The sequence below is a fragment of the Aethalodelphis obliquidens genome, unplaced genomic scaffold, assembly GCF_003676395.1.
Source record: "Aethalodelphis obliquidens isolate GAN/ISIS:26980383/991018 unplaced genomic scaffold, ASM367639v1 scaffold4, whole genome shotgun sequence".
Classification (NCBI taxonomy): domain Eukaryota; kingdom Metazoa; phylum Chordata; class Mammalia; order Artiodactyla; family Delphinidae; genus Aethalodelphis; species Aethalodelphis obliquidens.
This window is the reverse complement of record NW_020837948.1, coordinates 52,231,616-52,303,704: the sequence shown is the minus strand read 5'-3', so window position 1 is coordinate 52,303,704 and position 72,089 is coordinate 52,231,616. Positions and strand designations below refer to the sequence as shown.

The 72,089-nt window shown below is 38.2% G+C and overlaps 2 protein-coding genes across 2 annotated transcripts; one reads left to right on the top strand and one right to left on the bottom strand.

Moving 5' to 3' along the window:
• Positions 1–3,545: 3,545 nt before the first annotated feature.
• On the bottom strand, positions 3,546–5,399 carry RPS23 (ribosomal protein S23). The gene is made up of 4 exons (XM_027100697.1): positions 5,285–5,399; positions 4,663–4,822; positions 3,866–3,986; positions 3,546–3,741 (listed from the first exon to the last, which is right to left on the bottom strand). The coding sequence occupies exons 1-4, from the start codon at positions 5,286–5,288 to the stop codon at positions 3,595–3,597; spliced, it is 432 nt and encodes a 143-aa protein (XP_026956498.1). The 5' UTR covers positions 5,289–5,399; the 3' UTR covers positions 3,546–3,594.
• A 15,301-nt stretch (positions 5,400–20,700) lies between these two features.
• LOC113617366 (V-type proton ATPase subunit S1-like protein) lies at positions 20,701–45,734 on the top strand. Its single transcript, XM_027100696.1, is given in 12 exon segments — positions 20,701–20,730; positions 20,732–20,793; positions 27,537–27,583; positions 27,825–27,886; positions 29,393–29,422; positions 29,424–29,523; positions 29,526–29,625; positions 34,838–34,888; positions 40,636–40,876; positions 45,294–45,305; positions 45,307–45,394; positions 45,397–45,734. Coding segments are annotated over 12 exon segments (1,005 nt in total). The 3' UTR covers positions 45,579–45,734.
• The last annotated feature ends 26,355 nt before the right edge of the window (positions 45,735–72,089 follow it).

Below are 72,089 nucleotides of genomic sequence, written 5' to 3'. Positions count from 1 at the left end.
AGAAGAAAAAGAAATGAATCCAAATTGGAAAAGAAGTACAGATGACATGATACTATACATAGAGATGACATGATACTATACATAGAGAATCCTAAAGATGCTAACAGAAAACTACTAGAGCTAATCAATGAATCTGGTAAAGTAGCAGGATGCAAAATTAATGCACAGAAATCTCTTGCATTTCTATACACTAATGATGAAAAATCTGAAAGAGAAATTAAGGGAACACTCCCATTTACCACTGCAACAAAAAGAATAAAATACCCAGGAATAAATCTACCTAAGGAGACAAAAGACCTGTATACAGAAAACTATAAGACACTGATGAAAGAAATTAAAGGTGATACAAACAGATGGAGAGATATACCATGTTCTTGGATTGGAAGAATCAACACTGTGAAAATAACTATACTACCCAAAGCAATCTACAGATTCAGTGCAATCCCTATCAAACTACCAATGGCATTTTTCACAGAACTAGAACAAAAAGTTTCACAATTTGTATGGAAACACAAAAGACCCCGAAGAGCCAAAGAAACCTTGAGAAAGAAAAACTGAGCTGGAGGAATCAGGCTCCCTGACTTCAGACTATATTACAAAGCTACAGTAATCCAAGACAGTATGGTACTGGCACAGAAACAGAAATATAGATCAATGGAACAGGATAGAAAGCCCAGATATAAACCCATGCACATATGGTCACCTTATTTTTGATAAAGGAGGCAACAATACACAATGGAGAAAAGACAGCCTCTTCCATAAGTGGTGCTGGGAAAAATGGACAGCTGCATGTAAAAGAATGAAATTAGAACACTCCCTAACACCATACACAAAAATAAACTCAAAATGGATTAAAGACCTAAATGTAAGGCCAGACACTATAAAACTCTTAGAGGAAAACATAGGCAGAACACTCTATGACATAAATCACAGCAAGATCCTTTTTAACCCACCTCCTAGAGAAAAAGAAATAAAAACAAACAAATGGAACCTAATGAAACTTAAAAGCTTTTGCACATCAAAGGAAAACAGAAACAAGACGAAAAGACAACCCTTAGAGTGGGAGAAAATACAAATGAAGCAACTGACAAAGGATTAATCTCACAAATTTACAAGCAGCTCATGCTGCTCAATATCAAAAAGACACACAACCCAATCTAAAAATGGGCAGAAGACCTAAACAGACATTTCTCCAAAGAAGATATACAGATCGCCAACAAACACGTGAAAGGATGCTTAACACCACTAATGATTAGAGAAATGCAAATCAAAACTACAGTGAAGTATCACCTCACACCAGTCCGAATGGCCATCATCAAAAAATCTACAAACAATAAATGCTGGAGAGGGTGTGGAGAAAAGGGAACCCTCTTGCACTGTTGGTGGGAATGTAAGTTGAGACAGCCTCTATGGAGAACAGTATGGAGGTTCCTTAAAAAACTAAAAATAGAACTACCATACAACCCAGCAATCCCACTACTGGGCATATACCATGAGAAAACCATAATTCAGAGTCATGTACCACAATGTTCATTACAGCTATATTTACAATAGCCAGGACATGGAAGCAAACTAATTGTCCATCAACAGATGAATGGATAAAGAAGATGTGGCACATATATACAATGGAATATTACTCAGCCATAAAAAGAAACAAAACTTAGTTATTTGTAGTGAGGTGGATGGACCTAGAGTGTCATAGAGTGAAGTCAAGTCAGAAAGAGAAAAACAAATACCGTATGCTAACACATATATATGGAATCTAAAAATAAAAAAAATTGGTTATGAAGAACCTAGGGGGAGGACAGGAATAACATGCAGACGTAGAGAATGGACTTGAGGACACGAAGAAGGGGAAGGGTAAGCTGGGACAAAGTGAAAGTGGCATGGACATATATACACTACTAAATGTAAAACAACTAGTGGGAAGCAGCTGTGTAGCACAGGGAGATGAGCTCAGTGTTTTGTGACCACCTAGAAGGGTGGGATAGGGAGGATGGGAGGGAGACGCAAGAGGGAGGGGATATGGGGATATATGTATATGTATAGCTGATTCACTTTGTTATAAAGCAGAAACTAACACACCATTGTAAAGCAATTATGCTCCAATAATGTTTAAAAAGAAAAGCATATGCAAACTGACAATGTATTTAGCTCCTGCTCTAATGAAAGAGATATTTCTCATCTCTCCAAATCCTGTGGAATTGATTAGAGAATGGTACTATGTGTGTACGTCTATATTTGATATCTTTGGTTGAAATTTTCAGTGGAGATAGCCTGTTAAAGATAGAACATGTCTACGAAAACCAACTTGCTTACTGGTAATTTGGTACACCCCCCTGATATTATTCAAGTTGTGTGTGTGAATAAAAGCTTTCCCCCTATTAAACAACAGAAAAAAGTACCAAATTAACATGTACGTCTTAGTAATGTCAAATATATTTCAATCAAAAAACAGCCTGTCTCCACCCTCGTGGAAAGACCATCACACAATTGCGACAAGTATAAGCACAGAGAGTACAAGTATAAGCACAAGTATGAAGTGTGAATTTGGGATCAGAGAAGTCTGAGGTGGGAGGAGCAGCAGGTGACCTGCCAGGCACTAGCTGAAGCTGGCTGGGGAATGCAGGTTTGAGCAAGTTGAGAGGTCGTGCTGCTGAGCAGGCAGAGAAAAGACAACACACAGGGTCTCAGATGCCAGGTATGGATACTGGTCTTGATCTTAATGGGAGATAGTAAGCCAAAAATTTCCATTTTCCAAAGATCTTAAACATAACTCAGAGAACAAATTAACTCATACCTACTAATGCTGCCAAAAGCAGTTCTTCAGATCACAGATTTCATAAGGCTAATAAACTTTTTAAGATAATTTTACCGTTTTTTCCCATCAAAATCTTCAAGCAATTTGTGGACAGAGGACCCCTATGTACCCAACCAACACCCACTTCAATTATCAAAAGACAACCGACCCATCTGGACCATTTCTACCTAGTCACTTCCACTACTTTGTGTGCCTCGAAATAAATCTCAAGGTCAAAATCTTTATTACTGACAAGCTCAAGACAAGAGTACTTAGATCAATCTTTCCATAACTGGTCTTCCTTACGCCTTAATTTGCCTGGGATACACTTCCATTAACTCCTGTCTACTAAACTGTGTAGTGCCTAAGTTTTGCTATCATAAACACAAAATTACCAGATGGATCCTGGTGACCTTTAGATAAATGAAAATCACCAGAGCAGGGAGTAACCTGACCATAGTATCTATCATATTGGGTCCCTAAGGAGATGGATCCAGGAATGTACATTTCTCAGGGATCCCAAGATGATTCCCACTAGAAGCTCAAAGAGTTTTTTAGGCCCTTACACAGGAACACTGTATATTTATTTCAGATTTAAGCAATATTGTTTATTCCACGGAGAAGGGGAAAATATCTGTTATCAATTCTATTTACTCTAGAAAATCCTGAATTAACTGTTTTCTCAATCTCCTAAAATTGGTAAAGCATACAATGCATCTCTGTGGTGAGAAAAGACACAAAACATATTTTTGGCATATGGAAATTTATTACTATCCTGCTTTCATCATCAAAACTTATGATCTTGGTCTTTCCTTCTTGCCTTTATATAAGGCCAAAAGAGAGACATTGGCTACTTTGACAACCTTAAAGCGGACTCCAGGAATGTCACCAACAGCATGACCTTTGCGACCAAATCCAGCAACCAGAACTTCATCATTTTCCTGGAATAAAATCAACAGTTTACTTCTGGTGTAAGTGGCAATCACCAAAAATACCCATTTATCCTATAAACAACTAAGGGAAACAGCTGCTACCCCAAAAACAGAAACAGACTAAAACACTTACCTCAATAAAATTCAAACAACCATCATTGGGTACAAAGGCGGTGATTTTTTTGCCATTCTTGATTAGTTGAACCCTGACACACTTCCTGATGGCAGAATTCGGTTGTTTGGCTTCAACCCCTCTGAAACATAAACAGCATGTAACACAGTAAGTTGGCTTTCTGAAAAGGGACACATTTTAGTTCATTAAGCGTAAAACTTATTAGAAATTGTAGTATTCCTACCTTTTCAACATAATCCTAAATTGCTAAACTTAAACGAAGTTTTTCTTTAGTCTTAGTTTCATTAGACCAATAGGGGAAACTTCTGGCCTCTTTATAGTTGTAAAACACGAACCAAGAAATAGAGCTAGAAATCCTGGATTCAGATCAGTACCACTAAATTTGATGGGATCATTTCGTAAAGTCAAAAAACAGTTGAGTGCTTGCAAATTCATGTGGCTCAATCTTAGCTGTAGAACATCAGGCAAGAAACTTCTCCATATTAGTTTTCTCACCGGGAAAGATGTAATTGTAAAGATGAAATAGTTGATGGGTGCGAATTACTTAGAATAGTTTCCACACATATTAAGCTCTCATAATGTCCCTTGTTTCATTATCGCTACTTTCTCCCCTCCGATGCCACCCCAATTCCTTCCAAACTAATGTTGAAAGTTTAAAAACCTCTGGAAATTATTTAACTTCCCAAAAGACACAGACACATAAAGACCTAGAATTTACATCAAGCCTTCTTTAAGCACATCTATCCCGAGTTACCATACTAAAACCATGAAGTAAACAGCGATGGACTTTCACTTACACTTTTTCAAGCACAATTCCCTTGGCATGCGAAGCACCTCCAAAAGGGTTGGCCTTCAGGGCTGTGCCCAAATGGGCTTTCTTGTACTGCTTATCATGCCACTTCTGGTCTCGTCGGTGGCTACGGAGCTTCCTGGCAGTACGAAGACCGCGACACTTGCCTAAAATTGAAAATCACCTTAGATGCCCAGTAAAAACACCCAAATCTTATTTTACATTATCTCAGGTACTAGCCTCTTCTAGACTACAGGCCGGTAGGCTCTGACATCACACCCTGGCCCTAATACGAACCGCAAAGTTTCCCTTGAACCATCTAAGACGTGGACACAAGCGCTCCAACAGGTGTGCTCTCCCCAACGAATGAAGCCCCGCGCCAAAGCTCGGGGGGAAGCGGCGCCCTCCCCAACGCCCCCGCGTCCCTCTCGAACTCCGGCTCCGCGGCCTCCGAGCAGCCCTGGCCCTTTCCCGCCCGGCCATGTGCCTGCGGCAGCGGCGCTCCCCCGGCGCTCCCCATCTGCACCCCACCGTGGCTCTCCCTCACCGTTCTGTTTCTATCTGCCCGCCCGTCCCCGAAACCCCAGTTTGCTCGCGCAGCCCCCTCACCCCGGCCCGGGACACCTCACCCATGCTGCCGGCGCCAGGGACCTGAGCGAAAGAGAGAAGCAGCGCAGGAAGGAACCACAAACCATCGCGAGCAAGCCCCGCCCAGATGAGGACCCTTGCGGCTGTCTGCGTAGCGCCTGGTCCGGCTGGCGCCTCGCGGTAGAAAACGAGAAGTCTGCACCACTTTCCAGAATCTGCGTCGTGTTTAATTTGTGCGCAATTCAGAGATATCTAATTTGCACTGGGGTTTATTTCTTTTTATGTGAATGCCTTAGACAGAAGGAACAGGTACTACCAATCCCAGAAGCCTTTGCACGAGCCCCGCTCATGACGCAGGCGCCCTGGGCAAACCCACAGGGCGGGCTTTGTGGCGCTGGGTCGGAGGATGGAGAGGTCAGGCGCGTGGGTCTACGTGCTGTCGAGTGGAGGCCTTTTGCTTACAGTTTGGAAAATTAGACCTCGGAGCCTTAACTCCTACTCACAAGAAGCACAGTAAATTGAAAAACGTTTAGTGAAGCAAGGTGACGTAGTATTTAAAAACCCATGCTTTAGTGAGAGACCCGGCCTTAAACCTCAAAGCTGCCGTCTTGGTTGTGGAATCTTGGGTGATTCATTTAATTGTCTTTAAACTTCAGTTTCTCTTGGAGAATGAAATAGATATGAAAATTTTCTGGGATATTGGTTCATTCCACAACTAGTTTTTAAAATGTATTCTCTGTTCCCGGCACTGTTCTAGGCAATTGAGGATACAACAGTTAACAAGAGAGTGAAGGTTTCTGCTCTTATAAAGTCTATATTCTAGGTACAAGAAGACAAAATATAAGTGTATTTAAAATAAAAAGATAGTTTTATATATGGATAAGGTGCTATAGAGAAAATGCAGTTGGTTAGGTGATAGTGACTTGGGGATGTAGGTGGCTACCTTGGGTAGGGTGGTGTTAGAAGGTATCTCTGTGGCGATTACATTTGAGCTGAGATCCTAAAGAGAGGGAGCCATTCAGACAAGTGTATGGGTAAAACCTTCCAAGAAGAGGGATTCTCCATAAGTAGAATGGGCTGGTGCTTCTCAAGAACTGAGGGATCAGGGAGGGGGGAGCTGAGTGCTTGAAGAGTAGTGTGGTAATAGGTGAGGTTTGAGAGGTGCACAGGGTCATATGGAGCCTGTAGACCATGGTCAAGACTTTGTTTACTCTTCCTGTGATTGAATGCCTTTGGAAAGTTTTCAGCAGGGGAGTAACAAGATAGGGTTTATATTTTTTATAGTTTCACTCTGACTATTGTGAGGAGAAAAAAACTGTAAGATGAATCTGTGAAGCCAGTTGGGAGGGTGTTAACGCTACTTCAGTTGGGAGATGATACCCTTCTCAGTCCAAGGTGGTAAAAGTGGTTGGATTAGATTTACAGTTTGATGGTAGAGCCAACAGGATTTGCTCAGGACTGTAGGATGTGAGAGGGAAGTTAATTATGATTTGCGACCTGAGCAACTGAATGACTTGTGTTATTTACAGAGTGGAAAATACTGGGAGAGGAGCAGATTTAGAAAGAGATATTAAGGGTGCTGTAAAGGATGCGTTAATTTTGAGAAGCTTGTTAGACTTCCAGGTAGGGATGTGAGGTGGGCAGTTGGATATACGGGTATGGTGTTCAGGAGAGTCATCAGTGAATAGATTGCATTGAAAGCCATGGCTCTGAGTGAGATCGTTTAGGGGATGACTGTAGGTGGAACAGAGAGAGGTTGGAGGCCTGAGCCTTAGGCACATGGAAACTTAGTGGTATGAAGAGAAGCAGATGAAGCGAAATAGACTGAGAAGGAGTGGCCAATGCCGTACTCTAATCAAAGCCAAGTGAAGAAGGTGGAAGTGAGCAAGTGTGAAGGAAGGGTAAGATGAGGACTGAGAATTGTATTTTGGATTTGGCAATGTGGAGGTTGTTGGTGCCTTTGTCAAGAGGGGATCCCGTGGAGTGGTGAAGATGTAAGCTTGATTGGGTTGGAGTCAGAATATGGGAGAGAAGGAACTATAGACAGCAATTATGGACAGTTTTTGCAAGGAGTTTTTCTATAATGTGCAGAGAAAGGGGGCCATATCTGGAGAGGATTGTGGAGCCAGGATGGATTTAAGAGGGCACATTTTATGACATTTTTGTATACTGATGGGATTATTCCAGTAGAGAAGTAAAAAATAGATAATTCATAGAGAAAAGGGATGACTGCATGAGCAAGTCCTTGAGTAGACGAGAGGGGTGCCTAAGTGGAGGAATTTTTTTGTTTTGGCTGCGCATGCGGCCTGTGTGATCTTAGTTACAGTCCAGGGATCGAACCTGCACCCCATGCAGTGGAAGCGCAGAGTCTTAACCACTGGACCACCAGGGAAGTCCCTAAGTGGAGGAGTTGACCTGAGGAATAATAACAATTTATCTACAGTAATAGAGAAGGCAGAGTATAGGGGTACAACTGCAAGTAAATTGGAAGATCTTTTGATAAGAAGACGTGGAACTTCTCTTTTGACTACTCTTATCTCAATGAAATTAGCAGGGTCATCAGTGAAGAGAAGGAGTAGGGAAAAGAGGTTTGAGTAAAGGGGGTAAGATGTGAAATCACGTAGGATAACAATGCTAGCATTAAATAGTATTTACTGTGTGCCACATATTTTATGTGCCTTACATATATTAACTCATTTAATTCTCATAATTCTGAAAGGTAAATACTTTTATTACCTCTTTTACTGAGGGATAGTGTCTTAATCCAGTCACACTACTGTAACAGAATACCATAGACTGGATGGCTTATAAACAGCAGAAATTTATTTCTCACAGCTCTGGAGACTGGAAAGTCCAAGACAAAGGTGCTGGAAGATTTGGTGTATGGTGGGAGCCCGCTTCGCGGTTCATAGACTCTTTTGCAATAACCTCAAGTGGCAGAAGGTCCAAGGCAGCTCTGGGGTCGCTTTTATTTATATTCTGTTTTTTTGTTGTTGTGTGTTTTTTTCCAGTTTTATTGAGATATATTTGACATTTTGGACCCTCCTTATAGGAGTACTAATCCCATTCATGAGGGCTCCACCCTCATAACCTAATTTACTCCCAAAGGCCCCCCACCTACTAATGCTATCACATTGGGGATTAGGTCTCAACATGAATTTTGCCTTCTAATTTAGAAGTGTGGGAGGATAGATTGACAAGAGAATGTAGGATTGTTGAACAATTTTGAGGACCCATTTGAAACCGTAGTTACAAAGTTACATCAGTTAGCATGGTTTTGTGTATTGTTCAGATTCATTCAGTGTAGTGACTGAGTAGGTAGAGAGTTAGCTTTTAACACGCCTGGGAGTGGGATCTAGTTAGGTGAATGTGATGGAGGAAGGGCAAGGGAGTTGAGAGTATAAGGAATCTCTCTTTCCATGAGATTGAAGCTGGAGGAGTAAAGAGCCAGAGATAGGCAAAACAGTTCTGAAGGCCTGGCCCTACCAGATATGAGAAATTTCTATGAGGCTAAGTAAGATAGTGCAGCATTAGTACAGAAGTAGATAAATTGACTAATGAATAGAATAGAGAGCTCAGCAAAAGACTCCTATAGAATTAGTATAGAATATTATTAAATGACAGAATTAGATGTCAGATCAATGTGTAAAGGAAGGATTGTCAAACAGATGGAACTACACAAAAAGTGGTTACCCAAAGTAAATTGAATCACCATCTCAGGCTAAAAACAAAAACCAACTCCAGGCAGACTTGAGGGCCTGTATGTCAGCAATACAATTTTAAAATTCTTCATAGAAAACAAAGGTGAATATCTCCATGAACTTAGGAAAGGAAAATATTTCTAAAGAAGAAGAAAAGAATGATACATTTGACCATATTAAGAACCTTTGTTCAACAAAAACACCTGAAAGAAATCAAAAAAACAAGTTACAAACTGAGTTGATATTCACAGGAAGTGTTCATATAAAGTTGGGATGGTTTGTTGCTTGAAAGTTTAGTAAAACATCCTGTAAAATCATCTGGGCTGGGTGTTTTCTGTGTGGGAAGGTAATAAACCTCAGCTTAAATATCTTTAATTAAATCTCTCATTTAAACTAAATCTCTTAATTTACAGAACTATTCGAGAACTGTGATTTCTTCTCGAGTCAGACCTGGTAAGTCATTTTTTTAAGTTTGTCTATTTCATCTAAGTTTTCAAAATTGTTTCATAAAGCTGTTATGACATTCTCTTATGCATGAATATATGTATTTTTGTATATATATACATATGTATTTTATATATATTTGTTTTTGGAAGGTTTTTAACAGTGAATATATAGTACTATATATAGTATATAGTACTATACAGGTTATCTCTTTCATTTTGAGTGAACTTTGGTAATGTGTGCCTTTCAAGGAATTTGTCCATTTCATCTAAGTTGTCAAATTTATGGACATAAAGTTGTTTGTACTATTCCTTTATAATCTTTTAAATATCTGTAGATTTATAGTGATGTCTTATCTTCCATTCCTGATATTGGTAAGTTGTATCTTCTTCCTCTTTTTTTCTTGGTCAGTTAGAAGTTTTGTAATCTTATTGATGTACTCCAAGAACCAACTTTTGCTTTCACTGATTTTCTCTATTGTTTTTCTGCTTTCATTTTTATTGATTTCTGGTCTTTTTTATTATTTACTTTCTTCTGCTTGTTTTAGACTTAAATGGAAGCTTATGTCATTGATTTGAGGTCTTTGTTCTTTTTTAGTATATGTAGTATGGCTATCCTAAGTACTGCTTGAGCTGCATGCTGTGAGTTTTGATATGTTATATTTTAATTTTAATTCATTTCAAAACATCTGCTAATTTCTCTTTTGATTTCCTTTTTGACCTATGGATTATTTAGAATTGTGTTATTTAATTTCCAAATATTTGGAGATTTTCTAAATATCTGTGTTACTTATTTCTAATTTAATTCCATTATGGTCTAAGAACATCCTTTTTTGATTGCAGTATTTTTAAAATGTGTTGAGGTTTGCTTTATGGGCCAGAATATAGTCACTCTTGGTGCATTCTGTATGTACACTTGAAAAGAAAGTATATTTTGCTGAGGAAGAATGTCCTATAAATGTTAATTAGCCCAAGGTGGTTGATAGTGCTGTTCAGGTCTTCTGTATCCTGTATTCGAGATGATAGTGACATTATGTGGAGAGAGTGGGGATCAGAGTTGGATGTTGGGTTATGTTTACTTTAGGTAGTGGGTTTAATTATTATATTATTATATAAACCAACAAGTAAATAAAGCATGAACCAATGGTCAGAATGCGTTATGAACCAAGGATTTTGATTACTATGAAAATTTTTTAAAAAAGATTTAATTTTTGTTTTTGGAGCTTTGAATTTTTTACTTCGTGATAAAGAACTTATTATGTAATTTGGAGCCTGAAAGGAGACAGAATTTCCTTTGACCTTGGACCCTGAATTTTCTAAAACAGTACCCAAACAAGAATCAGCTTGAGGAGTTAGAGGAAAAGAAAGCTGCCATGGCTAAAGTGTAGTGAGCCAGCTGGAAAACAGAGGAAGGTGAAGTCCAAGAGGTGGGCAGGATCAGCTCATGTCCAACCTGTAGGCCAGGATAAGGAGTTTGGGTTTTATTCTGAGTGTGATGAGAAGCCACTGGAGGCTTCAGGTGAAAGAATGACAAGATCTGATCTGCATCTTAAAAATATCACTGTGTCTGCCATGGTAGGCCACCACAGAGGGACAAGAGAGGACTCGGGCTATCCAAGGAGGGGACTGTTGCAATAGAATAGGTGAGAGATCATAGATAAGTAGCATTGGAGGTGGAGAGATGTCATAAGGGTCAGGATATAATTTGGAGTTAGATCATGTTGGAAAGAGCAAAATCATTGACATCATCATCATCACTATCACCACCACCACCATCATGAACATCTAACAGATATTGAGTACTGTTTAGTGTCAGGCTTAGGATTTCACATGCATAATTTCTTTTATCTTCAAAACAACTCCTATGTGGTAGGTGCTGTTATTAGACCCATTTTACCATTTAAGTTGAGACTTAAAGAAGTTAACTTTCTTAACCAGAACACATTTGTTGGTTTCCAGATTAGTTATAAGACACAATTTTGATTTTTAAAGAGTTTAGAAAAATTTTTGATGAATGTAAAGTAAATGTAAAGTGCAAAATTGATGGGAAATAATTTTCTAGCCAGTAAAACACCAGGAAATCTAAGGGGTATAGTTGTTAAGATTAAAGTATTCTTAATATAAATTGCAACCCCATATCCATGGGTTACTAGAGATATGTGAAAACCGACAGACACTTTGTCACAGAAGATCCTGTTTGGTAGTTCATAAAATGTTGGGGGGAACAGGGGCAGGAAGGAGAACAAGTTTTTCCTAGTATTTCCTCCAAGTAGAAGGTGTTAAATTAGTTTAACTCCTTATTTCTCTGCCAATCTACTCATTCCATGCCAGGTGAGATGAGGTGACATCTCTCTTCATGTGGTAAATTTAGAAAAAATAGTTTAGGCATGTTCAGTTCTTCCTTTTTTCCTTTTTGGGACCCAGCCTGCCATGGAGCACACATTTCCTCCTGTTTCTTCTGGGGCAGGCCTCTCTTCCCTATTGAGAGCCTAGTGCAGCTGTGATAGGCTGCCATGTCTGTCTTCTGCGGGGAGGGGTTCAGTTACAATCCATTTTGCTCCTGCACTAAGCTTTGTCCTCCAACCTGGCCTTTCTAATAAAGATGGTATTTGGGCCTCTGCTTGTCTTACTCCTTGTTTTATATCTCAGTTTAGCACTCAGGTGGGGCAGAAGAGTATTATTATTTGACTTCTCTCAGAGCCCGCCAACTAAGAAGAAAGATTGATCTTCATAAATTAGATCAGTTGATGAGGAGACTTAGGTCAAGGGTGATGCTGTTTCTTTGTTCTGTATGGGCAAGAAGTTAGCTTTGGGGAAGAATGGCTAAGAGTTTTAACAATGTTGACAATTGATTCTGGAGCATTTGGAATGGTTAGAAGTTACTCCTAGTGTTTTAGCTATAAAAATGGAGGCATTAGTTGCTGTGGAAGTGTGACAAGATAAAATAACAGCTTTATGGGGCTTCCCTGGTGGCACAGTGGTTGAGAGTCCGCCTGCCGATGCAGGGGACACGGGATCGTGCCCAAGCGGCGGAGCCGCTAGGCCCGTGAGCCATGGCCGCTGAGCCTGCGCGTCCGGAGCCTGTGCTCTGCAACGGGAGAGGCCACAACAGTGAGAGGCCCGCGTACTGTAAAAAAATAAAAATAAAAAAAATAACAGCTTTAAGTGGGGAAGAATAAGCAGTAAAAGTAAGACCAGTGAGTATACGCTCTGTATAACTACTATTAATAAGTGTTGAGTGCTTCATTTTACCTGATTAAATTATTAAACACAACTTTTCCTGTATCCAAAATTAATGAGATTTCTTATCCTCTCATTCTAGCTACTTTTTGATGTAGTTGTTTCTTCTCATATACCTATTCTGTGGAACTAAAGAAATATGTGTATTGCCATATAATCTTACTAACATTCAAGCCTGATCTTTAAAATCTTGTTATTTAATTAAACCTCTGTGTAGGATCTAAGGGGAATTGACAGTGCTGTTCTTTGATGCCCTTTGTGAAGTTCCTGGAAGAGAGTTATCATTTTAATATGCATGTTAGAAGTTATTCTCCAGGTGTTCTCAACTTGGCTGAAAACCAAACAAAAGAAAATAGGCCTATATTTCATCAGGGACCTTTGAATTATAAGAAATGAAAGATAATTTTTCTCACTAGGAAAAGAAAATAACTTTCTTCACTCAATGGAACATTAAGTTTTAGAATCTTATTCCCTGGAGAGGTTTAAGAACCTGTAGATGGGCCAAATCTTTGCTGTCTGAGTTCAGTGGGGACCAGTTGATGTTTGTGATGGAGAATGGCTGGTGTCACTCTTTCTGCCTTTTCATTCCATAGTAAAATGAAGTTTCACCAGGACTATTTGTAGATTATTTAAATGTAATAATATTATAATATATAAATATAAAACTTTTATGAAAGTAAATGTGTAAAATTTTGAGCATTTTCTGTTACTAAGATTTTTATTGTTTAAAGGACTTTAAATAAGGTTAAACAAGATTTTTTTCCATAAATTGAAAAAAAAAGAAAAAGAAGGAATGAGGAAGTGGAGGAAGAGAGGAAGAAAAGAAGTGAGGGGTTCTGGGTTTTTATAGCTACACAAAGGACAGAGGTAATTTTTCCACTGCTCTAAAACATTACTTTTTGATCTTGTTGGTTCTAGCAGTCATTACTGATTATGAAGATAACCCAAATGAATGAATCTATAACCAGTTCATATATAAGATCATTTTTTGTACTATGTGCCAATGAATTTTGAAATTTACTTATATAGGTTTTCAGTTAAAATTTCCAGGCTTATGTTAATTATGCAGCAGACAACATCTTGGATTTTACCGAGTAGTTGTACATAATGCTCTGAAGTATTAATTTTTGTCCAAAGAATCCGTTTTGCTCTTTCTATAAACGGCAGCTTAAAGTATAGGGCAACATCAAAAAGCACATATTCTCAATGTGAGTTTTATTTTATGAATTAAAACTCTGATTCCTGTCTGTTGAGGTGAGGACTGTGCAGGTGCCTGTGAGAGCATTTTTGAGAGTAGTAGAGGCATTTTCTTCCCTAGGAAAGCTGCTTCAACTCTTCAAAGGAGATAATTATGACTCATCTCTTATCTCTTTATCTATTATATACCTGCCTCTCTCCCCCTCATCTAATCAGCCGTTGCTTGGAGTGGAGGTGGGACTTCAGAGAAGTTTGCTAGGTGAAACGTCCCCAAGGTGTTTACCCCAGCAATTATGTGTTCACATCTCTGCATATCACTCGTTTGAGATCTTTTTTGGGGTGAAGACTAGGTCCTTTTTACCTTGTATACCTGGCATCTAGCATATGACAATCAATGTTTGCATAATGGACAGATTTATGAAACATCAGACCTCCTGGTTCAGTTTAGCTTGAGAAACGAGAATGTAAAAGTGTGCCACTAATTTGGCACATTATCCACATTCCATGAAGTCAAAGGGGGATCTCAAGTAAGAAACATTAACATTTAAATCAAAAGCACTTGTGTTTCATTTGCTAACCTGATTCTAATCAACTCAAGTTGATTTGATGAAAATTGGTAGAAATCATGGCAGCAGTTAGGCTCTGAACTGGATAAAGAGTCCGTATTAGTCTGGATTCTCCAGAGAAAACCAATAGGAGATATATACATATATATGCACACATATGAATATGAATATATGATTTAATATAGGAGTTGGCTTTTGCAGTTATAGAGGCTAAGAAGACCCAACATCTATAGTCAGCAAGCTAGAGACCCAGGAGAGCCAATGTTGTATAGTTCCATTTGTAGTCTGAGTCAGACAGGAAAAGACTGATGTCCTTGCTACAAGACAGGTAGAGAAAGTGAAGTCTCCCTTACTCTACCTTTTTGTTCTGTTTGGACCTTCAGTGGGTTGGATGAGGACCACTCACCTTGGAAAGGGCAATCTGTTTTGCTCAATCTACTGATTCAAAATGTTCATCTCATTCAGAAACACCCTGAGAGACACAACCAAGTATCTGGGTACTTAACAGCCCAGTTAAGTTGACACACATTAACCGTCACAGAGTCATACCCCTGACAAGGAGCAAGAAGTACATACATAATATGGTATTTTGCTAATAAACTAATGTAATGTGGGTTTTGTCCATTTGCATTTTCAAGCTACTGAATTTGATGGAATACTTGAATTAGTTGATTTTCCAGCTACAATTGCCTAAATATTCGGGCGCTAGGAGTCACAGCCATGTGGCATGAAGTGGGAATTAATTATGTAACATTTTTGATAGGTTTATTCATTATTCTGTACACTTTATTTAGCACCAACTTGGACCAGCAGCGTCTTGGTGTACATCAGTTAATTAGACATGTTCCCTGCCCTCACGGAGCAGGCCTTCTTATGAGGAAACGCAATGCAAATAAGTAACAAGAAAATAAATGTCTTGGTACCAATTGTGATATATGTTATGATGAGAGTGAACAGAAGGCAGGGAGAGCTAGAGGGGTGTGAGGTGATCCCTACAGAAAGAACAATATGTGCAGAGTCATTGAGGTGCAAAAAAGCTTGGCATATGGAGGGTGTTGAGAAGCTGAGTGCAAGCCAGTGTGCTGGAGCATGGTGGAAGAAGGGTGGCCATAAATGAGGCGAGAGAGACCAGCAAGGGCCAGGCCATGCAGACTTTGTAGGAGGTATGTGGATTTGGATTTTGAATCAGCGTGCAAAGACCATTGTAATTGATTTGAACATTTGACTAATGCGATTTTCAGTCTGAGAGCATTTGGATGAATAGAGACTGTGGTCTGACAAACGCTAGATGCTCCTTGAAGTAAATATTAGAATTAAGATAGATCCATTTTGTTCCCATGAGAACTCAATTCTGTATACTTATATATGATTATGGAAGATAGATTTTTGATATTCATATTTTCAGGTAACATTTTGTTTAATAATATATAGTAAATCAGAAGATGAAGCAAATCCAAGTATTTTCAGTTGAAAAAAAGGCAGCATGGATGTACAACTTCCTGTTCTCTCATGGAAAATGTTGAGGGAATATTTTCCATGCACCTCTGTATTTTCTGTTTATCTTGTAAGTCACTAATTGCTCTTCGTTTTGGAATATCTTTAGGATGTTTGTATAGCGAACAGCCTTGAAAGGTAGAAATAATGTCTTTCTCTCTAGCAGAGGGGCAGGTTTGTTTATAGCCTTGGAAACTCAGGGTTTTTCTCCTGAAATGAAACCCACCGTGTGTACAAGCATCCATCTGGGCCCGCCTATATTGCTTTATGGGCAAAGGGAACTAACACAAATAGACTGATGCTCATACTGCTTGTTCTGTGGTGAGTAGTAAATAAAGTCCTTTGTCTCTGACCCATGAGTCTTATCTTCTGCTAGTATGCATGAAGCCATAACAGGCTAACCTGTTAGCTCCCAAGTTGGGAAAAACCTCAGACCTTCAAAGTTTTGGACAGAGACCCCTTAGCTGTCTGAGCAGGCAGGTACAATGCCACACAGGTGATACCCTGTGCTTTGCAGTCTGCAAGCTATCATATTAGCATTTTTTTTGTCACTGATTTTCTCCTCCAGAGTCACAAGATGAGCTATTCTCAGCCAATCACATCTTAAGTGTGACTTCTATTCTAAAATACATGTGTGAAACCTACTAACTACTAATTATTCTGCCTTAAATATTCTTAACCAAGTGGGAAAAAATTTCGACACCAGCAAGAATGCTATATTAAAATTTTAGAATCATCCAGTCATAAAATACATTAAAATGATACTTGATTTAAATAAAAAATGTTGTATATGTGTATGTGCCTGAAAATATAAAGGAAGCGTATTTTCAAGAAAGTTTGTTACATGATAAGCACTAAGGGACTAACACTGTGGTTTCTGAGTGTTCACAGAACCATTATTATCACAGTACAGGATCACCATGGGCTTGGGCTCTCACCTCCTCCTGACCAGGCGTTTGAGGAGCAATGTGATCAGCTACTCCTTCTACTACTGTGGGAGACTATGAGGTATTGCTCGGGCAGCTGGAGATGTTCTGTGTTTGCACTGTCCAGTACAGCAGCCACTAGCCACATGTGGTTATTGAGCACTTGAAGTTTGGTTAGTCTGAATTGAGATGTGTATAAGTGTAGATTAAATCAATATACCAGATTTCAGACTTAAGGCAGAAAAGGAAGGTAAAATATCTCATTAATAATTTAAAAAATTACTTATGTTTGGAATAATATTTTAGATGTATCAGGTTAAATAAAATATATTATTAAAACTAATTTCACCTGCTTATTTTTAATTCTTTCAATGTGGCTACTAGAAAACTTTAAATTACATATGTACAATAGCTCTTATTTTATTTCTACTGAGCAATGTTTTAGATCTTTGCTACTCACAGAGCAGTCCTCAGGCAAGCAGCATCAGCATCATCCGGAAACTTGTTAGAAACAAAGAAGCCCATGTCCCACCCCAAACCTACTGAATCAGGATTTGCATTTTTAGAAAATCTCATGTGATTTGTATGCATGTTAAAATTTGAGTAGCAGAGAGTCCTTAAGACTAGGATTGCCAGATTTAGCAAATAAAAGTATAAGATATCCAGTGGAATTTAGTTTTCAGATAAACAACAAATAATTTCTTAGTATAGTATGTCCCAAGTATTACATGGGGCATACTTAGTAATAAAATTATTTGTTTTTTTATCTGAAGTTCACATTTAACCAAGTGTCCCGAATTCTATTTGGCAACACTGCCTATGACAAAACTCCTCCTGCCCAGACCTGTCTTGCTCCTTGAAATTCCATGGAATCAGGAAGAGGACAGAAAGGTAAAAGAAAAGGCTAAGGGTGGAAGTTGGGTGCAGTGAAAGAACAGAGAAGAAAGGAAATACATGCTGAGAAGTAGGAATAAGATGGGGCATGGACAGACCTTTTGTATTTTATAATTTTTATTAGCAATTTTCTTCCTTACTTCTGTTTTCTCCCACTTCTCCCAGTCATTGTGATTTAATCTCCTCATTTTCTATAGGGCTCCCTAGAGCCATGTTAGAAGATGGTATTTGTGCAAAGTGGACAGTGAGGAAGGTAGTATCTCATCAGGGTCAAGTCCCAAGTCTTCCTATAATGCATCCTCTCTGAAATGCCACTTACAAATAGCCCCTTTCAGCTACCAGTAGTTTGCCATTAAAAAGATCAAGGTTCTTAAGTGTCAAAAATGCTGACACTTGGGCTTCCCTGGTGGCGCAGTGGTTGAGAATCTGCCTGCTAATGCAGGGGACATGGGTTCGAGCCCTGGTCTGGGAAGATCCCACGTGCCGCGGAGCAACTAGGCCCATGAGCCACAACTACTGAGTCTGTGTGTCTGGAGCCTGTGCTCCACAACGAGAGGCCACGACAGTGAGAGGTCCGCGCACCGCGATGAAGAGTGGCCCCACTTGCCACAACTAGAGAAAGCCCTTGCACAGAAATGAAGACCCAACACAGCCAAAAATAAAAATAAGTAAATTAAAAGAAGGCTCAACATTAAAAAAAAAAAATGCTGACACTTTCATTTTGGAGGATTTTCTTTATTGTGACTTTTTAATTGTATGTTTTTATACAAAACAACTGTTAGGAATTTTGTTTGTTTGATGCTTTTTAGGTGGTGGTGGGTTGAAGTGGAGGCTGGCAAAGAAGGAATAACAATAGATATTCTTTATTTAGCTAGGCATTGAAGTAAGAAAAGGCTTTCATCTGTGTTAATTATTTAAAATTTTATTATATTGTGATAAAAACACAATATGAGATGCAGTCTCTTAACAAATTTTTAAGTGTGCAGTACAGTATTGTTAAATATAGATGCAGTCTTGTACAGCAGATCTCTAGAATGTATTAATATTGCTTAAATGAAGCTTTGTGCCAGTTAATTAGCAAGTCCTATTTCCTCGTTCCCCAGCCCTTGGCAACCACCATTCCACTCTTTGATTCTATGAATTTGCCTGTATTAGACACCTCATATAAATGGAATCATATAGTATTTGTGACTGGCTTATTTCACTTAGATAAATGTCCTCAAGGTTCATCCATGTTGTCACATATTGCAGAATTTCCTTTTTATTTAAAGGCTGAATAATATTTCATTGTATGTATATATCACGTATTGTTTATCCATCCATCCATGAACAGAGACTTAGGTTTTTTCTACCTCTTGGCTATAGTGAATAGTGCTGCAGTGAAAATGGGAGTGCTAATATCTCTTTGAGATCCTGATTTCAATTCTTGTGGATAATGATCCATAAGCGCAATTGTAGGATCATATGGTAGTTCTATTTTTAATTTTTTGAGGAGTCTGCATATTGTTTTCCATAGCAACTGCACCATTTTGTATTCCCACCAACAGTGTACATGGGTTCCGATTTCTCCACATCCTTGCCAACACTTCTTTTTTTGATAATGACCACCCTGACAGGTGTGAGATGATGTCTCTTTGTGGTTTTGATTTTTATTTCCCTGATGATTAATGACACTGAGCACTTTTCATATACATGTTGGCCATTTGTGTGTCTTCTTTGGAGAAATGTCTATTCAAATTGTTCACCCACTTTAAAATTGTGTTATTTGTTTTATGCTATTGAGTTGTAGGAGTTCCTCATATATTTTGGAAATTAACCCTATATCAGACGTATGTTTTGCAAATACTTTCTCTCATTCTATAGGTTGCCTTTTCACTCTGTTGATTGTTTCCTTTGCTGTGTAGAAGCTTTTTAGTTTGATGTAGTCCTATGTCTGTTTTTGCTTTTATTGCCCATGCTTTGGGAGCATAGCCATAAAATTATTGACAAAACCAATGTCCTGAAGCTTTTCCCCTATGCTTTCTTCTAGGTTTTAAGTCTTTAATCCATTTTGAGTTGATTTTTGTATATGATGTGAGATAAGGATCCAATTTCATTCTTTTGCATGTGGATATCCAGTTTTCCCAGCATCATTTGTTGAAGAGACTGTCCTTTTCCCATTATATGTTCTTGGCACCCTTGTTGACCAGTTACCCTTATGTGCATGTATTTATTTCTAGGGTCTCTAGTCTGTTCTACTGTTCTATATGTCTGTCTTTATGCCAGTACTGTTCTGTTTTAATTACTGTAGCTTTGTAATGTATTTTGAAATCATGAAGTGTGATGCCTCCAGCTTTGTTCTTCTTTCTCAAGGTAGATTTGGCTATTCAGGGCCTTGTTTAATCTTCACAACAATTCTTTGAGTTAAGTACCTTTGTCCCCACTCTGCAAATGAAGAAAAGTAACTTGCCTAATATCAGATAGCTAGTAAGAGCTGGAGCTGGGAATGCACTTGAGTGCTGTCTGACTCCAAAGCCAGTGTGCTTTACCATTGCATTTCATGCCTCTCAGCAAATGGAGAGTCATGAATTCAATAGGACACATACATAAAATTAGTTTAGCCTCAGAGAGTTTTACTTAGTTATTCACCTGAAAAATGCCTGTGATATTGTATACTTCATAGATTTTTGAGGAGAATTTGTTTCCTGAAAAGCATTATGAGATTCTGAAGAGAGTACCAAAACTATGCCAATTTCTAAAAAGAGCTTAATAATCTTTTATTGCAATGAATAATCAAACAACCTAAACAGACTCATTAGTTTCACTCTGTACTCTAAATTAAGCAGTATCAGGCCCCTCCTTCCACCCTCTCCCACACATAATACATCGTGGAAAAGCTATCTTTTTATTGGTTGAATATATTAGTCAGTCACAAGGCGTAAAAAGTACTGCCTCTGCTCTATTTGCATTTATGAATTAACAGATGTGCCTGGTTTGAAAAACGGATTCATTTCTTGATGGGAAGAAAAATCTTTAGTTTTTCACTTTATTTTTTTATGTATGGGATTTTCACTAACCTTGGACCAGTTACTTGCCAGGAAGAACGTAAGGTGAGTAACTGCACATCTTTTAATATAATGCATCTGCAAACTTTAGTGCAAGTATGAAATTATGTGGTTCTGTAATTTCTTTATATTGTTGCACAGCTACATTTGTTAACAATTCAAAATGGATATACTAGATTAGATCATTTGGTAGCTACTAAAATCATTGAACGAGAGTTTATAAATAAGAGATTAAAACATAATCTTTATTATAAGAGGGAAGAGTTAATTTATTTGTTCAAAATATCCAAGAAACATTTGTATTATGTACCAAAGTATATCTCTATGAGAAAATGACTCAAATCAGTGTTCATGTTTCCTTTATACTTATAAGTAAATGTTAATTTCGGTTTCTCCTGCTGTTTTTATGTGAGAAGAGAGTAAGAAAACATTTAAAAACCTCAGAAATATGTTACCTGTCCCCCAAAGAACAGGTATTAAATCATTTTAACTAGTAGGAGATGGTAATTGTGTGGAGTACATACTATTTAAAACTAACAAGCAAAATTTCTATTTCTATTTCCTTTGTCCTTTTGGCTTCTTTCCATACTGTATAAGGGAACATATAGAGATTTCTATATAAAGAAGAACATGCAAAATCTGAATAGCAATTAACTTATGTCATATCCCCCAATTACTCATTATGTGCTCTCACAACAAATCCATCAGGGGATTTAGTGTGAGCACAAAGGAAGGTGTCAAGCAGGATGATCTGCCAAAACTTGTGTTAAGGAATTCTTAAGTCATCAGCTAATAAAAACAGTAAGTACAGGTATTTTTTATTTGTTTCCAAATCAGTTAGTGCTTTCCTTCAGGTTCACTTTCAAGTAATAAATGACCTATACTCCTTAGGTGGTTAAAGCTTAGTAATGTTTCCTCACCTGGTTTATACAGAAATGACTGATTTATGTATTACACTGGTAAAATATACACCAAGAACTGTAAAAATCCCAATTCTGTTTTTGAAGCAAGATTAATGGGTTTAAATAATTTTAGTTCCAGAAGAAACCGTAGAAATCATACAAATCAGTGATCATTTGAATCTAATAATATGTCATATTAATTCATTATGAAGGAAACAACAGTTGCTGTTTTGTGAATGTTCTTTCATATCATAGATCTGGAATTTAAAATATATTTCAATTCTATGAGTAATTCAACGTTCTTAAGTCTCTAGGAAGGGTGATTGTATTTTAAGCCTGATACATGTTACCTGAGCTTAGAGAAAGTAGGGGTCATCACTCTTCATTTACATAGTCCTTCCTCAAATTGGGTTTATACTTAAACAAAAAGGAAATCTTTTCCCTCTCACACAGCACCCCCCGTGATCTCCCATTTCCCACTTGCCTTTCAGAGTTTGTTCGTTCATTAAATTGTTAGTTCATTTATGCATGTAACACATAGTTTTAATACTTGATACTTTTAAATAGGCACAGTGCTAGGTGCTGGTTGTACAATGGTGAGCAAAACAGATATAGTCTCTGCCCTCATGGACCTTTAAATCTAGAACAGAGGTGCTCATTAATCAAATGAATGATATTGTTACAAATAAACTGTGAAATGTGCTTTGAAAGAAAAGTATGGTAGACTGTGAACACATATAATAGGGGGATCTGAACTAGTCTGAAAAGTTAGGGACAGTGTTTTTGAGGAAGTTATATTTGAGCTGTGATATGGAGGACATGACAAGGAGGTAGGGAGAAGGGCAGGATGGAGAACATTCCAGGTAGAGGGGACAGCAGGTGCTAAGACTCTTATGAGGGAAGAAGGGAACATGAAGCATTCAGGGAACTGAACTAAAGAACGCTAGTGTATCTGGAGGAGAGAGGGGCGGAGGCAAAATGAGCACAACTAGCAGGCTGAGGCCTTTCAGGGCCTTGTAGGCCTTGGTAGGAACCTGATCTTCACCCTGAGCAGAACCATGAAGGAGCTACTTCACCTTCATCTTCATGAAGGCATACTTGGGAGACTCATGATGGAACACCTGGTAAATCAAAAATATTTCACCAGCCACTGCAAGCCTAGGGCTCTTGATTACTTTTCATGTATTGCAGAGTTCCCTTTTACTGGAAAAGGGTCTGAATATTTTAGTGCTAATGTAGGTTTACTTTTTTTACATTAAAAATCAGTGTTTCTTAGTTTATTCACATGGATAATTTAAACCAGATAATCCTTTAGTTCTACTTTAGTTCAGAGATCATGTAGTGATGTGAAAATGCATGTGTACTGTATTTTGTCTTTGGTTGAGATTATGGCTTCCTTTAAAACCTCATTAGTTTAGGCTTATGGGTGTGGGCAAGGCCTATCCAAATTAGAGTTTATTTGAAAAAGAATATAGCAGCATTATTGTATGTCCATAGATTCATTGAAATGAAAGTAAGCCTATTTTGTGTGCTAAAAGCTTTTCATTAGTGAACACGTGGAAATTTTTAATTAGTAGAGTCTCAAGCCAAGCATATTAATGATATGATAACTCATTCATTTATTCATATACTTTTATTCAGTAAACATTAAACTCCTTTGCTGACTAGATATTTTCAAATGACTTGATATATTATTATCTTATTTAGGTAAAATATATCTCAATTTTATGTTTTTGTTCATTAAAACATTTTAAAATTGAATCCTTAACCTTGTATCATGAATTACGATTTTTGGATAAAGTTCAAATTAAAAAAATTTAAAAATCTATTTGTATATGGTGATACTAGAAAGCTTGAAACTTTTCAAGAAATATTTCTGGAGTATTAGTCTTTCTTTCATGTATTCAGTTACTGTTTAACTTGTACTATAGAATTTGGAGTTTAAGTAGGTAGAGATCTTTCGGCTAAAGCATATCTCTATTGTGGTTATATGATTATTTTGATCGGAGCCTCACGCTTGCTGCTCAGGAAATTTAATTTCTTAGTGCTCCTAGGTGTGATTTGATTCAGAGGACTGATTAATGCTAACCATACTCACAAGAGACATAGTATAAATCAGAATGCTAATTTATAAATTTTTAAAGTAAGGCATCTTTTAAAAAAGAATAAATTAGAAAAATTTATCAAAGTAATACATATACATGGTTAAAATAATCAAATGGTACCAAGACACCTAATAAATTATTAAAAAACTGTCTCCTATTTCGTCAGCTTTTCTCTAGTAACAAACAACTGCAAAATTCCAGAATCTTACAATCTCAAACATTTATTTCTCACCCCTGTTACAGCTACAGGTGGGCTGCCATGGCCCTGCTCCAGCTCTGTTTCCATGTCTTCTCATTTCAAGACCCAGACTTGAAATAGCAGCCTCTATTTGGACATGCCATTATCATATCAAAGAGAAAAGGGCAAGGGGTGGTAGACGCATGTAACACCTCTTAAAGTTTCTATGGAACTGGCACATTATTGCTTCCACTCATATTCCATTGGCCCATATTCCAAGACATATAGCCAAGCCTGATGACGGGGCAGGAAATATTCCCCCCACAGGGAGGTACTACAAGGAATATGGCCAAAGACAGAGATACATTCATCTCTGGGATTGCTGTTCCTAGGGAGTTAGTTGGGAACAATCATACAGTCCACGACTGTATGTATTAAATATTATTATTTAAATGATATATGCAGATGATTTCTCAATTTATACATTTTAGATTTTGTGTAACAACTTCCTTTTATTATCAACAGAGTATTTAACATATAACCTGGTCTCTCAGATCCTCCTTTTGCATAGAGATCTCCCTCTAGGTTTCCCTTCTTCAGAGCCCTTTTGTCCTGTTGCTCCGATCTGGATTGATTCTCTCTAGGTCTGATGTGCAGTAGTCATCCTTAGGTTTCTCTTCATTGTTCTTCTGAGTTTGATCCACTGTTTATTAGAATGTATGCTTTCCTCTTTCTTGGTTTTATCCCTTACTTTCGTGGAGCATGTCCTCCATTAGCTTTTGAAAGGGTGTAAGAAATACATTTTCTGAATCCTTGCATGATTCTTGTTTTTTATTTCTGGAAGCTTATAGGACATTTTCTTTCTTCTAGTCTTCAAAATGTTACAAGTACCATATCTCACAACTATCAACTCAGAATGGATCCTCACATAGCTAAATGTAAATGCTGAAACTTTAAAACTTCTAGGTAAAATGCAAGAAAAAATCTTTGTGACCTTATGTTAGGAAATATTTCTTTTAGACACAAAAAAATGGACAATAAAAGAAAAACAAATTCATTAGACTTTTGAAATTTAAAACTTTTGCTTTTTGAAAGTCACCATTAAGAAAATGAAAAAGACATAGAATGGAAAAAATGATTTTCAATGCATATATCTGACAGAGAACTTGTATCTAGAACATACAAAGAATTCTTTCAACTCATAAGAGGACCATGAACTTATTTTTAAAAATTGGAAAAAGTTTTAAACACATACTTTACAAAATAAAATATATGAATGGTGTTAGACACAAGAAAAGATGCTCAGCATCATTAGTCATCAGGGAAATGAAAATTAAAACTACAATGAGATAGCAACCCACACCCATTAGAATGGCTACAATTAAGCAGACTGACAATACCAAATGTTTTGTCATAAGAATGTGGAGCTACAGGAAAGCTCACATGCTGAAACTGATTGGCAGTTTAAAAGTTAAACAAACTTATACATTATGACTCAGCCATTCTACTTTGGGTATGTATTCAAGAGAAACAAAAACGTATTCCACAAAACCCCATAAATGTCCATCAGTGGGTTCATAGACAAAATGTGGTATATCCATACAATGAAATATTTCTCAGTAATAAAAAGGAATGAAATATTGATACATGTAACAAAATCAGTGAATTTTAGTCATTAAAAATCTGAAAGAATCCAGGCACCAAAGAATATATGTTACAGGCTTCTGTTTATAATTGGAGAAGATACAAACTAATCTAAAGTGACAGAAAGTAAGTCTGTAGTTGCCTGTGGCTGAGGTGAAGGAAACATCACTCCACTGCAAAAGTGCATGAGGAAACTTCTGTGGGATGTAAATATTCTGTATCTTTATTGTGGCAGTGTGTCATAGGTATATGTCTGTGCCCAAATCCATCAAATTGTACACATTGAATGGACTAATGCAGTTTACTATACTTAAATTATATGTCAATAGAGCTGATAAAGTGAAAAAATAATTGCATGCATATATGAATTTATTAACAGCATCTAGTAGAATTATAGGTATCAATTTATCATCTTAAATTCTCACTAGCTGTTAGAGGTTGTATTACAAGGAGAATGGTGCATTTAATTTGTAATTGGTTCCATATAATTAATTCTAAAGCATTTCACTATAATATAGATTTAGTAACTCTTTAGATCCAAAATTATGTTTTGCATATAGATAATAATGTATAATATATATATTTCTCTAATTGTAAAAGTGTTGGGTTTATATGATAGTTATATATATAGGTCTTGGATAGGAATCTCTAAATATAGAATTTGATCTGTATTCTCATATATTACAGGTACAACTTATGAAAAATTAAAAATATGCAGTAAACTAAAAACTTTTATGACATGACACAATTGGAGATTTAAACTGATGTGATATTTAATATTAAAGAATTATTAATATTTTCTAGATATAATTGGGCCGTTACTTTTTAAAGTCCTTATCTTTTAGAAATACATACCTAAATAAATATAATTTCTGATATTTTCTTCATAATAATACTAGAGTGGGGAAGTGGGTGGGCACATAGGTAAAACAGGATTGGTTATGACTTGATAATTACTAAAGCTGGATGATGGGCACAGGTACTTGGGGAGGGTGAAGGAGCTTATATTTTTCTGTTTAAATTTGTATATGTTTGCAATATTCCACGATAAAAAGATGTATATATCTTCTAACATAGCAATTTCACTTCTAGGAATTTATCTTAAGGAACTTCTCAGGAGTATGAACAAATAATCCATGATAATGTTCAATGTAGTATTCTTTATTAATTGGAAACAACTTAAATACTTAATAAGTTTCTAGTTTAAATAAATTAATACATTTGTATGATGTAATACCACATGGAATTCAAAATTATGTCAGAAAAATAAGTAATAACATGGGAAAATATTTGTGATATATTTTTAAGTAAAAAAAAAATTACACACTTTAAAACGGGATGTTTATAAAAATCTGTTTAAATGATATAAAAAATAAATTATATTTGTGTGTAGGGTGTGTATGCATGTATGTAGAGTGAAACACTGGAAGGATATATTATTATAATTTATATCTTCATAATTTTCAGAAATACCTTTTTGGCAATAGAGTCTGTCTTTTTTTTAAATAAAAAAGGTTGAATATTTTTGCTTTAATATGTTGACAGTACAATGTGGTATAAAATTTCACTGTAAAATATTTTATTATGTTTTATTATTTGGTTATTTGATTTATTATTTGGTTATTATTTATTTTTGGTTGAACCTCAGTGTCTAGCATACTGCTTGGCACATAGTAAACTCTCAGAGTAGATTGTTTATTCAGTGAATGAACATTAGGGTTGATATTTAAAAATTTTTTCTACGTTAAAATTTTCAGTCTTTTCCTTATTTTCTTTGAAGAACATATATAGTATTACTTTTTAAATCAGAAATTCACTATTCAAAAGTGAACAGTTTTGACAGGCAAAGGTTCTGCTCCTCTACTCTGAGATGTAACAAACCAAAATGTCCTTAAAATTACATATAAAATCTAAAATGTAGATATTTGTTCAGCATCTTTTTATTTTTGTTTCTTCTAGTTTCAGCTCTCCAACATCTTCAAATAAAGAAGTGGTTATGAACAATGGTAAGACTTGTGATTTCCCTTATGATTCCTTTGGGGGTGGAGGAGGGGTTCTGTCTGTGATGGGCTTCCCTGAACACCAGTACTGGCATCAGGAGTCTGATATGAAAATCTCTGAAACTACAGTATTCTAAATTATGAGCCAAAAGAGACTTAAGCCTGTACTTAGCATATTATTGTCACTCAATTACATTAATAAATATATGACACTTAGCCTTTGTACTCATATCATTTTATTTGACAGATCAGCAGAATAATGGAGGAATGAAACCAGTGCAGGATTTCACAACAATACGAATCACACAGGTATGAACATGTTAGGAAACTAGATTGTATCATAAAAAAAAGTAAACACATTTCAATCATGTCAGAGCCACTGTGAAAATATAAATAATAATTTTATTAATAACTAACATTCTTGCTTGAACTTTAGGTAAGGAAATGTATTATGGTAATCTTATAGTTGAGAAAACACTAAAGTTTCACTTGCTGTCATATACAGTATTTTCATTACAATATTCAGTTTTACTTTTGTTCCTTTCCAGATAGGATCACTATAGTAACAGTTTATCTTTGGTTACTGGTAAACTTGGGTTGTTGCTGCCTGTTCAATTTCTCTTTTATCTCTATTTACACTGGAGTAATTGGTATGGAATAGTTGCTCTAGATAAGTGGATCTTCTTTCGGATAGAGACCTGCCTTTATGATCTCCAGAGTGACATACTGAAGTGCATTGTCTTGGGCTTCCTGGAAATCTGCAAAGGTTTCATAAGATGTAGAATAAGGTTAGAATACCTTGCTAGTTTATGTATATTAAATGACCTGGAACTACACTGTCGAAGACAGTAGACACTAGCCACATGCTGCTATTTAAATTTAAATTCAAATTGGATAATGTTAAGTAAAATTAAAAATTAAGCTCCTCAGTTGTACTGGCTACATTTCCAGTGCATGATAACCAGTATCACAGGAAGTTCTGTTGGACATTAACGGTCTGGAGAATTACGCTTGATTTTCAGAAACCTCTTGTTTTCTTTGTTTAACATATTAATGAATTTATTTAAAGTTCTGAATTATTTGGGTTCTTATGATATTATTTTTTGAAAAGATTACCGCCATTAGTTTTAAGGCATGGTGAACTTTAAAAAAAAATTAATAGACTTTTTTTTTAGTAGTTTTAGGTTTATAGAAAAAACTGACCACAAGTACAGAATATTCCCATATACCTCTCCAGTCTGCAGCCCCCACCCCTGCTAATTTCCCCTGTATTTAAAATCTTTCATTAGTGTGATGCATTTGTTAAAACTGATAATCCACTACTGATACATTATTAACTAAAGTCCATAGTTTACATTAGCATTCATTCTTTGTGTCGCACATTTTATGGGTTTTAACAAATGTATAATGATATCTATCTACTATTACAGTATTATACAGACTAATAGTTTCATGGCCCTAAAAATCTGGTGCACTCCACCTATTTATTCCCTCTTCCTCCCCCAGCATGGTGACTGGTGACTTTTTAAAGTCATTATTGCTAATTTATTACTTTCAAAGTTGGTTTTTGGTTTGTTTGTTTTTATAATTTGGTCCTTTACATTTTTGGTGCTTTGTGGAACTGGATTCATGTGCCTTTCAGGTATACTATCATTTTTAGGCTTCATAGGTCCACCCATCTTTTCCCCACAATAGCATGGACTCTGAAGCTAGCAGAGTTTCAACAGGTTTTGAATTGGCTCTTTTACTTCCAAGAAGCCTTTTGTACCATGGATACAAATTCGTATCTTAAATTTCATTTATTTGGTTAATTAGGCTCTCAATTACAATCTGAGCAGACAAAGATTTAGAAAAAGAACCTTGGAATGCATTCAGCCATCATAGCCCGGTTAATGTCTCTGTGGATGGAATTCCCTGCATTCTCTTTTGGGCCAAAAGAATAACAATTAATTTAAGAATCAGACCTGGCTGGACCTTACAGATGAAGCCATTGGCCACAAGGCAACAGTGGACGCTGGCAACTCAAACTGCAGTGAAGGAAGTGCCATGTAACTTGACTGCTTTGCCGGAGCAAGCCCTTAGGGCGAGTGTAGCCTGTTAACTGGGTGGTCCAGTTTTCTGTCATTTCGGAAAGTAGAAGTAGCTCCTTTGTACATGACCCTGACATACATTTCTGAGGAAACGTCTAATGTCTAAAATGAAAGAACAAGTCAGAAATTAATTTTTTTAATTTCTTATTTTTTTTCCCAATAATTTTCTTCTGAACACTTTAGCTAATTGTTATAATACTTTGTGGAAGTTCAGGATTCTGAAAATGAAGTTTCCCAAACTCGTTCTGAAAAAGAGAAAGGATTCCAGGCTCTATGTCAACTCCAAATGTGAGGTGTCAAACTACTTTTGTCCTAGCAGGAAGGAAATTGCATATCGGTGAGCAGAGTCATACATATTCTAGTGGGTGAAACAAAGAAAGCTGACTCCATCTAGCCAGGGCAGATATTTGATTCTAGGAAGTGTTCTGAAGTTCTGGAACATTGCCTGTTTGCAAATGTGCAAGGGTAACTTTGAATGGCCAAATTTCAGAGAATTCTTTAGGACATTTAAAAAATGATTAGAATAATTATTTTTGACTTGAGATAAGCAGATTAAACAACTATCCCTATCGAAGAGGAAGTCAATTTCCAGTGCCTTTCTCTGCTTTTCAGCCATCCAAGCAGATATTTTTTGCTTGTATTTGTTTTGGTCCAGAGGGAGGAAGTCTGGCATGTCCCACTTGCTTTCTATAAAGCTCCTTGCTTTCAACATTTGTTGGCATAATGGAGGCTTTTGGAAGATTCTCTGCATTTGTTCTGGCCTGGTTTAGATGGGCAGAATGCTTTGTATAAACCATAACATGCTCTGTGTTTGTGGTGTGTGTGTGTGTGTTTCTCTGTATTATTCTTATATACTTTGGTGGGAACACTTTTTTATTTCTGAACTTCTCATTTAAAAATTCTTGATGATGGGTAAAAAATGGATTATATTCATGTATGCTTACAAGTTACATTACAAGTTTTAGTAAGTATGTTGCTATTCACAATGACTGTCTCTTATCAGAGAGCTAGGGAATTGTAAGCAAAATCCAGAGTCCTCCCGGATTTGTTTATTCTGTTACAGCATAACTATCAAAGAGACTCCAGCATTGCTGAGAGCTCAGGACTGTTTCCTCAGCCTCTAATTAATTCCCTACAGTGCTCTTTATTTGTGGTCAGCTGCGGGGAGAGAGGCTGATTGCCTGGGGATAGTCTTGCCTGTCCATGGCTGACTGGCCCTCCTTGATTCCATTTATCCTGACGCCAGGGAATTTGTGGGGTAGATCAGGGCACCACAGCTTTTTGCTGGACTTTAGAAACCTTGATTATCACTGGGAACCTAGAGACAGAAAGAATGAAAACTTAGCTTCTAGGCCCACTTCTGCCAGTGAGCTCTGTGACTTTATAAACAGGAGCCACTCTAGGATCATCACGTGTGAGATGGAGATGGTGGCATCTATTACTAGCAGCTAACAGGACTGGAGCACTTGGAATTGGCCAGGCACCTTGTGAGGACTTCACAGGTATGTTATCTGTTATTCCTCACAATGCTATTGCGAGTTAAGTCCCTGAGTCACAGGTACAGTTATCATCGGTGTTTCAGGTGAGGGTGAGCTTAGGAAACTTGTTAAGATCATACAGCCTGTATGGTAGTAGAGCTGGGGTCTAAAACATCTTTAACAATGCCATTTTCCCTCCTCTCTCTTGGCCCTATCTCATTGCAGTGTGAAAATCAAATGAGGAAATGTATGCATGAGAACTTTGCCAAGTGCTACTCAAAGTATAAGATACTAATGACGACTAGAGTAAAATAGTGTCTAGTTACCTGGTAGAGAGGCCTAAGGAACCTTTGGTTTTCATAATACACAAGTTAATGATTTTTTTTTTCTTTGTCACTGCCCAAGAATTCTAGTGGGTGAGTTCTGAGCGTGTATCATCCACATTTTAGAGTCCTGCTCAGGTGAGTGTGCAGGCATCCTGGAGAGCCCTCCCAAGGGCATGAGGGGGAGGCTTCCCAGGATGTGAGGCATTCAAGGACCAGCTGCTGAGACTGTCCCTGATTCCTGTGAATTGCGTAGATTAGTGAGATGCCTTTGTTATGCTGGCAAGGAAATCTTATATTCAAGAACCAGAAAGGGAGTTGCGGAAAGAACAAACCCAAGCTAAGACATAACCATGTAAGGTCAAAAGCACAGATTTTAAAAAAATGACCATATTTTAGTGCTTGGAAACAAAATGTTCAGGGAAAGGCAAATTGTTGGCAGACAGATTTGCTACAGAAGTCTTTTTAAATAGTGAAAGCCTTACAAACAGAGCATAATCCCAGCATCTGTGTGTATTTTGAATTTAGGCAATTAAAGTCTCAAGAATTCAGAATCTGTTTTAAACATGGGAGGGTAGGGCGCTTGGAAGAGTAAATGAAGCTCTTTTTTGAGTGACTCCCTAGGTTGTATTTCCCCTTTATGGTGCAGCATGTGGTGCAGTGCTTGGCACATAAAAAAATCTCACTGAATGATTGCTGAATTTGCTTTGTTGAAATTGGGCCTCATGTTCTTTACTCCACAGCAGAGCATGTTAACAGCTTTCATTGAAACCAGGACTGCTGGAGAAAGCTCTTGGGACATCAGAAGCATGGAGGCCATTGAGCTGCTCCACCAGAGATTCGGGTGGGCGCAACGTGGCTTTGCTTGGAGCTTCAGTTCATTAGCTGGAGAGCCAATTTGTGGGTAACTAAGCTATTCTGATTCCTTGGAAGAACCAGAGAACTTCTGTTAGAGTAAGTGACCAGTCAAATTTATAAAGTACAATCCAAGAAGTGCACTTCATTTCTTTAAAGTATTTTCAGTAATTTGTAACATTATCAGAATATTGTTAGAGAAAAATCCTCTTGAAAACTTGCTTTACCGAGTAAATTAGCTTATAAAGTGTTTGTAAATGAGTGCTTCTAAGGTACCTAAGCTTATGATGTTAGGAAATAAAGATATTTCTTTTAGTGATCTTATTAATATGGTTAATTTTGTAAATACTCCTTCCCTTTCTCCATAAGTAGTAGGAAGATAAATGAGCTCAGTCACTGACATTTCTATTTCTTGATAAGTGGGACCAAATTGATGAAATTATATTTGTGTGATTTTTTTCAAATTTGTAATTGGACATTTTATAACCACCTACTTTGGCTTTTTTGTTTTTATAATGTATATTGAGGTGTTATAACTTCAAGACATTATAATGTCACATATCAGCGTCATCCTTTATATATTTAAATTTCTCACATTTTCCCATTTCAATTGTATTTAGCTTTTCATCATTCTTATTTTTCAACCTTTTTGAAATTTAAATGAAATATAATAAACTGCACATATTTCAGGTATACAATTTGGTCAGTTTTGACATACGTTTATACCTGTGAAACCATCATCACAAGCAAGACAGCAAACATTTTCATCACACTCAGAAGTTTCTTTGTGCCCCTTGGTAATCCATCCCTCTGCCATTCCCACCTTTCTAGGTAACCACTGTTCTGCTTCCTATTGTTATAGATTAGTTTGCATTTTCTAGAATTTTATATAACTATAATCATACAGTGTACGCTCTTTTTTAGTTTAGCTTCCTTCACTTAGTATAATGATTTTGATATTCTTCTACATTATTGCATGTGTCAAAGGAGTATTTCTTTTTACTGATGAATAGTAAGTATTCCTTTGTATGGATATATCACAACTTATTTATCTTGATGGAAATTTGTTTTTCCTCCAGTTTTTAGATAACTTTCCAAATAAAGTTGCTGTAAATATTCATGTACACGTCTTTATAGGAGCATATATTTTCATTTCTCTTAGGTGAATACCTAGGAGTGGAATGGCTAGATCATATGGTATGTGTATGTTTAGCTTATTAAGAAACTGCCAAATGGTTTTTTAAAGTGGTTGTAGCGTTTACCTTTCTACCAGCGCTGTATGAGAGTTCCAGCTACTTCACATCCTTACCAACATTAGGTATGATCAGTGTGGGACTACAGAGAAAATATTATTATGTTTCTGTATGGTTAGCATTTCTAAACAAATTTTGCTCGGACCTGGGTTAAAAGATAAGTCTTGGAGTTAGTAAGGGATGTACCTCCTCACAGGAATGTGATTACATGTCAAGGAGTAATGAAACTCAGCACCATTGAGATATTCCAGGGCTTGGAAACCCAGAGAAGCTTCTTATCGTCTCCTTGGAGACTTTATTTACCTACATGGGTATTAGACATGCACCCATTTGTTTCCTTTATGGTGAGCTGTTTGCTCCCATCCAAAGGCTATTAAAATTCATACACTTTTATTTTTCCAAGGAAAATTTCTGACACTAAAGAAGCAGATGTCTTTCTCCTTCTCTCAGGAGTTGAAGGAGGAACGACTGTCTCCTGTATGAGCTCCCAGGTTCATAACTTTAGTGTTCCTTACCTGTGTTGTAAATCCCAATATGTGTAGGATGGCATCTGGCTTTCAGCAGGGGAAGAATTTGGCTAAAAGGGGAACCAATGTGGTTATTGCTCTGGGTTAGTGATAATCTATCTCCCCTCCAGGAAATCTTGTGTTAATGTTCCAAATAATGTGAATAAATATAGATACTAACAGCTTAAGAGTGTTTTTTTTTTTTTTGAAAAAAGTTTTAACCATACTGATTACTGTACTATGGCATCATATTGTGGTTTCATTTTATATTTGCTTGATGACTAATGATATTGACATCTTTTTATGTACTTACTGGTTATTTGTATATCTTCCTTTGTGAAGTGCATGTCTTTTGAACACTTTAAAGTTGGGTTTTCTCCTTATTATTGAGTTGTTAGTGCTATTTGCTGTATTTTGGATACAAATTCTTTGTGTATATGTGTTGTGAATATTTTCTCCCATTCTGTGACTTGCCTTTTTCGTTTTCTTAACAGTATCTTTTGAAGAGCAAAGGTTTTTAAAATTTGATAAAGTGCAATTTATCAGTTTTTTATTTTATAGTTCATACTTTTACATTTTTTCAAGAAGCTGTTTCTTACCCCAAGATTGCACAAATGTTATTTTATGTTTCTTCTATGTGTTTTATAGTTTTAGTTGTTACATTTAGACCTGTGATCCATTTGGAGGTAATTTTTGAGTATAGTGTGGAGTAAGGGTTATTCATATTTTGATGGACTGTGTTTCTGTTTTCTAAGGTTGTCTCTGAAGTTTGGTGATGCTGAAAATCCCAGAGGTATTGATATAAGGTAGGTATGGATAGCACTTTGGAATGTCATAGGTTCAGCACTTCAGATTAGCTCCATATAATTTATTCATTCAACATGTAAGTATCAAGGGACTGCTGTGTGCCCAGTATTGTGACACATGAAATGCCACATTTATCTAATTACACTGAAAAGTCAGTGATGTTATGATGGGATCCTATAGTAATACTTTCTTTAGTTTCTACCAAAGCAACTATACTTTTTCCCTCTTCCTTTAGCGGCCTAGAAAATACATGAACCTGAGAATGTGATACCTCTTTCCTCTGAGCAAAGAATAAGATATGTTTAAAGCTCCAAAACTGAGGCTCTAGTTTGAAGTTATTTTCTGTATAGCTCCTTACAACTGAGTCACACTTATCATTTAACTGTAACTAAAAATTCTCTGTTAGCTGAATTCCCCAGCAGACAATCAACATAGGCCTGCATTTTTCTGTTTATGTATGGAATAATGCATCTGCCAACGTTGGCTTATCCAAGCAGTTAGGAACTGCTCCAGGGGTGGGGAGCAATTTGAAAGCATTAAAAATTTTTTCTTATAAAAATATAATGTTTCCTTTCCTATAGGAGCAACCTTTTAGTGGAGATAAGCAGCCGTGTCTTTAACATTTCTTGAAAAACCAGAAGGATGTGCTAGGGCAGTCTTTCCTAAGCTGTGTTCTATGGAACACTTTTGCTCTGTGTAAATGTTTATAATATTTCCAGAAAAGGGGTCCTGTGGTGAAACGTGTTTGAGAAAGACTGCACAGCGTGTCCTCTTGGAGATTCACGGTATAAATCTGTGTGTTGAAGTTTCTGTGAAGACGCGCTCTTAAGGAAGATTGCTGCACTTGGTGACTTTGATTAACCTAGCATTTCCTGTCTTTTCTTGTTGTTGTTGATGGTTGTTCAGCAGTTAGTTGTGATTTTGGTGTTTTCGTAAGAGGAAATGAGCTCAAGTCCTTCTACTCTGCCGTCTTGTCTCCAGTCCCCCTTTCTTTCTTTTTTTTGCCTCTAACCTAGCATTTCCTATGTTTAACCTTGGAAAGCTCTTTCCTCAACATGTGCCTACATATCATGGGATACGAGTGTTTCACTGGTCATAATTTAGAACATGCATGCCATCATCTTTCAGAGACACTTTATAGAATCTCACAAGGTGACCAGACACATATACATATTTGTTTGATATAGGAATGGGGAATATTTTTGATTCAAATAGCACCTTTTAAAAATTTTTCCCTAGAGGAAAGTAGCTTTTTGATTATTATTTTTTCTGATGGTAAAGCTGTGTGGCTGACATTGTCAGTGTACCTTGTCTATATCCTCTTGGGCATTTCCATTTGAGTGCACTATAGTCCACCAGCTCAACTTTTTTTAAAAAAAATGATTGATTTATTTATTTAAAGATTTATTTATTTATTTTATTTATTTTTGGCTGTGTCAGGTCTTAGTTGCAGCATGCGGGATCTTGCATTGCGGTATGTGGGCTTCTCTCTAGTTGTGGAATGCAGGTTTTCTCTCTTTAGTTGTGGAGCACAGATTCCAGGGTGCATGGGCTCTGTAGTTTGTGGTACGCAGGCTGTAGTTGAGGCGTGTGAGTTCAGTAGTTGTGGCGCACAGGCTTAGTTGCTCCATGACTTGTGGGATCTTAGTTCCCTGACCAGGGATCAAACCTGCATCCCCTGCATTGGAAGGTGGATTCTTTACCACTGGACCCCCAGGGAAGTCCCCACCAGCTCAAGTTTAAACTTCCAGCCTTTCTTTGCCTAAAAGCTTTCTCTGGCCAAAGGGGCCCACTGCCTCCCATCTGTACCCCAGCAATGACTGAAAGAAGTCTGTAAATATCCTAGCTCCCTCACCCTCGGGTGAGATAACTCAGAGGTGTGTGTTCTACGCTGTCTCCCAGGATTCCCTGTGGGCATTAAGCCCCTGTCGCTCATGGTGGAAGCTTGCTTACCTTTGTCCTTCGGGGCTGCCTTCCATTCCTCTGTCATTTCTCTTCTCTCTCTTCTACATACTTTTGTTTGTTTGTTTGTTTTTATTTGCAATACTTCATTTAAAAATTTTTTTAATTGAAGTATACTTCAACTATAGTTCATTTACAATGCTGTATAAGTTTTGTACAGCAAAGTGATTCAGTTATACACACACACATATATGTGTATGTATATATATATATATATTCTTTTTCATATTCTTTTCCATTATGGTTTATTTCAGGATACTGAATGTAGTTCCCTGTGCTATACAGTAGGATCTTGTCGTTTATTTATTATATATATGGTAGTTTGTATCTGCTCATCCCAAACTCCTAATTTATCCCTCCCCACCCCTTCCCCTTTGGTAACCATAAGTTTGTTATTTATGTCTGTTAAGTCTGTTTCTGTTTTGTATCAGTTTTTAGATTCCACATATAAGTGAGCATTTGTAGAGACGTGGATGGACCTAGAGACTGTCATACAGAGTAAAGTAAGTCAGAAAGAGAAAAACAAATATCGTATATTAACACATATATGTGGAATCTAGAAAAATGGTACAGATGAACCAGTTTGCAAGGCAGAAATAGAAACACAGATGTAGAGAACAAATGTATGGACACCAAGGGGGGAAAGAGGAGGGGTGGGATGAACTGGGAGATTGGGATTGACATATATACACCAATATGTATAAAATAGATAATTAATGAGAACCTGCTGTATAACACAGGGAATTCTACCTCACTTTGCTGTACAGTAGAAACTAACACAACATTGTAAAACAACTGTACCCCATTAAAAAAAAAAAAAAGAATACTACTCAGCCATAAAAAAGAATGAAATAATGTCATTTGCAGCAACATGGATGGACCGAGAGATTATCATACTAAGTGAAGTAAGTCAGAAAGAGAAAGACAAATGTCATATGATATTCTACGTTTTTTGGATGACTAAATTCCCCAATAAATTTGGGATCACCTCCACAAAATACTTGTATTCACATCCTTGTCTCAGGGTCTACTTCTGTAGGAGCCCAAGCTAAGACAAGGTTATATATATATCTGTTGAAAACTGAAAGATTGGAAAATACTGAGCTATAAAAAGAAAATGAAAATCATTCATAATCCAACCACCATTGGTCATCACAATTAACATTTGTTTTTTCTATTTTTACTTTTTTTTATTGTGGTAAAATTTACATAACATAAAAGTTACAATTTTAAAGTGTTCACGTCTGTGGCACTTAGTACATTCACAATATTGTACAACCATCACCTCTGTGTAGTTCCAGAGCATTTTATCACTCCAAAAGGAAACTCCCTACCCCTTAGCAGTCACTCCCCATTCCCCCTCCTAGCCCCTGGCAACCACCAGTCTGCTTTCTATCTCTGGATTTGCCTGTTCTGGACATTTCATATAATGGGATCATACAACATATGACCTTTTATGTCTGATTTTTCCAACGTATCCTTTTAAAAGAGCAACTTGGAAGGGCAGGAACAGAAGTAGGCACTGAGCTGTTCCATCCACTTCCCTCCCTCCCTCTCCTTGTTTAACAACAGGCACCCTGTGTGGTTGCCAGGGGCTCTCCTGGGCTGCTGGAGCACCCTTTGCCTGCATGTCCACCAGAGGGCCAGACATCCCCCAGGGCAGCCCTAACCAACAGGCGTTTCCAGATATCCCAGCAGGACAGAGCCAAAGTCGCCCTCCAGGGACCCTGCTGGATGCACGCCCTTACTTGTTCTCCCCTCCCTCCGCCTGTTTCACATCTTTCCTCTCCTGTCCTCCTGGGATTTTCTTAAAAAATCACTTGCCCACAAATCCTTGCTCAGACTCTGCTCCAGGAACCAGCACAGGTTTGAGAGGCCAGGGCAGAGGGTTTCATGTCCCCCAGGCCCATGGGCGTGCCATTCCTGCCCTCAAGTGGGCCAAGAGACACAGAACCAAAGACCCTGTGGGCTGGACAGCTGTTTGGCAAAACGACCCGGTGTTTTCACCAGGAAGGATTTTTTCGAGCAGTTCCGTTGGTGCATTAATGTTCCCACCGCACTGAGGCTGTGTCACAACAGCCTCAATCTCAGGCCATTATCTGAAATAGGGCTGCAAACAATGTGGCGGGCTCCACCCCAGCCCTGAGCACAACAGAAGTCACTTCCAGGGAATCCAGAGCCAGCCTTTCTGGGAATGGCTTGTCTCTCCCATTGCCCTCTGGAACAGCTGACTCCAGAGTCCAGATCTGAGATGTCCACCACCTCCATCCTTCTGGCCTTCAGCGTTCTCGGTGGTTTGTTGCAGTGGGCGGGGATGGCCAGACTCAATTGCATCCCTCAAAAAACCTTTCTGTATCTGAGTCAGGAGCCCAGGGTGAGCAGGGGCTGTCCCAGATAACAACGAATGTTTTATAACACCAGGCCAGCACAGAGCATTCTATTTAAACGAGCACAACCTATTTTACAGATGAGGAAAGCAAGGCCCAGTTGGGTTGTTTAACAACACTTACCATACCACTAATAAGAGCTGTATTTCTGAGAACTCTTTTGGCTGCATAAAGTCAAAAGGTAACTGATTAATAGGATTGAAAGTGTTAGCTTCAGACACTTAACTTACCTCACCAGGGCAGCATCTTTCTCCATCTCTTGGCTCTGCTGTCCTTGTGTCAGTTTCATTCTCAGGCTGGAAAGATGGTGGCCAGCTGACAGTTATCCACTTAAGCAACATAAAAGAACTCTGTTGTAGCACAGCTTACATCTTATTGACCCAGCCTGGGGCATATGCCTCTCTCTAAACCGATCACAGTGATTAAAGGGCCACAATACACTGATTGGCAGGGTCCGGGAGACCACTGAGAGGGGAGAGGGTCAGCCCTATACACACCAAGACGCTGTTCCCAGAAGGAGCAGGAACATAACCTACAGGTGGGCAGAGCCAGGATCAAAACCCAAGCTTTCACCCTGAGTTATACTGATCTCAGCTGCTTTCTTTTTCTTTTTTCCATTTAAAAAAATTGAAATATAGTTGATTTACAATGTTGTTAGTTTCAGGTGTATAACAAAGTGGGTAATCATATTAACATTTTGATCTCTGTCTTTCCAGAATTTTTTTCTATGCAGTCACACATTTTTAATGAAAAAAGTGATCATGACATATGCATGTTATAACTTTTTTATTGCTAGAGAATATTCCATTCCAAAATGGCTAAGAGTAAGGGCTCTGGTCTCAGATGGGATTCTAAGCCCAGCTCCAGTGCTTACTCTCTGAGTAAACTTGCACAAGTTAGTTACTTAACCCTTTTGTGTCTTAGATTCCTCATCTGCAAAATGAGGATAATAATATTCTCTATCTCATGGTGTTGTAGTGAAGATTAAATAAAATATACATAAAGAATTTAGAGAGATGCTTGACACATAGTAAGAGCTATTTTATTTTTGACCATTATTTATTTAGCTACTTCTATATTATTGTCCATTTAGTTTTTCTCAGTTTTTTTGCAATAATAAAATTATTTTAATTTTAAAAAAGAAAAAATACCCAAGCTTTTTGTGTTTTTCCTTTTGTAGGAATTTGTATTGCTCACTTTGGGGCGTTCTCCTGTTACTTGCTTTCATTCCCACCCATCAGGAGGCTCTCGTTCAGAACTAGAAAGTAAAAGCCTCTCTCTGAGCCAGTTCTACTACCTGACAAAAGAGGGCGCACTTGTACTGTTCGTCAACAGTGTCCTGCATCAGCAAATGTAAAAGTGCTTTGGGGGTAATACTGTTTTATAATCATTGTCAGATTCACCCTTACCAGTTACAACAAATTGTCCATCCAGAGCTGGTTTAGTTTGCACCGAGTCGAGGTTATTTTCAATAATTCAATTCCAATAACTTTTAATGCAACTGGCATGTTTGCTCCATCAAGTTACTCCTACCACTGCCAACGCGTCAGCAGCCTGCAGCGGTATGATGCCCTTTTGTTGCCCAGCGACACCAATGATATGTCAAGCCTGTGGGAGGTCACTTTTGTTGATTTCCAGGTAATAAACTAAAGCATATGCTCAATGCACCTGTGTGTTTGGTGCCAAAGAAATTCTGTTTGTTTGAAAACATAGATGTTTAAGGAAAAGAGAGGAGTAGATATCTTTAAAATTATATTGGTATGAATTATGTTCTTTATCTTCTAAGGTATGAAATAGGATAGGATCAAGTATTTCCTCTTCCTGCACAGTGATCCCCCTGCCCCCCAGAAGGACTTTCTTTTATATAAAGGTTTATCCAGTCACTCATAATTATCAGTGAGGAATGCCAGCAATGTAAGCCAGAGTGAAGCTGTGGCATGAGCCCAGTGACTGACACTTCCTGGAGCAAGAGGCCCTTCTGGGGAGAGGAATTGTCGGACAATTATTTTATTTCCTTCAGGGAGAGGAGCAGTGATCCTATCAGGGCAGATAAGAAGTACATCTAAAGTGTGAGTGACAGCTTTGGCATTTAGCATAGGAATGGAACTGTCAGCCAGGGAGTCAAAAATATCCTAAAGATCCTCTTGAAAGTATTTGGGGAAAGGCATAGAGGCATAAGAAGTTCCTTTTCACCAACAGAATCTCGGGCTGAGAGACATCTGTCAACTTCCTCTGACCTGTTTACCTGTGAAAAAAGCTTAACTTGTTCTTCCAACTCCCTGAAATAGGCAGGGTTTTACATATCCCTTTTATGGGTTCTTCCCAATCTTTTTCACATATAAATATATATTTATTCCCCTTCCCCCCAGGTTGGAGAAGTGTGGTGAGGTAGTTTGGGGTAGGGAAGGAGTTCGCATTTTGGAGTTCGAAAGACATGGTTTTGAATTACTTATCAGCCACTTGGGCAAGTTACTCCACCCTCTCGATTTCTGACCTATCTTTATGGATGTAAAGAATTCATGGCCTAATATATATGTGGCAACACCCAGGACCGTGTTAGGCATGGATTAACAATAACTAATACTTATGAGTCCTCTTTGTGTGTTGGCACTGTTGTAGTTATTTTACATATTTTGTCTTCAAAACTTATCATAATGCTGCAAGATAGCTGTTATTATCCCTCTTTTACAAATGAGATGACTGAAACTCTGATGATTACATAATTGTTCAAAGTGATATAATTGGTAACTGGTAGAGGCAGAATTTGAATTGTGGACTGGCTCCAAAGACAATTTATAATACATGTAATATATATATCTATTTATATAATATTTATAAAGTATATATTATATCTATTTCTCTCACACTTTTAAAAGAGAAGTAGGTGGAAAGGGAAATGAGGAGGTAATAATGAAAACAAGGAATAATCCACACATAATCTTGCCTAACAGATGAATTGACTGATTTATATCTCTACCTTGTTCCAGAAATGACTTACAATGACTTATAGAAATACTTCAAGAAAAATAACTTTGAAAAATGGGCAAACCACTTCACACCCATTAAGTTGATCATTATAAAAAAAAAAAAATCCCCCAAACTGAAAATAACAGCTATTGCAAGGATGTGGAGAAATTAGAACCCTTGTACATTGCTGGTGGAAATGTAAAATGGTGCAGCCACTATGGAAAACCGTATGGTGGTTCCTCAAAAAATTAAACATAGAATTACCATGTGATTCAATAATTCCACTTCCGATTATATACCTAAAAGAATTGAAAACAGAGACATGCACAGATATTTGTGCATCCATGTTCATAGCAGCGTTATTGACAGCAGCCAAAAGATGGACATAACCCAAATGTCTATCAGTGGATGACTGAAAAACAAAATCTATCATGCACATACAATGAAATATTATTTAGCCTTAGAAAGGAAGGAAATTCAGATAAATGCAACAGCATGAATGAACCTTGAGGGTATTATGCTAAGTGAAATAAACCAGACACAAAAGGACAAATATTTGTATGATTCTACGTATGAGGTACTAGAGTAGTCACATTTGAAGACAGAAAGTAGAATGGCAGTTGCTAGGGGCTGGGGGAAGAGGGGACTGGAGAGTTAGTGTTTAATTGGTACAGAGTGTCAGTTTTGCAAGATGAAGAGTTTTGGAGATGGATGGTGGTGATGGTTGCACAATGATGTGAATGTACTTGATGCCCCTGAACCGGACACCTAAAAATGGTTAAGATGGTAGATTTTATGTGAATTTTACAATAAAAAGTATAAACCAAAAAATGGGAAGACATGGGATTAAGGAAAACAAAAGGAGGAAAAGATCAGCTAAACCACTAGTGAAGTTGGTACACAAAACCATGAGACCATCTGTCTGCCCTGACTGGAAGCAGCACAGTAATTTCACTCTGAAGCTCTTGAGCAGCCAGCATAAGAAAGAATCACCCTTTACGTGTTCATGGGGTTCATAAGACTACTGAGAATGTGCTTGTGAGGAGCACATTCATCCCTGGTGTTGTGCAATGCGTGACAGCATCCTCAGCAGCAGCCTCATGGGGGACAGAGCACTGGGTGTCAGAGGTGGACCTTGTAAAACACTCTTCATGTGGACAGATACAGAATCAAGCCCAGTCCAGGGAAGAGGTAGTGCTGGTGGTGATGGAGGTTAAGGTATGCATACAAAAGGCTGCGTTCCACATCTACAGCTTTGCTGATCTATCTGGTTTATTCTAGGAATAAAGTATAGAGTGATGTCACATGCATGGCAAACTCACGTGCCTCAGGTGAAAGCTCACATGCCTCAGGTGGGCCAACTGGGGACTTTGGCAAAATGTAGCCGGCATCACAAGAGGTATATTTTATAAAACTTCAGCTAATTTTTGCTTTATAGGAATGCAGGCCCAATCTTGCTGGATCTTCTGACTTTTCAATTAAAGATAGAAATGTAGATTCCTGGGGGAGATTTTCAGGATGTTCAGAACTCTGGGCCAAACAAAACTTACCTGTGGGCTGGATACAGAGTGTTTACAATCTCTAGTCCAGAACATGGATAGACAACGTGTCCCTCAGGCATCCTCCACAGATATTGTTCTCAGTCAAGTCTTAAGAGGTAAGTGGCAGTCAGCGTGAGGACATTCTCTTTGGCTGGAGTTGTAGCATCAGATGAGGCCATCTTTTGTCATTGAGGAGCTTGACTCTTCAGGCTAGTGCCTGAAGAGAAGGCCACTTTGCCTCTTCATAGAGTGGGCAGGCCAAGTATCCTAAAAGCCAGGCCAAGAGTCTCCTTCAGCAGTTGTTTTGGTTCAGTCTAAGCACAGGTAGTTGGGCAAGCAAGGCCCCTAATGTCTACGGTATGATGGGTGGCTACAATCATTTTAGCATGGAAACATGGTAAAGTGCCCACCTAAGTCTTAAAAATGAATCCTCTGTAAAGCATTCATGGATAATTCAATTTTCTGATGTACCCTTTTAAAACCAACTAGGTGACTGAATGAGTTGTAGGGTTATATTCTAAAAGCTAGCTGAATGTGGAAGCTGCCTTCTACAAATGATTGTTCTCATTTAGAATCATTACTCTGTAGACTCTGTACTCCCTGTTTCTTTATTGTGATAGTATTTAGATAATGGGGCCAGTTGTCAATTTGAACCTCTCCTAGTTCCAAGTAATTAAATCACTTCATTGCACATATGAGAAAGCTTTTCTTTGAATTCTCTGAGCAGACTGCAAGTGGTATACAGGTCTTCCAAAAACAGTACCAAGTCTGCATGGTACATCTGATAAAGAAGGAGAGTTAGTGATGGGGGGAAAAAGAGACACAATATACCAGGAGTTATGGAGTTGTAAACTGAGAAGTGCCTCTGAAACCAGACTGCTAAGGTTTGAATTACAGCTTCATTGTACTTAATACTGTGTGACTCTGGGCAAGTTACTTAACTTTTCAGTGCCTGTTTCCTCATCCATAAATTAGGATAAAATAGTAACTTATTCATAGGCTCTTGTAAGTATTAAATGAGTTAAGGCAGTGTCTGGTATGTAAAAAAAAAAAATCTTCAATAAGTGTTAGCTTTTATTATCTATATTTTACGTCACTGGGAATCATATCTTCCCTTAAAAGACTCTTCCTATCTACTTCCTGTCAACAGAATCAAAGGCAGAGAAAGTGAGAATTACTATTCTTTGCGAAATTTATATTAACACATAAAATTTTGAGTAGGCTTTGAATTTTAGAGACAACAGACGTGGTTTTAGGTGAACTAAGGATCAGATAAAAGAGGTTTTATTTCAGAGCCTTGAATTTCTCTGGCCACTTAATTATGACAACCATATATCCCAGAGTTTCTGGGTCAGTCTTGATTTAAAATTAAGTTTCACTGTCCCCACGAGCACACTCACATTTGTTAGATAATGTGTTTAAATTATTCAGCAAGTATGGCCCCAGTATTTAAATTTGACTGATTAGGGCTCTAGAACCCCTAGCCCAACTGTGAAGCAGATTTTCAGAGGAAAGAGTATGTCACTTCAGCTCTTTTCTCTTGACAGATCCAAGGCTTTACCATTAAGGGGGGGACAGTTTTCCAAGGCCCGAGACTGCACCTCTTCCTTCTCACCAGCCATTCCAGTCAGCCTGGCAATGTCCCTGATCCTGCCCTGCACATGCTCATCTACCTGTGCTATCTGGACTGGCACTATGATTTCATCGCCTCTCTGGCTCACTTCTGCCAGTTGAAAGCTCGAGATGCATCAGAAGAGAAGGAGCTGCTGAGGAGCCAGGGAGTCGAATGCTATGAACTGAGAAGCCAACAGATCTGCAAAATTTATGTTTAACAGCACAGGTCCCTCTTCCTCAGGAAGTCCACGATAGGCTCTGAAAGGAGGTGTTCCTGTTGTGTGCTGTTTGACTTGTGATATAAGATTTTCACCAAAAGGCTTGATTTTCTTTTTTTAAAGGAAATACATGCAAAGAATACATTTTGGAACATCCACTGGCCTTCTTAGATAGACTTGGAGCAATGATAAAGGTATCTCAGGAATCCCACGGAGATAAAAATGATTGCTGCCCCAAGGTGTCTTGAAAGTAAAAGAATATTTCAAGTTAGGGACCCCCCCCCCAAAAAAAAGAATGATGCAATATAAAGAAGGGAAAACACACTTGGTCTTCCTTGCCTTTGTCAGTTTGGATGTGATAAATATAGAAATGATAAATATAAGGTTATCTGGAAGTTCAGAATTTAAAGTATTTTGTAACATAGTTTGCATTTTTCAGAAGTTATATCCCAATTTTGTTTTAAAAAATAGTCTTTTTTTTCTCTGTCACAGAACTGTTTAGGGAAGACTCCTGTCAATATGGTGGAACACTTTATTCAAGGGCATTCTTGTCTTTTTCTTTGCTATTCAGAGGCAGCCCAGTTCAGTTTCTGAAGGAGCAATAATAGTCTTGGCAGTATCTTACCTTTCTTATTTCATTGTGGTGCCAAGACTTGCCTCGTGTGTCTGATTTAGACTTCCATCAGCTCTCCTAGGTACCACTTAAACAGCTAAGCTAAATAAAAACAATTTGCTTACTATGCAAATACATCTCCAAGTCCCCTTCCAGTGAGATAGCATTCCCTAAAGAAATTCTGGAACCACCACTCATCTTCTTATCACCATTTTCTTCCACATGGATTTCCCCATAATCCTTTTCAGTTCTTGGCAGATACTGAAGAAAGGCTCACTCTGCATCCTCACCAAAGCTTCTCTAGTATGACTTCTGTGTTAAAGAGATCTTATGTGTAAAAACTACATTGCATTTCCCTAACTAGGGTTTCACACATGAGCTAGGTTCTAATAAGATACCCTGCACAAAACCTCGAAAGCAGTTGAGAACAATGCAAGATAGGGGGTCATGCACAGAGAAATTGGATCCTCTGGGCAGCTGTGGTGATGGGTCTGTAGTCTGGTCTCATCTTTGATGCCAGGTGTGACTGATCGTGACTCTGGGATTTCTGATAAAACAGTCTCATGTTGGACATTTCTTTTGGCTGCAGTATTCTTGGCTGTGAATGTAGATTCTCAGAATTCTGTAAGCTCCTATTAGTCTGTAGTGAATTCCTTTTTGTTTTTTTTAATTGAAGTGTATTTGATTTACATCCTTTCTGTTTTAATACCTGGAGCAGATTCTATAGCCTGCAACTAAGAATCTTAATTTATGTACTTATTTGTAGCAAAGATGGTTGCAGGGAGCACACCCTCAAGAAAATGGGAATCTAGGATTGATTATCTGACTCTGTTTAGCTTAAAATTATAGGGGACTTTGTTAGCATTAGAGGATGGAAACTGAGAGCCCATGCCATTCCATAAAGAAATATTCATTGTGGTTGCTTTGAGTGTCCACTGGTGGTATAAATGGTTGCTGTGAGAGGCTGTAAGTACATGAAGGGTCAACATAATTTACTGTTCAAGCTGGGACACTTGAAAGTAAAAGTGAATGTCATTGACCATTCTAAGATAACAGACATAAACGGGATGGCTCCAGGCAAACTGGGGTATATAGTCACCTTAGGTATGGTGGTAATCCTGTAAGGTAGGCTAGCTCTTTCTAGCTGTGCTGGAGGGTTTACAGAAAGAAAATGATAGCTCAGGATTTTAAATTCACAGCTCAAGGCATGGTTAAAAAAAATCCAGGGAGTTTCTATAACTGATCTGCAAGGATCTCTTACCTCTTGTCAAAGGGCTGACATAGTTGAAAATCAGACACAGGTCTGATCCTGCAAATTGGTAAACTGCATTGCATGTGGAATTCACAGCCTTGCCAGGTCTCTTACATATACATGAGAACATTTGTTTCAAAATAGAAGGAGACTGAAATAGGAATGGTAACTGTTGGGAGAGTTTAGACGACTTAAGGTATATTGAATCCCAAACTCCATTAAGTTTTTCTTGCTAGCAGAAACATCCTCTCTGAGATAAAATGATTCTTGCCTTGCTTGAAGGTCCTGTGATGACCTCATCAGAGACAGTTACCTTGCCCATTTTCCTCAATGCCTCTAGACAATTAGTGTCATATTCTAGCATATTCCAGGGAACCAATTGCAAAGTTAAATATGGGAGAATAAAATTGCAAGGTTTTGCTAATTTATGCAGCATAAGACTTGGGGAATATATTTGTGAATGGATTCTGGAGGTGCTAGCTCAGAGAGTGAGGTGTATAATTTTAGATCAGGCTGAATCTTTTGAGATAGGTTCTCTTACCAGATTTTGGATTAATTGTGGTGGTTTGAGCAGCTGGGAGTATTTCTAACAGTTTTCTCAGTTGGTTGCTTACAATCTGAAACTCAACAGTGACAGACACAAAATAAAATAGGCCAGAAATTTCTTGGTATACTATGGAGAAAAAAAAAATTTAAACTTAGAAAATTGGGATATAGGAATGGATTTATCATGTATAACCTGTTCTCCATCCTTATAACTATTTTCCTCTGTGAAGGACCAGAGGATACTCCTTTTGTCATAGCACTGAGAAACATATTGGGAACATGGTATCAGCATTTTTGAAAAGTGTTCCAGTAACTGTCCTCTGTAGTCTATGGGTGAAGGTAAGAGGTGCTATCCTTGAACTAAGGATTCCACTTAGTCTCATAGGGAAGCTGGGATCCTGGAGTGGCAGGGGTCAAATAGCAGCAGAGCAGCCTTAAGGGGCTGAAGAGTGGAGTGTTAATCAGATTAGTTATGTTTATTAATGGTATTCTATGGTAGATTTGGCTAGACAGTCCATTGGAATACTTATTTATCTTAATAATAATAATAAATGATCTAGTTCTGGTGTAAAAAAGACCTTACTTGAGCCATCATGGTGGACTCGGAGCTGAGTCTGTTCATGACTTAAGAAGAGAGCCCTTGACTGAAAAGAGACCTATTAAAAGAAGGTCTTTGGTCTTCGTATCTAATGTTGAATATTATGAACAATTTTATGTTTATCCATCAGGTATCTGTCTTTTTGTATCACTTCTGGTATGTTCTGACTTTTAGGTAAAGAACTGACACTATTCCCATGGGTACTTTTATTATTAACCTAGTATATATGTGATTATTGTCCTATAATTGTTAGTGATGCAGGAGCACAGCCTAAGAGATGTCTGTCTTCCTGGGAGGTCTGGAAAAATATGGCAAAGAAAGTGATGTTTGACATGAGTAGCAGTTAACCAGACAGGTAACATGGAAAAGGACACATATGGCAGAAGGAAACACATATGCAAAGATTGGACCTTATCATGTGCAGGGAACATGATAAATACATGTATATGGGTTGGCAATACAATGTATTTGGAGAGTGAAAGAGAGATGCAGCTGGAAATGGAGAGAGGAAACAGATCACTGTGCTCAAGTAAAGACTTAGAATCATGACTTGAGTTAATGGAGAGGCCATTGAGAGGATTTTGGAGGATTCAGAGGTTGGTTCAATAAGACATAGTGACCAGGTAGCAAGTCAGAAATAACTGGTAGATAACTTATTTTGGGTGCTGGTGGAAGGTGATGCCGATCTCTGCAATCAGGGAGAAACAGGTGAGGGTGGGAGTGGGAAATGGGAGATTCCTCTAGGCAGGTCCTGTAGTAGAGGTCCAAGTAGGTGGTTGAATGTATGAATATGGGGTACAATGAAGAGGTCTGGACTAGAAATAGAAATTTGGAAGTGTAGTAGCTGCTGTCAGTGTCCACCTTTGCACCTTACCATTTCAGTGCATCTTGGCCCATCTCTCCTTCTTCAGTAACTGCCCTCAGAGGCTGCCCTGCCTGTGTTCATGGCAGGCTGGAAGTGCTGAGGAATTAATGTCCCCTGGGAGTAACCTTCATATAATGACTCTCAGGAGTTGTGTATAAATACTCCAGCTCATTTTCCCCTTGACTGGAATAACTAGAGTGTTTACACCATTTCCTGGAGCTCCTCAAAGACTATGCTCTTTTGCCCATTGGGGCATCTTTGCTTGATAATGTTCATTTTATTAACTCCCTTCTTTGCCCTGTCTTACTTTCCTGTTTCCCTAATGATGTTTCCTAGCATCACCTCCAAAATGAACTGCTTGCATTCAAATCCTTGTCTTGGGATCTGCTTCTCAGGAAACCCAAACTAAGACAAGCATAGGGGGAAGGTTGAAAACAAGGTGGTAGTGGTGATGGAGAAATGAACGAGATCAGCCAAGGAGAAAGGGTAGTTTGATAATGGATCTCTGGGGAATGCCATTATTTACGGAGTAGGATGAGAAAGAGAACTCTGTAAAGGAGCTAGAGTAGGAGCAATCGGAGAAGAAAGAAGGCAAACCAAGAAAAGGACATTGTCTTAGAAATTAAAGGGAAAAAGGCTTCCAGGATGAGGGGAGTAGTCAGTTATGTCAAATTCTGGAGACAGATCAAGTAAGAAAAGAACTTAAGAAGTGTTTATTCCTTGGATTGATCAATAGGAGGTCATTGATGAACATCAAACTTCATGGAAAAAGATTAGAGATACTCTGGGTATTTATTGCCCCAGTTTTCTCCTGGAGGGAATACCTTGGACTGGTTGTATCCCTTGTCTGAAGGGCACTGCCTCTTTTAACATGGCCTCCTACACATGACTCTCTCCTGGCTTTCAGTAATTTCTTATTCCCTTGTCTCTTTGAGCTCAGAGGTGGTAACAACGCCATTGATAGTAGCCCCAGGTTACTGCATTGTCCCTTATGGATCTCCCGTACCCTACTGGGACCTGCGTAATGTTTTCTTTGTAAATAAACCCTCCTTAAATTATCCTATTTTGAGGGTGCCTGCTTCCTGTTGGGAATCAGACTTATACAGAGGTTTAGAAAAATTAAAATTTATTTGTTGCAATTTTTTATAGCTAGCAGTTTTTCAGAAAGAATTTTAAACATTTTAGTAAGATAGAAGAAACTTGAGTTATGTTGTAGGGTAAGTTAGCAGTTCTGAGGTTGTGGTGGATTTTTTTTTTTTTTTTTGCCTCCTGTGACATTATGAATGATGATGTTCACATGTGTAATACTCTCCCATAGACATACCCACATGTTGTTACTCTGTGCACCAATTTTCAGGGCCCTATAGCCTGGTAGTCTTCTGAGATCCCTGCTGCATAAAGGTCCATGGGTAACAGAAATAGGTAGCTACAGGCTACAGACAATTCCCAGGTAACAAACTGAGGCTTTCTTACTTAAAAAAGCATATTGGAATGTGAGAGTGTGTTATTATAGGGCAGCCCTTGACTATTCTCTGATTTATGCAAATAGTATAAACAATCATTGCCAACAAGTTGTATGGGCACCCCATAAAGTTGATTGCCTCTATAGTTGGGAACCCCTGGACTGGAAGGAAGGATATAGAGTCCAGGGTGTAGAGAAAGGTTAAAAATATATACTCCAGAGAGGGGAGAAAATTGGTGGAACCAGGTCCTCTGTGTTACACATTTTCTTCTGGGGATGGGGTGGAGAAGGTACTTGTGCTTCCTCAGTGGAGACACATAGAAGGAACAGCCTTCCAGGGAGAATACTGAACAGTTGTCCCTTCTGTCTCTATCCCTGCTTGTGGTTTTCATGACCTCACCTTTAAGAGTTAGACGGTAATGAAATGAACAGATCCAGTTTTCCTGTAACTCTTTGGGACAATCTGTCTTTATTTCAGATTCCTCTTTTTATGGTAGAACTTGCAGTGTTTGCTATATGATACTTTCAGTTACTGAGATGAGATCAACAACATTTTATAAGGACTGAAAGAGCAAAACCTCTAGTTCCAAATAAATGGAATTAAAATGTGCTTTGGACCTTCTGATATTTTATGAAGGACAAATAGGACAAATGTTGGTAGTCAAATTTAGTTGTTCTAATGTTTATTATTTTGTAACACATGTAACCCTGATGGTGGCCACCTGGATGTCCCCAAACCCTCTGGAATCATCCTTTAGTTTACTCTCCTAATAGAGTGGCTTGAGTTTCCTTAATATGAGAAATAAGTCTGTTCCCCAAGATAGCTGGGAATTCAGCAGGAGGGTGGATTTGTGGCATGAGCAGTAGTGACTTGTATTCTTGTTGTTTCTCCTAGTTCTGATTCCTTGCCTCTTTTGATTTTCAGACACCCCCTCGGTGGCCTCACCTTCTCCCATTGCTCTCAGTTCCTGGAGCTGCTGTCTGACATTGACACGAGTGTCACAGACTTTTGCTGAAAGTTAGGGAATGATATATGGTGTAGCTCTTAAGGCAAAGAGCCTTTCTCCCTCTTCAGAATTCTTTCTTTTTAATCTACCTGGATTAAACTGCAGTCAGGTTTAAAATAACATCTCTTCATTTATTGACCCATCACTCTCTCTCTTTCCTTTATCCATCCATCTGGTACATATGTAAGATGAATGTGGTTTTACAATGTTAAAAAAACTTGAAAGATGTTTAAAAAGTCTATATGTTTAGGCTGTAAAAGATGCATACTAGCTCTTCAAAAGTTATCACAGAAAAGCTTAGGAAATATGAAGCAAAGAAATTTTTGTGTTCTTAGTAAAATACTTAACTGTAGAATGCATATTATCACAGTTTTTAAGAAGCTAAATTTTATTTCCATCCCTATTACAGTGATAAAGTGTTCATTTTTATCCAGCAATGGCATTCTGAGCAAAGCTCATCTTTGGCCTTAAGAGTTTGTTGTCACATTTATGTGAGGCATTGGATTTAGAAACCTACTCAGTAGTCTCAGTTCTTCTCCTTAAACAAGGCATACTCTTGTTCCTACTTCAATGAATCATTTCAATGAGTTTTGAAAATCTCTTTTTGTGTTACAAATTTTTCTGCTTTTTGGAGGATCCAAGAACAAGGAGATTATGCTTGTGGAGATTTGGATTAAATGTTCTAACCTTAATTAGTCTTTCCCCCCTTTCTGCAGCTCCTGTGCCCTCGATTCCATCCCTCTTCTTGTTGAGGATGTGCATGTTCCCAAGACTGAGCCTGATTTTCCATTACAGCCCCTTCTTACAGTGATGTTTTCCTTAATGCAGACTGAAATGAGTTCACTTCATGTTTAAATGCCTTGTGGTTAGAACTCAGGACTTGCCAGCCTTCTCCATTTGTTTGCAGTTTGCATCTACTTCACCCTGCAGCTGCAAAAGGGTTTTCTGATTTGGTTTCAGGGAGATCAATTCTGAACTGACCTCGAGTGCAGGAAAACCTCTGCAGGGACAGATGAAGATTTTGAAGCACTATTTAGAAGACCCTCTTTAGGAAAATGAATATAAAATTATAAATATAAATTAGGCATAAAGGTGATTATCTATTTAGAGAAAACAATAACAAAAAATTTAAGAGTTGACTGAGTTTGAAATAGTTTATTTTTACAACTTTTTCAAAAACGTACTTTCTGAGAATGTAATGCTAAGGACCCTTCTAGGGCCATGGAAGAGACCTGTATAAATTGTGTGTGTGTGTGTGTGTGTGTGTGTGTATGGGATTTTTACAGAGATTTGACATTATACACAACTGTGGATGCTGGTTAAATAGTCTCTCTAGGCATGTTGTATTCATGTCACATGCTAAAGCTTGAAGTCTGCATAGCAAACAATTGGGAAGGGAAGATGGATGTAAAGTGGGGGAGAGCAAGGACAAGCTAGAATCCACGAAGAGGAGCCAGGATCATGAGAATGAACTGGGACCTGTGTCAGTTTTCACTGCCTTCATCTTTATAAAATAGTGCCCTTTTTTACAGAGCTAAACAAATGTCTCAGGAAGATGTTGAAGGAGGATCCCAGGAGAAGGTGGAGCAGCTGCAGGCCTGGGTGCTGCCTTGTGGCCAACAAGGTAAACCAGCAGATCAATGATAATGTGCTTGAGCTAAAAATGTACCTGACTCCACCTTTTGAAGGTTAAATATAATATGGCTGCTGCTTCACTTCCACCTTCTAAATCTCATGCAAACAGGTCTCTCAGATATGGTTCACCATAACCAGAAACATACAGAGAAGAGAATGCTAGGAAACATGGTTCAGCCTAGGTATACTGATGTATTACAAAACCACCATAGTCTGCCCATTGTCACCTTGCCACCCATATACATCTCTGTAAACTATACTTATTTTAAAAATAAATACATTAACAAAGTCATACTTCTGCCTAACCTGATACAACTACCCTACGTACAACTGAAAATATGCTAACCCTTTCCCCCCTAAGTGGATACTAATTCCCTTTTGTGTTTTTGATCATGTTCATTCTTAAGTTATTCAAACTCCCCCTTTGTTATCCTGTAACTTAAATACTGAGATATAAGGTTAACAATTATCCAGATATCTTATGTTAGTTGCTCAGGAAATGGGAGTAGAAAAGAAAATAAAGTATTTGTTTAGTGTATAGTATTTTGATATGATAAATTCATATCAAAATAAGGAAGAAATACAACTACGATACTTCTCATTTCTGCACTTAGTTACATGATCTAGCTGGTATTTATAATTGCCTTCTTCTGCTGGCTGGAGTTCCTCTCCTGGTGAGGTAACCTAAACATTTATTCCTGAAGTTTCTGGACCATTAGTAGTCTTGCATGAATTGACTTGTTTTAGTTTTCCATTGACTTTAATCACATAACAAAGGAATGCTGAAAGGCTCCCAGGGTTTCCCTCTGCCCCCACTGTACAGTAGCAATCCAATTTCCTCTTGATAGTGAGGATCAATCACCAGGATGATTTGAGCAATCCAGGATTTCCATACTATTGGCATTTTGGGCTAGATAATTCTTTGTTGTAGTGGGCTGTTCTGTGCATTGTACGATGTTTAGCCACATCCTTGACGTCTAACCACCAGGTACTAGTTCACTCTCCTCCTGCAGTTATGACAACAACAACAAAAAAATGTCTCTAGACGTTACAAATGTCCTCTGGACAAAATTGCCCACAGTAACCCTTTTCTTTTGCCAGTCAATTCATAGACATAAGGACCCCAAAGTGGCTATGTGAAAGTCTCAATTTCCGGTTAATGGAATCACTGTTTTGTCTCTTGCTGAAAGCATTGCTCTTTGGGGAACTACAGCCTCCAAATCAGCCGAGCCTAAAGTTGCAGGGATGGAAAGCAAACACTTTGTTAGTCAATCACTAGAGGTATTAGTGATAGCTGCTATTCCTATTTCTATTCCTTGATTCCTAGATTCATGAATCCTGGTTATGGGAGAAACAGGACTGTACATTTGTTGTCAGGTTATAAACTACCTCCTGGTCCATATTGCCATAGCTTTGAAAGGTACTGTCAACTATCTGGCACTATAACTGAGTATTCAAAAAGCCATTCCATTGTTCTATCAGTCAGCTACTTCAGGATGATGAGCATCATGGGAAGACCAGTGAATTCCATGGGGATGGGCCTATTGGTTGCACTTCATTTGCTGTGAAATGCTTGGCTGGAAGCAATGCTGTATTATACCATGATGGTGGATAAGGAATTCTGTAAGGCCACAGACAATGGCAGAAGCATTGTGGGCAGGGAAGAGAAATCCATGCCTATGGTAAGTGCTTATCCAGTGAGAACAAAGTGCAGCTCCTTTCATGACAGAAGTGGTAATGTAATCAGTCCACCATCAGGTATCTGGCTGATTGTCCCTAGGGAATGGTGACATTTTAGGGGCTCAGTTTTGGTCTCTGCTGCTGAAAGATTGAGTACTTGGCAGTGCTGTATTCAGATAAGCCTTGATGAGTAGAAGTCCATTTTAGTAGGTTCATGCATTACCTCTATCCCTGCCAATATGGCCATTATATTTGAGTCCATTTGACAATAACAGAAGTAGATAGAGAAAGAAGTTCACCGACAGTCCCAGAATATCTCATTCTATCCACTCAACTATTAAAATCCCTCTCTGTTGAGGTCACACTTTGGTGAGCATGCACATGAGACACAAAACATTTTGCATTCTGTGCCCATTTAGAGATGTTTATCCAATACTTCTCCAGATCTTTATGTTACCAATTTTCCAATTGTGTTTCATCTAATTCCTCGACCACCCAGCCAAACCATTAACCATACCTCAAGAATTACTGTAGACCCATACCTCTGGTTAATTTTCCTACCAGGAAATATGAACAGCTAGGTATATCATTCAAAGTTCTGTCTACAGGGAGGATTTCCCTTTACGATGGTTCATGAAGGCCATCCCAGCATAGGGCTATAGTGCTATAGCCACCCATTTTCAGGTTCTGCCTGCACATATTAACTAGAACCATTTGTAAACGAAGCCTGAGTTTTTTCTTTTTCAGTTAACTGTTCATAGAGAACTCCCCACAAGGCCATAGGTGTGGGTTGAGAGAGAAGGCAGTTATCAAGAGTGGGGGCATGGGCATCTCGGCAACTTTCTCATGCAGCTGACTTGTGCCTTCAAGACCTTATTGAGCCTGCTTTCTATCTACCACTTTTACTTGATGATGGAATGCCGCAGCTGTACATGCCTAGCTTTATGGGCTTGGTGAGTCAGACTATCTACTTCATGATGGGCACCTCAGGTCACATGGTAACTTGGTGGCCCATGGTCAAGTGTTCAGGTCTACTAAGGTCAAGTAGAAAGCCAAAAGCTGTTTCTCAAAAGGAGAGTAGTTATTTGCACAGGATAGCGTGGTTCTGCTTCAAAATCCTAAGGGTTTTCATTGTGATTCACTAAGAGCAGCCTGCCACAGGCTGCATACAACATCCTTATCCATCACTGACACTTCAAGCTGACTCTTTATGCACAATCTCCCAGGATTTCAGCTTTTGTTTCTCATTACTCCTAATTATACTTACTCCTAGGGGAAGGATATATAATTCCTAAACTCTTGGTGTGTGTGTTTGATATGGACCCTGGGGTGAACAGAATAATGCCCCTTCCACGAAGCTGTCCATGTCCGAACCCCTGGAATCTGTGAATGTGTTAGCTTTCGTGGCAAAAGGGACTTTGCAGATGTGATTAAGTTAAGGGTCTTGAGATGGGGAACTTACTCTCTTTTATCCAGGTGGACCCAATGTAACTGCCAAAGTTCTTATAAGAGAAAGAGGGAGACAGGAGAGAGACAATCAGAGAGTAGGATATGGATGTGACAATGGAAGTGGAGGCTGGAGTGATACAAGGAAGGAGCCATGAACCAAAGAATGCAAGTGGCCTTAAGAAGTGGAAAAGGTAAGGAAATAAATTCTCCTGTAGAGGCTCTAGAAGGAATACCACCCTGCTGTCACCTTGATTTTAGGACTTCTGACCTCCAGAACTATAAGATAATAAATATGAGTTTTAAGCCACTAAGTTTGTGGTGATTTGTCACAGTAGCAGTAGGAAATCTTGACATGAAACTGGACCCAAAAGGAAACGCCAAGTGTCTGGGTAGAGTCCTCTCCCTCCCTGTGCACTCCTCCTCCCCTTCCCAGTCTCCATCATTCTCCACAAGACTGGCTCCAGGCAAACTATTGAAGGACACAAAGTCATTGCAAGACTCTTCTTTCTACCCCTTCTGTACCCTGTGTCTTTATGTAACCCCCTGGCTACCTGAGGTTCCTGAGTTCTTCCTCTGTCCCATCAACTTTTTTTCATCAAGCCTTTAAAATTCTTCTTTTGCTCAGGATTTGAACTCTAATAGAAAAATGATAAATTGTTATTGAATCCGTGACTTCTATTTTCAAATATATCTGAAACACATTTATATTTCTATAGTGGTTTCTTGCAGACTCTAAGTCACAGAAGGAGTTACTCTAACGATGAAAAATTTCAGTTTTGTGGCAAGCTAATTCTGGGAAATTTGGAGTCTTTCAAATTACTTCAGGTAAATGCCAGTCTACATGCAGGGCATTTTCTGACTGCTTATTGCTTATCCCCAAGTGTCCATTAATGTTTCCTGTTGTTGTGTCTGGAAAATCATAAAATTTTCAAAGGTTTTTGCTCTTCATGTACAGACTTGCATTTGGGATGTTATTTAAGATCCACAGCTCACTGAAGTTACTAAGTTATCTTGTCTAGTTTGTTTTGCTCTTAGGTTCTGTTAGATGTGACAGTAAGACATTTTCTACTGCTCCATCCTTTGTGTCACTCAAATCATTGTTGCTGGTCTCCTTGGTACTGGTAGCCTCGATGAGTAAAGTTTGTGTTAGTGGCTCTGGAAAGACTGTGAGTCCATGCAAGAATGGGAGAGGTGCTTAAGGAAGATGCACTCTTCCATCTTTGTAGCCAAGAAATGTCAATTGAAATAGCACACCAAAGAGATACTGTTTTTTATACTTTGATTTTCTTTTTTTATCCCAGCTTAATGATATATAATTGACATATAGTATTTTGTAAGTTTAGAGTGTACAACCTATTGATTTGATACACTTACATATTGCAAAATGATTACCACCATAGTGTTAGCTAACACCTTTGTAGTGTAGCATAATTACCATATCTTTTTTGTGGTGAGATCACTGAAGATGCAATCACTTAGCAACTTTCAAGTATACAATACAGTATTATTAGTTATAATAAACATGTACATTAGATCCCCAGAACTTATTCATCTTATAACTGGAAGTTTATAGTTAAAGAGATACTTTTTTTTTTTTTCATTTTGGTGCTGGCATTTTATTTATTTATTTATTTATTTATTTATTTATGGCTGCACTGGGTCTTTGTTGCTGCATGTGGGCTTTCTCTAGTTGCAGCGAGCAGGGGCCACTCTTTGTTGTGATGCACGGGCTTATCATTGCCGTGGCTTCTCTTGTTGCAGAGTACAGGCTCTAGGTGCGTGGGCTTCAGTAGTTGTGGCATGCGGGCTCAGTAGTTGCGGCACACAGGCTTAGTTGCTCCACGTGGCATATTCCCGGACCAGGGCTCGAACCCATGTCCCCTGTATTGGCAGGCGGATTCTTAACCACTGTGCCACCACAGAAGTCCCTAAAGAGATACTTTTAAATTGCCATGGTCACAATGCACCATCTCCACCCTGACAGAGTTTGCAGTGCTGTTCTTTGGCTAGAGTCTTCTCTTAGACTATTAAAAACAGCTGTCTAAGGCTTTCCAGACTGTAGGCTTCAGGCTTGCAACCATCCCAGTCCACAGTTCGGCTTTGTGAGCCCACGCCCTGAATTTGGTCCTCTCCATCCTATGACTCTGTATATAACAGGAGGAAGCCAGTAGGGAAATGGAAAATAGCTTTTCTTCTGGGGCCTTAGGGCAGAGATGGACTAAGCACCATTCCACATCTCTTTTGTTAATAGACCCTACCCTAGGCCTGGGAGGCCACCTGTGGTGGACTTTTTGCAAAATGGCCACTATTATTCCCTTCTCTTTATCTGCATCCCTTGTGATGTAACTGTGCAGTTGCTTACCTTAAGAGGTGGAGTATATTTCCCCAGCATTTGAATCTGGGCTAGCCTGATGATTTATTTTGGAATGCAGCAGAAGTGTTGCTGGGTCGATTCTGAGCCCAAGGATCTACCTGTTCTCCTGGAACACTGCTCATCTGCCAAGTAAATAATCACGGGGGCAAAGCTTGCTAGAGGGCGAGAGACCACCTGGAAGCGAGAGAAGCCATCTGAGCAGAGGTCACCCTAAACTAGCCAGTGCCGAGCTGTCCCAGCCGCTGACCGCAGATGTCTAGTGAGCCTGGCTGAGACCTGAAGAACTGCCAAGCTGAAGTCAGCCTAATTGCCCACCTGCAGAATTATGGCTAAAATTTGGTTGTTTTCAGCCACTATGGCTTGGAGTGGTTTGTTATGCAGCCAAAGTTTATTGACTTGTCATCAAGGTTAGAAGCATTTCCAAATTACAAGTTACATGCACTGCTGAATTATCACACCTGCCACATAAGAGGAACAAAAAGGCAAAGGGTGAACCATATATGGAAGAGAAGAGATATAAAAGGAGGAATATATAGGCAGGTTGCTATTACTCTCAGGTAGTTCTGATTATAATCCAGTTTCTTCTCCCACTAAATGGATCACTTTACAATTCAACTGGAATCTTTTCTTTACAGGACTCAGAAACTCCCCCACACTGGCTTAAGTAAAGGAAAATTAGTCTCAGGGGTATCTCATGGATTCCAAGTATCTGGATCCCAAGACCCAGCTAGGTCTTCTTGAGTGACTGGCCCTAGAACTGGAATATAGTTTGGAACCAAGCGAGCTACTTTTTCTGCCTTGTTTTTTCCACCTCTTTCTCAAGATCTCTCATCGCTTCTGTATGTTTGCTTCACTTTTTCTCTCTTCACTTCTCTGCTTGCACATAGCTTCATTGTGCCCATTCCAAAATAGCAGGCTCAGACTCCAGTCCTCAGGACCTTCTAGCTCACCTTCCATAAATTCAAATTCCCATTCAGAGAGAATCCTATTTGGTCCACTGTGGGCCAGTCAGTTATGCTTGAGTGGTGGTTGGCAAGGCCAATAAAGATACCCTTTTTTTTTGCTTTTAAAAAAAAATTTTTTTTTAATTATTTTTTTAAACATCTTTATTGGAGTATAATTGCTTTGCAACGGTGTGTTATTTTCTGCTTTATAACAAAGTGAACCAGCTATACATATACATATGTCCCCATATCTCCTCCCTCTTGCATCTCCCTCCCACCCACCCTATCCCACCCCTCTAGATGGTCACAAAGCACTGAGCTGATCTCCCTGTGCTATGAGGCTGCTTCCCACTTTTTTGACATTGGGCAGGTATCTTTTGTAAGAACCAGAGGACTGCATTAATATTCTTAATCTCTACTACTGGCAGGAACTACACCTTACTTTCTGGAACTCCTTTTTTACCAAGTTACCAAATAGATTTTTACCTTTGCTTTCCAGTGGAGGATCAACTTCTGCATCCTTCCATTGGAGGAATATGAATGACAATTATCAGCAATCTCCTTTCCTGATCAGGCTGGGGCAGGGCTTGGAAAGTCTTTCTTAGCCCTGAGTCCTTCCTCATATGTCTTTATGATGCTCCTGGTGTCCCAAGACTCAGGACTTCCAGCCTCTCCTTCCTATGAAGCTAGCTTCCAGTGTCCTTAACATTCTACTCAGCATCTGGGTCTGCTTTCCTTTTTTTAAAAAAATTGTGTTTTGTTTTGTTTTATTTTACAGTAGTCAAAATCTAGAAGGCTGCTGATCGAGACACTCTCTAATAGCAATTTATAGTTATATGGATTTTATGGAATAGAAAATTTTCAAAAATAAATCTGGGTACTGACATATGGTTACCAGGTCTATATTTTGCCACAGAAAGCCATTATAAGCTCCCATATCCAATCATCATCATTTAATGTTAGATTGAAACCAAGGAAATTGCCATTTTTGTAGGTCAAAAACAGTTGAATATTGGCAATTTCCTGTGGTTCAATGTAATATATTGAAGCATATTTTAACTTGAGAACTGTAGGAAGGATATACTCTTATAATAAAGAACTGACCTTTATAGTGAGCTTATTTAACTTTATGAAAAATGCACTACACTTTCCTTAATTTTCTTATTTCATCATGAACCATGAACACTTTAAAATGGTCTGGCACTAGTTTTTGATGTGTCCTTTTTTTAAACACAGGTCTGGGGAAACACATCTGTGTGATCCTCCCAGGATCACTCTCATTCCTAAGAATGCTTTTTTCCTAGCCTCTGAGGCAGGGTTCTGGCCTTTTTTTGATTCAAAGTCATTTTCAAAGAGCAGTCATCTTCTCTCTCAGGCCCTCTCAGACTGTTGTTGGGTGAATTCTTCACTTGCACCAAACTTGGGTATTTAGGGGACATGTTTTCAGCACTCAATTCATTGTCACATTCCCCCTCATGAAGAACATGGTTACATTTACGAAAGGAGCCTCAGTAACCTCCCATGGTTCCGCAGTGAAATATGCAAACCAGTTTTTCGATCAACCATGAGTTAAAGATCTTCCCTTTGGATTGTGTTTCTTGCACAACTTTTCTATCTCAGACAACTCCCCCATCACCCTCTATTTCCTACCCAAGGGATCTTCATCTCTTACAAGCAAGATCCAGACAGATTGTATGACAAACTGGCTTTGGTTATTAAAAACATCTTTTTAGCTCTTGGCACAATAAGCAAAACCACCCCTGATGAAAAGAAAGTCTCTCTCTACCATATGGTTCTTGAAAGAAGTACAATTTTCTGAATTTACTGTACATGTGAAAACAATAAACAATTTGCATTTCTTTCTTTTTCTAGTAACTCAAACTCTAACCTGAGGGTTTTTAAAGAATGGATTTTGTAATTTCAACATTGTACCACTTTCTGAAATATTACTGATTCTCAGCAAAGTAACTAAGCCTTAGCCAAATGTTTCAGTTTATCTCTCTTTTTTTTGTGAATCTGTAAATGCGTCAGAAAAACGTTTACTGTAATGTTAGAATGTGCATGTGTTGGCATTAAAACTGTGGTTTTGTCCCTACGGGGAATCAAATGGAAGCAAAATTACAGTTAATTCCTGGTATCTATGGTAATGGGGAACAGACAGAGTTTGTACCAGTAATATTTGAAAAATTTATTTTAGAAATTAGGTTGAACCTTGTCCTACATTAAACCTTTTGCCAGAGATCCACAAGTAGTCAAGTTGTTCTTTTCCCTCCTTCTCCTGGTTCACCAGACTCTGGGGTAGAGAAATGGCCAGCAGGAAAGAAGGGTAGAATCAAAAAACTTATTCACAAATCTCATGGTCATTAGATTTTTCTCAGCATGTTGACTATAGCTCTTTTGTGGGAAAAGGAAACTATAGGAAAAGAGGATGACAGTCTTTCTGTTCCTTTAGTAAGGTGTCTTGTCTTTCCTTATGATTTAAAAGATAATCATACACCGAAACTCATGTTACCTCCTTTCCAAATTCAGTTTTCAGTTTGTAACTGAAAAAAAGAAGTAAAAGGATTTTAGAGAATTCTGAAGCCTCTTTGAAGCTATTCTCTCAGAAAGGGAAGATGTGAAATATAGCTGAATGGGAAGGAAGAATGCTACCACAGAGCCTTCTACATCTGGCCAGTAGCCTGCAAGAGAAAGGATTTATTTTATCTGGTTCAGTCTCTGACTATTTGAGAGAAGGAGATGATATATAAACTCTTTATGGCCTCATGGCTCCCACAAGGGTTTTCAATAGACTGGAGGGGCAGGGTCTCACTTTTTCTGGATCTGGAGTGTTTCTTGAATGCAAAAGCTCATACACTTGTAGGGACAAGAGTGCATTGCATTTGTGGTGTCCAGATGTAATGCTCTAATGATGTAAACCACTAATTTGTTCTGGAAGTATTATTGCTGGAACTATTATTGTTATCCGTTGAAGAAGACTTGGAAAATGACTTCCAGTTTTAAAAAGTCCTGGAGGACTTTCCTGGTGGCACAGTGGTTAAGAATCTGCCTGCCAATGCAGGGGACATGGGTTCCATCCCTGGTCCAGGAAGATCCCATATGCTGCGGAGCAACTAAGCCCATGCACCACAACTACTGAGCCTGCGCTCTAGAGCCCATGAACCACAACTACTGAAGCCTGCGTGCCACAACTACTGAAGCCTGTGCTCCGTAACAAGAGAAGCCACCCCAATGAGAAGCCTGCACACCACAACAAAGTGTAGCCCCCGCTTGCCGCAACAAGAGAAAGCCCGTGTGCAGCAACAAAGACCCAATGCAGCCAAAAATAAATAAAAATCAAATAAATAAATTGATAAATAAATTAAAAGTCCTGGAGAATTTTGTAACTCACTGCTATTCATAGCGGTAATCCTTACACAACTCTGCAAAAGCTTTGTGTGTGTGTGTGTGTATGTGTGTGTGTATGATTATGGTATGGTAGGGATAGGGGAAACCTTAATTAACTACACTAGAAACTCAAAATACAAATGAAATGATGGTTTTAAATAAGCCTGGATATCATAATTAGTCCCAGATGGTTCCTTTGTAGTCAGGAGAGTTCTCCCAAACAGCTACATTTCTTTGTTTGAATGTCAAAATAGAAACTGAATTAGACCCCTGCACTGTGTCCTCACACTCACAGCTTTTTGGGGGTTTTGCTGTATAGACTTTGGGGGATGTCCATTGAGACAAAGAGATTGTGTCCTCCATAATATATTCTTTAGAAGGCAGCAGATGTTCTCTGAACCAGCTTTTACAATCTCAGAACCAAGGGTTTTTCTTTCCTACTGGTTTTCTGGTTTGGAAAATGGAAAACATTTTCTGTTTCTATGGTTCATCTGTTCAGTAGACTCACTGCCCTGGGGGAACAGGCCTCATAGGCCTCAGGGTATCAGCTCCATTTGCTGTAGGAAACCAGATTTATCATCAGATAGGGAGCTCTGATTCCCATGGAGAATAGTCAGGCAGAGCAGGGAGAGGTGTCTTTAAGCAAATACTGTTTGCTACGGAAAACCTGGGAAAATCAAACCAAAGAAAACACACAGCTGATGCCAAAGAGGGTGTTGTCTTTAGTTATTTCCAAGAGACATCAGTTGTTCCTTGATATCTCTAATAGAAAACTTGTCAGAATAAGTAAATTTATTTCCAGTTCTGTCCTACTAACAAGTTTTGCCAATTAAATTAATTGGTTGCAGTCATCAGTAAGGAAAATGTAGACACACCCAGCCTTTTCCTATAAACGATTCCCCCAAATCTGCATTTATTTGTTTTTGGGATTCAAGGTTCCTTTTTGAAAATCTTCAAAATATTTCCCTTTTAAGTGGATGGATTAACACACTCATTCTGTTTCTTCCTCACTCAGAGAAGACTATGTTAATGATTCGTTGCTTGTCCATCAGCTGGTATTTGATTCACAACAGAATGAAGTAGGCCTTATTTCTCATGATGTAAATTGTGGACTTCTCAAAGTCCATGTGACAGCAAGGAGTGGAGTAAGGCATTTTGTGTCTAGTCAGATTCATTTGTATTTAGAGTCAAAAAATGATACTTATTATGTAATATTTGGGTGAATAAACAATGGTATTTCCTCCCTCTCTCTAGATTAATATATTCATTTTACCTTTTTTTTTTTCTTTTTTTTTTGCTGTACTCTGGCCTCTCACTGTTGTGGCCTCTCCCGTTGCGGAGCACAGGCTCCGGACGCACAGGCTCAGCGGCCATGGCTCACGGGCCCAGCCGCTCCGCGGCATGTGGGATCTTCCCAGACCGGGACACGAACCCGTGTCCTCTGCATTGGCAGGCGGACTCTCAACCACTGCGCCACCAGGGAAGCCCAATATGTTCATTTTATATGCTCTTTTATTTTTGATTAGTAATATAGTAACAGTGTAGTATTATATTAGTAATATAATAAAAAGTAATGCATTTTGTAATAAATGTAACACGTAGGTGACCAGTGACTCATACTAAAATTAAGTTTTACTGTGGAATAAAGATTACTCATTATGTGTAACTACCAGCTTTTCAGGAGCAAACTGAGACTGTTTCTCCGATCAGGTGAAACAAAACCATCCCCTAGTTTTGTATGAGGTATCTAATGGAATAAGCAAAATATATTTCCCCTTTTGCAATAGGTGGATAATTGCTGAAATTCTCCACTTTCCTCTTTAGTGAGTATATTGAATTCTGCATTGAATTCAGTGCATTGAATAATTGAATACCGCAATTTTGAAATAGAAATATGTATTTCACTTACTGATATAAAAACACCTTATTTGTTTTTAATCACCCCATTATTTGTACTTTTCCCAAAGGACATCTTGCTTTTACAGCTAATTTGAAACAAATGATCAATATGCAAACACTGACTAACCAGCAAAATTGTCATCAGCTTGGCATTCTCTTATCAATATCAAGGTGATATTGATTATGCATTCAGGAATTATCAAATGCTTGAGTATCATAATACCATCTAAATTATAGTGCATATGTTAAGTTAAATTATAGTACATCTTTTATTAATATTTATATATCACATATACTGTTGATCTTGGGCTTTGTGCCTATAAGCTCATATAGATTCATATAGCCCTATTATTATATTTAATACCTTCTTGGTGGAGCTGATTTCCCAACTGTGGCATTTTTTTTTTTTTAGATTAGGAGCACTGAAATTTTGGTATTAGAATGGTGAGAAACTGGGCAAGTCATTTAAATTTGTTTTATATTATTTAAGAATGAAAGTAAGACTGCTGTAAGACAGTAAATATGAAGTGTCTGTTATTAATGCTATATAGCATTTGTCATCCTTAAAATAGATATTTGGAATAAGTGATCTGTCATTTATTCATCATTCATTTACTTATTTATTTGTTCATTAATTCAGTAAATAGATATTGAGCACCTACTATGTGCCAGATACTCTGGTGGGTGCTGAGATACATTGATGAGAAAATTCAGATACAGGCCTTGCTTAGAGTTTAGTGGAATAATAGGTAACATTTATTGAACATCTAATCTCCAGTTACCTTCAGAATTCAGACATTCCACAAATCTAAGAACCATTCAATTATATTATAGAATCTTTCATCCTGGTGGAAGTCAGGGTGATAAAAGTGAGAGCCTGCCTATTCCTTGCTCACACCCTTAAACGTGGAGAGCAGAGGGCTTGGAAAGGTGACATGGTGGGAATGTGAGTGGAAGAGTAGGTAACTACCCTTGGGAAGCCCATGGTAAGGATGGCTTTATTTTTGTTGGAGGGTGAATGTAGCTTTATGTGTTTGTTGGGTACATGAAGGTGATGATTGTGTTCAGATTAAGGACAAGCAAAGTGCAAATCTTGTCTTTTAGTGATTGAAGGAATGTCCACACCAGCCTGGGAAATACACACTCTGGAAAAATACCTCTGAGTCTTCTGTTTTGAGGTCTTTCCATTTCTTCTGTTGTCTAAAAAATTGTGTTTTCTCTGAGATCTTTATTGATTTTACTCCTCTATGGAATGAGGAGTAAAAGAGATGCCTTAAGGCCAATGAAATAAAGGAAATCACTTTTCTGAAAGGAATTTATGTGTTAACCCCTCTCTAGTCTCTTGAATTTCTTGGGCTTGCCACTAATGGATTGGAGATAATAATCTTGCCCATAGTTGTGTTTCTAAATGAACAACTCTCTGGATATGCTGAGTACTATTCTTTGTACAATAGATTTGTTAGGGGACTGAAGAGAGTAACAGTAGATTATTTGACTAGATTTTAGTGCAGCATCTTTTTTAGGATTTGATGAAATATGACCTATGAGGCGAGTTATGGATGTGCTGGACAATATGGGTTTTTTGACCTATGGGTGAAGACAGACTGTGAGAATCAAGGGCTGAGGCTATATAGATGTCTACCACGTTGTGGAGAGACAGATGTCCTAGGCATTGAAGAGGTTGTGAGGTGCAGGCTCATTGAACATCTTTAGAAATATTTTGCTGAAAGAAGACAATAACACATAACTGACATTGGGTGAAGAAGCGTATTAGGAGAGCCTTCCAATGCCAGTGAGCAGAGGCAGCCAGAAAAGTCTGAAGCTTGGTAGGTGATTTTTGGCAAGTGTAGCTCATTTGAGAAAGAGGGGATAGAGGTTAAAATTTGATGAACTGGACACAAAGCTGATGCTTATGTTGACACTGATAAATGGCAAACTCTATGTACTGGGAAAATGACTCTTTTAACCTGAACCTTGATTCTCAAGAAAAGCAGATGGACAGAGAGAAGTTCTAGAAATGAGCAATTCAGATGGGGAAAGTGAGAAATGTTTGAAAGAAACAAGCAAGTAGAAGAACTAAAGGTGATAATGTGAGCATAAGGAACTCATTGTCTACCTCAGTCTATTTTATATATTATAAAGAATTATTCCTGCCAGGAAGAATTATACTTCAAATAGGGTAAGTATGTTGAGAAGGAGAAAGAGCAATAACTTTTAAAACTCAGAGTAAAGTTCCTTAAATAAGAGGGCTATTTTAGACCATATGATAGGTAACACTGCCAGGGGTCAAGGAATCCAACATGTGTAGAGTACAGAGCTTTGCCCCTAACTATCTCAGGAGCAGTGGCCCCCCTGACCCCTCAGGTTGTACACTGAGTGACTTCTTCTTTTGGGGGTGTGTCCTGAACCTTGTATTCTGACTATTTCATCCTCTCAGATCTGAGGCTATGAAGGACCACATCAAGGCTGCCATTTCCACCATTGATGGTGTGATGCTACACAGAGTCTGAGATGAATTAGATGCAGGATTGAGCCCTGCCAGGTGACATGCGGGATGCATAATGAACATCTGCAGGAGAAAAGAAATAACCATGAAGGCTTTTTAATAAATTGGTTTGACTGAAAGTTCATATAAAACTTAGGCACTGAAAATAAATTTCAGAAGTGTTCAATTAATTTTGAATAACCATACAGGTATTCAATAAATATTTGAAATGAATCAGTTAGGAAGCAGTGTTTATTACATGTCTAGTGTGTTCCTAGAACTCTGATAGAACTGTAGGAAAGTCTTTAAAAAGCTCCAAGGAGTTTATAATTATGTTGACGTTTAAAAATAGATGTACTAAATTCTTAAAATTTTTATTTAACAAACATTTATATATATAAAGAATATTATGTACTCAGGATTTTTCTAGGTGCTTTATAAATATTAACTCCTATACTCATCTAGATTAAAGGACCCTTTATTGAAGTGAATTTATGTAGGACTTTTATGTGTGAGTCTTTTGAGCAGAGGAATATGAGAGGTTGGATATGTACTGTGAATTTGTGAAAGCCTAGAAATGGACTCTGATCTATTATTTTTCACGTCCAGAGTGCACTCCATGTACATTTGTCAAGTAGGCAAAATTTGCCTACATGTTATTCTGCCTTCTGATGTCAACTGAGCCCTAAGGTTGTTTTTTTTGCTTCATAAAGTCTCTCTCTCTGGTTTCCTGATTGAGTTTATCTACCTGTGATGTCTAAGACACTGGAGTAGGCTGCACACTGATGCCAGTGTTGGGTGCCAGGAATTATGGTAAGCTGTTTAGGGAGCTATGTGGGATGTGTTTTGGGAAGGTGTCCAGTGATTATTCTTGTGTCTGAAGTTTTTGTCTTTCAACAGTGGAAGATGTAGTGAATTTAACCAATTAACATGATGGTTTAGGCTCATGCTGACTGGAAGTACCCCTCACCTTTCATGAGAAAACTCAGAGCTACGGGTAAATTATGTTGAGGAATTGGGTTTCAGGAACTTCTCTTTACCCACAGGATGATTTAAAACGTTCAAACTGAAGTTACAATCCCCATGCTCCGTCCTCACCAGAGCAGACATTCCTCTAGTGGAGGTGCCAACCTGATCCCATCCAAATTCAGTGTCATTCCTAGAATAGCTAACAATCACTGCTAAACATTTCCCAAGTAATCCTAGCTAAGAATAGTGTCTTATTTCTAGAGCTCTAACACAAGGAACTCAACACCCTGTTGGACTCAGATAAGCCAAACTTTTTTTTTGAGAGCTTTGTCCAAGTGAGACTGAGAAGGATGGAGCCTGAGAAAGACTCAGGTTGATGGAGTCTAGTAAGACTCTCTGTGTCATCTGTGACATGGCATTGAGTGATGCTATATGAGACTAAAAGTGCCTGTGGGTCTGCCTAAATGCTAAATCGACTATCTGTCAGTGCCTTGGGCACCAAAGAAACATTCATTAACTCTGCGCAACAATCAAATTAAAATTTCACTCTTACTATCTTGCAGTTCTTAAACACTAGTTGGTACGTCTGATACATTTCCTACTTGTTCTGCTACAGTTTGTTAGAAAGCTGAAGCTCTAGCTTGCTTTATTAAGCCAGAAAGACATATTTCTTTTTTAAGAGGATTGGGGGCTTATTATTAGTCCCCAAATTTACTATCACCTTGTAATTGATATGGTACTTCATCCTCCTGAGGACTTTGAGAGAGCAAGAATTATCATCGCGTTTTTATTAATAAGAAGTAGAGGCTCAGACAGGTACCTACTCATGGTTCGTATTTAGCAAATGACATATATGGAACTAGATCCCAGGTCTTTGGACTTTTCTTGTGTGATATTCTCATTACTTTATCCCATCTCTGCTCACATGCCCTAGTGTCCAAGGCCTGGTCCCCCACCTGCTCCAGCTCATGTATCTGCTTTAGTTTGGCAAGAAAAAAAGGCTTTGGGACTAGGAATAGGTCTGTGCCCACAGCACAATGTTTGAGGCAAATGCTCTAATTTTCTCCAGTACCAAAAAGGATCATTTCTATAATATTTATTGTATGATTTTTCTGTAACCCATAAGAAAATTACAATATCTTTTTGTCTGAAGCACAAATTATATTGTTTCAGCATGGCTGCATTTGTTTAACATAGATGGTTTGCATACCTTGTGCTTTCTTCTTTGGCCTGAATTCTTCTTTCCAAGTTAGAATGTTTTTTCTTCTTTGGCATCCATTAAAAATCATCAGTAACATGGCCACCCTCCAGAAACACTTCTGTAATGCCAACCACAGGACTCAGTGTCTAAAAATAAGAATTGAAAATGAGATTTAAGTTAATGCTCAGAAAGAAATCTTTCCACGTGTCTTTATAAAAATTTGGTAAAACCTATACTAGGGAGAAGTGTGAAATACATGAACCCTTTATTGCTACTTCCTATAAAAACTTTGGCAGAGTAATTAGTGAGAGCTTGTCCTTTTTAATCTGGTTCTCTCCTATTAGCTGCGTTTCATTCTTCAACTTAAGGTTATGTAAATTCAGAGGAGATTCTTATTCTCATATCCAGAGCCCACAGCTGCACAGGCTTCCTGGGAAGAAGCATGACTCCTCACTAATGATTCCCAAGCTCTTGAAGTTTATATTTTCATTTGGCCATCATTTGTTTCTTCCTTTATGGAACTGATTAAACTCACCAAATGATGAAACATGAAATCAAATAGTTTTGGAATGGTGTGAGCAGTTTAAAATGTTTTAGAAATTTAGTGTGGAAACTGTAAAATTTACCAAAAAAAAAAAATCAAAATTAATTAGCTGGGATTTCCCTACCTTTTCTTCCATCTAAAACTCCCTTCTGGTTTGTTCCATAAGAATAATTATATCCTAAAACAAATCATTCATATTTACTTTTTATATGCTTTACTTAGTTTTCCCCTATACTTTTCATCTTACTTCTGATTTTGAAGAACACAGTCTAATGATAAAGCTTTAAGTTCAGTCTAGTCACTTATAATTCCTCAAATGCTCCAAATCTGGTGTGTTACTAGCCCTTCCTTCCTCCCTTCCTTCCTTCACACAAACTATCATAGAAATTCTTAGGGCAGACTGTTAGGTATTAGTAAGTGTTATGATTACCTTTTCTAGAAGATATGAAAATAAAAATCAGGCTGAATCCAAAGATGAGACAGTAAATCCATTTAATATGTAACAATTCCTGACTTTTTTCTTATTGCATTTTCACAGCTTTTATATGTGTTTGGAGAAGTGTTAGGGACATTAAATCTGGAGAATAACAGGACAATTCTGCAGCTGTTTTTTGCTCTTCAATAGTCTATAAACCTCGTGGCACCGCATCTCATACCTTCACCCAGATTTCACTTTAGATTAAGATATTTAGTCACTCATCCAGGTTTGTAATGTGTCAGCCTTACTGTTACTTTCTAAGAAACCTTAGTTTGTTACTTTCTAAAGTTGACTGTTTTGTCTACTGTGGATTGATACAAACCTAAAACTTATTTTTTCCCAGAATAATTTTGTTCCCTATTGATTTTTTTGGACTCAGATATTTCTGGCAGACCTTCTGTTGTGTACATAAATTATGATGTCACAAAGTTATGGATTTTAAATTTATATGGCAGCCCTTAGGGCGTATCCATATTTTTTCAATAAGACAGTCTTTTGTCCCAGGCTGAACCTAGACTGATCAGCTTTCAAAATGTTTTCTCTTGAGTTTCTGGGGTCATGCTAGGACCCACTGAACCAAAAAAAGGACTAACAAGTCTATGGCTCATAGCCCATAAGGGTTTTTTTTTTTTCCATTTAATTTCATTCCAATTTACTTCATCTCATTTTTACCTTTAATATTATACTCCTACTGTTTTTCAGCTTTATTGAAGTATGATTGACAAGTAAAATTGTGTATAAAGTACAGTGTGATGATGGTATATACATACATGTTGTGAAATGATTACCACAATCAGGTTAACATATCTATCTCCTCATATGATTACCTTTTTTTTTTTTTGGTGGCAAGAATACTTACAATCTATTCTTTTAGCAAATTTCAACTATACAATAATTATTAGCTACAGTCACCATACTGTACACTAGGTCTCCAAACTTTTTCATGTTATAACTGAACTTTTGTACCCTTTGGCAAACATCTCCCCATTTTTCCCATCCCCCAGCTACCATTCTTCTCTTTGCTTCTGTAAAAAGTTCTGTTCAGCTTTTTTAGATTCCACTTGTAAGTGACTCCATGCCATAATTGTCTTTCTCTGGCTTATTTCAATTTTCACAATGTCCT

Bases quoted from the DNA above. Each gene is read 5' to 3' on its own strand.
- RPS23 (XM_027100697.1), bottom strand. The intron at 3,987-4,662 runs GTAAGTGAAAGT...TTTATGTTTCAG, and splicing joins GGAATTGTGCTTGAAAAAGT to AGGGGTTGAAGCCAAACAAC. The intron at 3,742-3,865 runs GTAAGTGTTTTA...ATTTTATTCCAG, and splicing joins GTTGTTTGAATTTTATTGAG to GAAAATGATGAAGTTCTGGT.